The sequence below is a fragment of the Rhinoraja longicauda genome, chromosome 20 (genome assembly GCF_053455715.1).
Source record: "Rhinoraja longicauda isolate Sanriku21f chromosome 20, sRhiLon1.1, whole genome shotgun sequence".
Classification (NCBI taxonomy): domain Eukaryota; kingdom Metazoa; phylum Chordata; class Chondrichthyes; order Rajiformes; family Arhynchobatidae; genus Rhinoraja; species Rhinoraja longicauda.
This window is the reverse complement of record NC_135972.1, coordinates 34,368,455-34,440,543: the sequence shown is the minus strand read 5'-3', so window position 1 is coordinate 34,440,543 and position 72,089 is coordinate 34,368,455. Positions and strand designations below refer to the sequence as shown.

Below are 72,089 nucleotides of genomic sequence, written 5' to 3'. Positions count from 1 at the left end.
AATAATTTGTATGTGTGTGTTACTTTAAAAAAATGTATGAATCTTTTTAAGAACTTTGCGGCATGTGATATGATTTCTGATATTATATGAATCACTGCCGTTAGTCAAGTGGGGTTTGGTTTCAATAAATAATGTTTAGTTATCAGGGCTGTTCTTGTTATTCGCCTCACAAAAAAAGGAAAATAGAATCAACTATAATCTCAAATTATAGCAACCAAAGAATAGCAGAGGATAGCAAATAATTAGATCAAATATGACAGAATTAGGGGACATAAAGAGAGTCAGTAATGGGCAACAATATCCTCACATCCTGCAAACTTTGACAATGTTTCGCTCTTTCCATTCCGTTCAGTAGCCCTGAATGAAATCAGTTTTAGAAGAAAAAAAACATTGAAAAAGAACAGCAGATGCATAAACAGCAATGAAGAGAGAAAAATAGATAACAAAAGGGAAGACAGCCATGTGAAAAGAAGGGACAGATAAAAAGAAGAATGATATTATTAAATATTTTAGTTGTGTGGGTGGTTGTAGAGGCCAAACCCATGATGCTGGAACCTTCTTTGCCAGGAAACTATTATTTAGTTGTGTGACTCATAGGTGAGATAATTTGCATGGATTTAGCTTCCATTAACTCGCAGTGTTTAGACGTGGCGGTCCAGTGAGTTCATGCTCGCCGTACCTGGAAGTGCCGTTCCTACTACCTGCTGTGGGAATTCACCTCAGCTATCCTGACAGCAGTCTACATCCCTCCCTATGCTGATGTCAAGCTTACTCTCAATGAACTGTAGCCTTGAGACAGACCTTGGTCATCGTAGCCAGATGCTTCAAACAATCCACCCTCAAGGGCATACTACTAAAAGACTATCAACATGTCACGTCCCACCAGGGGCCAGCACACCTTCAGCCACTGCTACACATCCACTAAAACGCCTTCCGCACCATGTCCCGACCACATTTCATGAAATCTGATCATCTAGCTGTGCCTTGTCTCCCTGCCTACAAACAAAAACTGAGGTGGGAAGATCTGGTGCAAAACGTTGTTCGGTGCTAGTCTGCGGAAACAGATGACATCCTACGTGACTGCTTTGAATATGGTGGGCTGGTCCATATTCATGGAATCTGCAGCCAACCTGAATAAGTAGACGACTGCCGTGACTGACTTCACCAGCAGCTGTGTAGTGGAGTGCGTGCCAAAGAAGACGATCCGAGTGTTCCCCAACCAGAAACCATGGATGAACCGGTAGATCCATTCCTAGGTGAAGGCCAAGACCTCTGCGTGCCAGCCACATAGTCCCAAGCCGTACAGGAAAGCTCACTCCGATCTTCTCCAAGAATGACAAGAGACAATACCAAGCCACACCTGAGTTCCAGTACAAGCACTCGACACCCATCGACTGTGGCAAGGCCTGAATTCTATAACTGGCTGCAAAGCGAAGTCAGACAGGATCACTGATGATAGTGCAGCCCTCACTGATGAACTTAATGCCATCTATTCCCGCTCTCAGCAGGCCAACAGGGCAATGACATCTGAACCATCAGACTCAAGTGAGCCTTTTCCTAGGGTCACTGTTGCAGAATTCGGCTCGGCCTTCCTGAGGGTGAACTCTTGAAAAGCAATGGAGTTCTTGGCCACGTCCATGGGAACATCTAGATAAGAAGGACACCTACATCAGATTCCAATTCAGAGACTACATCTCTGCTTTCTATTCCATTATCCCAACCACATTTATCTACAAACTCATAGAACTGGGTGACCGCTGCCTAACAGACCACAATCAGGGAAGATAGATGATGAGAAATCAACTTCTCTGATAATGCACGGCACTCATGCTCCACAAGGATGTGTTCCCAGCCCCCATCTATACTCCTTATACACTCATGACTGTGCAGCTAAATACCAATCCCACTCAATTTACAGTTCGCAGACGACACCCCAATCGTGGTCTGGATACCACATAATGACGAGATCGAGTACAGGAAGGAGATTGAAAACCTCGTAACCTGGTGCCAAAATAACAACTTCTCCCTCAATGTTAGCAAGGCAAAGGCGATTGTGATTAACATACTCCAATATACACTGCTGGTGTCAAAGTAGAGATGGTCGAAAGCTTCAAGTTCATAGGGGTAAATATCACCAGCAATTTGTTCCGACCAGTCACATCGAGGCAATGGCTAAGAAGCACACTGATGCCACTGTTTCTTTAGAAGGCTCAGGAAGTTTGACATGTCCCAAACAACCCTCACTAACATCTAGAGTCGTAGAAAGCATTTTATCAAGATGTATCACAGCATGGTTCGGGAACAGCTCCATCCAAGACCGCAAGAAATTACGGAGTTTTGGACGTAGCCCAGACCATCAGGCAAACCAACCTCCCTTCTATGGACTCCATCGACACTTCACGGCCATCAGCATAATCAAGGACCAGTCTCACTTCAGTCTCCCCCATCTGGCAAGAGGTACAGAAGTTTCAAAAAGTACACCTCCAGATTCAGAGACAATTTCTTCCCAGTTGTTATCAGACAAATGAATCATCCACTCACCTGCCTGAATGTGGTTCCGACCTCCTATCTACCTCATTGGAGAACTTCGAACTATCTTTAATCGGACTTTATTGGACCTTATCTTGCACTAAATAATATACCCTTTACCCTGTATTTGTGCACTGTGGACGGCTTGATTGTAATCATGTGTAGACGGGATAGCGCGCAACAATGAAGCATTTCACTGTACCTCGGACATGTGACAATACTCCTCCCTCTCCCCCTCCCCTCCCCTCACCCCCTCCTTCCCTCCATGTTCCCAATGTTGGGGGAGTCCAGAAACAAGGGCCACAGTTTAAGAATAAGGGGTAGGCCATTTAGAACTGAGATGAGGAAAAACCTTTTCAGTCAGAGAGCTGTAAATCTGTGGAATTCTCTGCCTCAGAAGGCAGTGGAGGCCAATTCTCTGGATGCTTTCAAGAGAGAGCTAGATAGAGCTCTTAAGGATAGCTGAGTCAGGGGGTATGGGGAGAAGGCAGGAACGGGGTACTGATTGAGAATGATCAGCCATGATCACATTGATTGGTGGTGCTGGCTCGAAGGGCCAAATGGCCTACTACTGCACCTATTGTCTATTGTCTGTTGTCTATTGCCTCAAAAACTGTCCTGCGAAAATCAAATATGAAGCAAAATTAACAAGGAAATTGAATCATCTGATGTATGCTTATTTTTGGCCTGATTTAATTGATAAACAAATTCAAAGTCTATAATAGCTTTTTTCAAACACTTGCATTCAGTAAATTCACATTGTAACATTACTAATGAAATTTTAAACGTATTCATTCGGACCTTTTGTATCTGAGAAGGTGCAAAAAATGTCTTATGAGAAAATGCTGAAACATTATTATATAACACATCTAAATATTTTGCACATTTATTTTCTGGATATCATCATTTTTAGTCAGTGGGGCCTCTCTGGTGGATCTTTTTTCCATAATGTGAAAACAGTTCCAGGATAATACCCATTTCAGGATAATTGATTTGATTTGGAGATGAACTGGGAAGTGAGTGTACTTGCTGCTTCTTTTCACTTACATTGTGGATTTCATGGGTTTGCCAATCCCGTTGTTAGGTTCACAAGTTGCAGAGACACTGTGCTTTTTTTCCCTTAAAAACACAACATTGGCTATTTTAAAGATTGCTCTGCATAAAGGCATGAAATGCTTCAAATCAAGGGGATTCTTCAAAGTGATCCCAATGCTATTCCAGTACACTCTCAAAAACTCTCATTCTCTTTACTAATTCAGAATGACCCACAATCACCCGCTGAGTTACTCTAGCTTTTTGTGTCTATCTTCAGTTTAAACCAGCATCTGCAGTCCCTTCCTACACATCACCTGCTTTTATTTCCACTTCACAACAAATTATGGTTCTTTTCCTTAAACTTTCTTTGTTAAACTTGCTGGCATAGAATAGCTTGTGCTATTTTGTTTTGAAACATATTTTGTATGTTGAATGGATTTTGTTCTTAATTAAATATGTCATTGTCTATTTTCCAGATCTAAAACACTCAACTGAACAATTTTGGTTTTCTACTAAAGTATGTTTAGACTAACTTAAGGGATGCAATAGATCAAAATAAAGTGATTCCCATAGCATTTTCAAAGATTTTCTTTTGGAAAATTGTAAACATTAACATTTACAATCAGGAATACCTCATATGCCCTCAAGTCCTATCAAGTTTGTGAATGATCTTCTACCTCAAATCATCCTTGCTTTCTGATTCTTGTATCCTTTATTTTTTGGGGGTATTTTGAACAATCTCTTCAGCCCTTTTGGATAGAGAATTACAAAGAACCACAAACCTTTGAAGTGTAGAAATCTCAATGTCTAATCCCTTGTACTATGACTAGGGATACGAACCTCATACCACATTAAGCCACCTCTGAATTTTGTGTCAACGGGGTCAAGAAAACGTGTTATATTCAGTATTTTCTAATATTGCAACCTGCTGATCCGATCCCAAGCATCAGCCTAATTAAAGCAAATCATTGTGGATTAATATGACCCAAAATGTTTGCATAATTGCATTTTATAATAACCAAAAGTAGAAATGAGTAGTGCAAAGTTACATGATTACCACAGCATTAGTAGGATTGGTGTCTATGGATTAGGATTGATATAATGTCTGAGAGAAGGCGTGTTAGGCGTATATGAAGTATCTAGACTGGATTGAGGAATACATTCAATATAATGAATTCAGCAAAATCCAGCATGTTGGATACAATAAATCATTAGAGTACCACCTAATATCCAGTAGAAGGTGCTACGTGACTGACTAAAGAATACGTCCTGGTAGAATAAGACTGCATCGAGCTGGTTAAATGATGAATGTACTTGACTTTGTGGTAAGAGTGTGTAAGGTTTGTCTGTGTGCTTTGTTGTAAGAAAACATACAACTGCAATGCGGGAGAACTTTGCAATAATTTTCAACGTGAGAATACCCTTTTCTAGTAATTTCCTTTTGGTAATTTGCTGCCCTCAATTCCATTACTTTTCAACTCGCTGAATTAGTAATTGCAGGTCCCTTTCCATCATACTAAATCTTTTATAGTTTAACCTGTTTTATTTATGAGTTCATCTTTTATTATCCGATGGCCATCTATGATTCCTAACCTATTGTATCACTTCAGACACTCTCTTACATTCTCACCGCACCTTTCAATTGTTTTCTATCTCCACATTGCCATCAACAAGCCCCCGGATTCTTGCCGACACGTTGGTGTAATTTAGCTTGGCAAATTTATCGACTAACTTGCACACCTGTGGGCTGTGGGAGGAAGCCAGAGCACCCAAAGAAAAAGCTTATGGTCACTGGGAAAACATGCAATCTCCACACAGCACTAGACGTTAGGATTGAACCCAAGTCAAGGAGCTGTGGGGCAGCAACATTACCAGGTGCGCCACTGTCCCTTTCTTATCTGCACCTCCATTTGTGCAGCCACATTTTTTTGTGATGTGGTGACTAGAACCATTCATTGAGAATCTTTGGATTAACTCAATATTTGTATAGTTCTAACAATCCTAACGCTTTTATGCTCTATACCTCCACAAATAAAAGTGTGCCATATGGCTTCATATTCATCTATATACTAAAACTCATTTGTTTGTTCCTGAACTCCAACCAAAACGGTACATGATAGCACGACAATTTCAGGCCCACCTTACTCACCGTCGTCCCTTTGGCGCTAATGGAAGAAGTTTCATTGAAATCGGTGTTATATTTTTAAAGTTATTCACATTTTTAAGTTTAAATCTATCTCCGAGGGATGGGGAGGGAGGGGGGGAGTGGAGGGAGGGAGGGAGGGGGGAGGGGGGGAGGGAGGGAGGGAGGGGGGAGGAGGGAAGAATAAGGGGGTTGAGGGGGATGGAGTGTGGGGGGGAAGGGGGAGAGGGGAGGGGGGTGGGGGGAAAGGGGAGGGGAGGAGGGAGGGGAGGGGGAAGAAGGGAGTGGGGAGGAGAGGGTGCTGCACCAATGCAGGAGAGGTTTGGGCCCAACCGGTCCACTTGGTCTGGTCTTTCTTTCATTTGCTCGCTCTGTTCAGGGAGCCAGGGCCCCTCTATTTCTCTATCCGCCTCGGTATCCTATTATTTTTTGTATATCTCCTTGCTGAGTTTTGTATTCCTTCGCTCCTCTCAGGACTGAATCTCATTCATCACCTTTGTATCCAGTCAGCAAGACAACTGTTGGTTTCCCGCAGTTTTCTTGCTCATGGACAATATTTGCATTGTGTTCAATCTTCTAATTTCAGTATCTATATTTATGTTAAATTATTGGTAGATCTTATTAAAATGCACGGGACTTGAGAACTGAGTCCTGTTTGTGGAACATTGGAAATAGCCGCCCATCAAAAATAAACAGTTGATGATTACCCTTCCTGCTACTGTATCATCCATGAATCAAGTGCTCTTTTCCCTTGGACAGGATAATCTTTCACTTTATTGACACTGTGGCATAAAAGACTCATCAAAGCTTTTCTGCAAAACCCTGCTGACAGTACCAAAGATGCTATCTTTACTGATTTTCCTTGTTACCTCCTGAATCCATTCAACCATTTTGGTCAGACTCATCTAACATTGTCAGATTGCAGAGTGTGCCTCGTGCCAATTGTCCAATAGTTTAGCGTAGACAAGATGGTATAATTTCAATATAGCCATTGTTTAAAGTATTCCTGGGATGCATCTACCATTGTCCAGACTGTGGGTTACAGCCCATCCCTAGTTGTTCCTGAGAGGTTGGTGATGGGCCTTTTTGTCATATTACATATTATGTCTTTTCAATATATTGCATGTTTTTGGACAATGAGAGGTAAAAATATGACATTCTCGATGAAAGGAATGGATATTGATTCATTTGCAGCATAAAAAACATAGCCAAGGGATATTAAGTATGCGTCCCATTTTGCCGTAGGAGAGAAAACCACTGCAGGAAACAATACAGGCTTGTGTAGGAAGGAACTGCTGATGCTGGTGAACCAGAATCAGATGCTGCTGCTCCAGAACCAGGGGTCACAGCTTAAGGATAAGGGGGAAGTCTTTTAGGACCGAGATGAGAAAACATTTCTTCACACAGAGAGTGGTGAGTCTGTGGAATTCTCTGCCACAGAAGGTAGTTGAGGCCAGTTCATTGGCTATATTTAAGAGGGAGTTAGATGTGGCCCTTTTTGCTAAAGGGATCAGGGGGTATGGAGAGAAGGCAGGTACAGGCTACTGAGCTGGATGATCAGCCATGATCATATTGAATGGCGGTGCAGGCTCGAAGGGCCGAATGGCCTACTCCTGCACCTATTTTCTATGTTTCTATGTTTCTATGGTGTAAACCGAAGATAGACACAAAAAGCTGGAGTAACTCAGCGGGACAAGCAGCATCTCTGGCGAGAAGGAATGGGTGATGTTTCGGGTCAAGACCGTTCTTCAGACTGGTGAGGGATAAGGGAAACGAGAGATATCGATGATAATGTGGAGAGATAAAGAACAATGAATGAAAGATATGCAAAAAAGTAACGATGATATAGGAAACAGGCCATTGTTAGCTGTTTGTAGGGTGAAAACAAGAAGCTAGTGCGACTTGGGTGGTGGAGGGATCGAGAGAGAGGGAATGCCGGGGCTACCTGATGTGAGAGAAATCAATGTTCATACCACTGGGCTGTAAGCTGCCCAAGCGAAATATGAGATGCTGTTCCTCCAATTTGAGTTTAGCTGCACTCTGACAATGGAGGAGACCAAGGACAGAAAGGTCTGTGTAGGAATGGGAAGGAGAATTAAAGTGTCCAACAACCGGGAGATCAGGTAGGTCAAGACAATCCTGTCTTGGTTGTGTCGGGTGGTTACAGAGAGAACTTAACAAGGTACCATAGAGTTGAGACACGGCAGGTAAATTCTGGTGGGCATTTTGAATAGATGCAAGATTTTGGAGAACAAGAAATGCAATCTTTCTTCAACTATAAATCACAAAATATGCCAATGTGTTTGATATAATCAGTTCTGCTGCTGCAGTATGGTGATATCTGGATGGTGTGAGGTTAAAATTTCCGATGACAATGAGCTGAAGAATCACTGGTCACAGATGGAAGATGTGAAGCTGGCAAGTTTAGAATGAATGAAAGAATGACTACTTTATGAATGAATACTTTATTGTCACATGTGACAAGTCACAGTGAAATTCTTTGCTTGCATACCCAAGGTATGCAAATACTCGCCACATGGAGGGCGCTTACAAAGTTACAAAGTACCCCCACGCCAGCAGGTCCCCCTTTGTTCTCCCCCCCCCCCCCCCTCACGGCGGTCCCCCACGCCATGTTCCTTCCCCCGGCAGCGGCGTCCTCACTTCCACTTGGTCCGTCCTCGTCCGTCAGTCGGCGCCATCATCGACCACCGCACCGACCTCTCCACCTTGTTGGTGCCGACTCAGGGGACAGGAAAGGGACACAAACGAAAGTAAATTGACTACATCGGTGATCATCGAGGATGGTCAGAGGTTGTTTTGGGATAAATTCTCTAGTGAAGGTTGGATTTTCTTGGAGAAGTTAAGTATTGAATGGAAACAAACTACAATGTTATGTAAATCAGGGTAGGAGACCCTGAGGGAGCCGGGCAAAGAATTCCAACCTTTGAACTAATAGCTAACAGTAGGATAAATATAGCCTCATGGATAAGTATTTCCTCTTACCACACAAACCCATGGAAGTGAAAAATGTATTGCTATTAGGAAGTAAAATAATCTGGTTTAGCTCAGAAAGTCACTGTTTGGTTGAAATGAGACAAGATGAATTAATTTCACCCAGAGCAGATCTGGTGTGTGTTCACCATTAAAACATATTCGTAGGAGTAATACTGCCAAAGGAGGACGAGGATTTGTAATAATCTGTGCATAAGCAAGCTCTGAAAGGTGCAAGGTGCTGAGCAGAGGTCACAGTGGTTACAAGGCCAATTACATTCTATATCGATACATGGATGATGGAGCTAAAGATGATTAATGAGCCCACTAATGAAAAGCCTTTTGTACGGTAATAAAAGGTTACTAATAATGTAAATGAGGCCGAAGGAAGTGGAAAAATTGTTCCCATATTTTGTAATTTAGTTAGTACATATAGACAAGCACATCACACCAGCAGTGGAGAACAGAAGCAGCTGGGGACGGGAGGAGACCACTGTGCAGCAGGCTGGACCCAGAGGAAGCACGTCTCATATCTCAGCTTCGTTGAGGTGTGTAAGGCGCCTGCAGTTTAAAAAGGAAGCTAGCATTGAACTATATCGTCTTCTGCAACCTCAACTGGAGCCCAAAACCTAGGTAAGAACTGGATGGTTGCTTGTTATTGTTAAGTTCATTGTGACCTCAATTTGTTTACTTCATTGTTTCAGGCAACAACATCTTTCAGCTGGCTAAGTATCTTAGTATCAGGGAAGACAGTGAAACTTTGCTCACCATAAAGGACGTTTTGGATTCCCCATATGGTTTTAAGCAAAGTAGAACAAAATAATGTTTTACATACATTACATGTTTCTCTAAAGTCTGTAATGATTCACATACATTACAGGTTTCTCTAAAGTCTGTAATGTTTTACGTACATTACAGGTTTCTCTTAAGTCTGTAGCAGTGGACACTACACTCACATTATCTTCTATGCTTTCTATCACCAACCTAGCATTTTTGTAGATGGAAGCATTCCCATTCCTTGAATGGATAGTTTGTTAGCAACTAGAAGCAGTCTGTCATGTAGGTGCATCCCCTGCCGAATGACACGAGTAATGATTCATCCATGCTGTTCTAAATCTCTGTACCAACTTTACTCTAACTGGGCCCTCACTACATACTTGGCCACAAGCATAGCTCATCCTATGAATACGCAGGTACAACAAGGGCTGCATAGTGGGGCAGTGGTAGAGTTGCTGCCTAACAGCACCAGGGACCCGGGTTCAATCTTGACTACCGGTGCTGTCTGTTCTCCCCGTGGGTTTTCTCCGAGATCTTCAGTTTCCACCCACACTCCAAAGACGTACAGGTTTATGGCTTAATTGGTTTGGTATAAATGTAAAATATTGTCTCTAGTGAGTGTAGGATAGTGTTAGTGTCCGAGGATCGCTGGGACTCGGTGGGCCGAAGGGCCTGTTTCCGTGCTGTATCTCTAAACTAAACTAAGCATGAAAAAGACAGGGTGTAAGAGGCAGATACAGGCTGGTATTGGTTACCCTAGCTGGTTGAGTGTCACTCTTAAGGGGACTTGTGGAATTGGTGGTTATGGTAGAGGCAGACAATAGACATGGGCCTCACCAATGGGCCAATGTTCACTCTGGGAGATGCACCTCAGTACTCTTATCATTCTACTAAGTAATGGAGTGATATGATATTCTGATAAATCCAACCAAAACCAGCTTGAAATGCTCTTAGCAATATCATACAACTATGGTGGGTCTCACTGTAGTCTATATGGAGTTGACCCTTTGAGAATTGAAAAGCATTGATACTGTATAATATGCTCCCTTTTTTGGACTATATTTATCATATTTCAGATTCAGATTATATTCAGATAATTTATATACAGTGTCCAGTGAGAACCCTTGTTGCATAAAACTCATAGAGTAAACTATACATTTTAATGATAAAAAACCGATATAACTGGTGTTTTTTGTGCACCAAAGGTGCAGGTGCACACAAATGATAAACATGCTTCACGTGGCTGGAAAATAAAATAATGACTCCCTCTGGGAGTTTTGAATTTGTTTTGGAATTCTCTCTTGGCATCCCTGATATTCTTGCACTGATCACATTTGGTCTTCTTGTATAGTGCCGGGTAATTCTTCTTGAAAGCCTCAGACCTGGACCCTAGCAGAGACTGAATCTTCCTGTTCATCCAAAGTTTCATAATTGTCTTTGTCCACATGCAATGCACTGCACATTTCTTGATTAAGGCTGTGGCAACTGAGGTACATTCAGGCTCGATGAAGTGGTTTGAACTTGTTCCAGTCCATTGACTCAAGGCAGTCCTGAAGTTGACCCTCAGTTCTCCTAGTCCGCTGTTTTATTATTGTCTTTGTTAGTGCCTTAAGCGTTAATCTCTGTCTGCAAACCGGCAGGGACAGATAATCTGACTGGCTGAAACGAGGGCAAGGGATGAAACAATAGGCGTACTGCAATAGGTCTTAACACAAGTTGGAAATGGGGTTTTCCATGCTCAATCACTGTGCACGTATTTCCTTAGAGGCTGCCCCTTTTACCTAATACCTGGTCTATGTCCATCACCCTCAACAATGTGCAGCTTTGGAGTCAACATTTCCGTTCTCTACAGCAGTGCAAGTATATGAACTTACCCTCTGGCAAAATGGCACCTGTGGATTTTCCAAAGTGCTTTACACTAATTAAGTATTTTTGATGTGACGACTATGTAGAAAATGGCAGCAGACAATTTGCACAGAACAAGGTCCCATTAACAGTAATGAGGTACAAGACCAAACATCTGTTTATTTTTCGGTGATGTTAGTAGAAGGATAAATATTGAGAAAGCTATCCTGCGCTGCTTCAAGTCACACCCTGGAAATTTTACCAAGCATTTTATCTACTCTACATCCAGGCCTTAGAATTTTTTTCTACACCTCAATTAAACATCACAGCAACTTCCTCTCTTCCAAAGAAAGCACAGCTAGCCTATAAAACTGTAGTCAAAGTTATCCCAAGTGTAGCATTTCTTAAAAAAAACAAAATTATTGCAGTGTTCTCTTGCTTTCCAGTTTTAATGCTTTAAGTGTTTAATTTTTGACTAATTTTATATCTTTCTTGATGTTCTCAACTATTTTACAAAAAAATCCATAAGGAGAAATATACATTTTTGTTCTGCGCAGTAATTTTAATTTTGTTTTATTTTTGATTATCTATTTCAAATGTGTGGTGTCCTTATTTTTTGTATCTTGGGAGAAACACATCGTACTTGGCGGGGATGTTGCTACAATTTCAGGGAATTAAGAATGGAGAGATTGCAGACTGACCAGGTTTGTGTGTTATTTCATGCATTGCTTTGCATTTATTTCCTCCTTCCTTACTCATTTTCACTCGTGTGGGCATCTAATGCAATATATGAAACTATGTGATAACTTGCCAGAAAAACTATTTGAGGGTATACACGCAGCCTTCCAGAATACGTTTTGTTCTAATGGGATTATTTCCAAAATGCTGGAGTAACTCAGCAGGTCAGGCAGCATCTCGGGAGAGAAGGAATAGGTGACGTTTCGGGTCGAGACCCATTCCTTCTCTCCCGAGATGCTGCCTGACCTGCTGAGTTACTCCAGCATTTTGTGAATAAATCGATTTGTACCAGCATCTGCAGTTATTTTCTTATATATTGTTCTAATGGGAGTTTGACAGACTAACATTCAAAAACAGACACAATGCATGGAGTTACTAAGCAGGTTTTTATTCACAAAATGCTGGAGTAACTCAGCAGGTCAGGCAGCATCTCGGGAGAGAAGGAATGGGTGACGTTTCGGGTCAAGACCCTTCTTCGACTTGAGTTACTAAGCAGGTCAGGGAGCATCTTTTTAGAGAACATGGATAGGTGACGTTTCAGTTCGGGACCGATCTTCTCTGGGTCAAGAAGAAGTGCCCCGACCCAAAACATCACCTTATTCCATGTTCTCCAGAGATGCTGCCTGACCCACTGAGTTACTCCGGCAAGTCATGGCTTTTTTGTACATGCAGCTCTTTGTGTCTGCAGACAAATATTCAATTTCTTTAAGCATTCCATGGCAATTTGTGATGCTTGGTGTATATAGGCTGCAGTTCATTAGTGAATTCCAGAACTCAAGCATTTTATGAAATCTAACAAGCATACAAACAGGATTAAATATTCTTTCTCTCTCATCATCTCCTGTGCGCTCTCTCTCCTCTCCTCCATATCCATTGCCTTTTCCCCCCTCTCCTTCAACCATTGCTGTCTTACTTCTACCCTTTTCATTTATGCCTTCTCGTCAATGTCTGTCATTGCTTTTTCACTTATTGCAATTGATAAATGGATATCATGCACACTGTTTAAAGTTGGGCTACTGTGGATAAAAGGATCAGTGCTTTATATTCTGCATTCATTTGGACAGAACAGCCATGACTTTCCCCACTTGGGAAAATAACCGAGTTGGCCAATGTATAGGTTTTTTTGTTTGTAAAAGTTCTGAGTTGGTTAGTGTCGGCCAACCTGAGGCCAATCCACTAATTCCATTAAACTTGATTTGTTCTATAATGAACTAAAATTAGAAAAATCTGTGAGAGATTAAAATAAAAGAAGCTGTAGCTGATGAGGATGAGATAGTCTGGTTGATCAAAATCAGACAATGAACATGGCTGCGTTTTGATGCTAAAGCATTAATGGCCCCAGTAGCCTGGAGTATAAGTGAAAGCTGTGATGAAGGAGCCATCAACTAAATTATTTTCTAGCAATCATGTCACTTACACTGGTTGCAAATGTGGAAACAAAGCTTCTTAGCAGTCAAGGAAAGCCAATGGTAAATGTGCAGCTTAGGGGCAGTTGCCTTTTAGAGCCCATTGAGGACAATACACCCATGGCACAGAGACTTCTATACTTTCTGTTTAAACACCTTCAATTGCTCCTTTTCCCTAAAAAAAATGCAGCCATTGTGCTCATTACTAATGACACAATGCAATTGATTGTGTCATTTGGATTCTATATGTAAGAACCCTGGAAATGAAATGCTCAGATCCATACAAGTAGCCATACAAGCAGAAATTATTATAAACAAAATGTTGTTCATTAATCTCATTTGCAGCCTGCCACCCTTTTACAGTCAGACCTATACAAAGGGCATTTAGTGTTATTGATCCTTAACCGCCCTTTTTAAGTCGCCTGGGCATCCATTGAGTAATTTTAAACTTGGATTGTTTATAGTTTATCACTTCTTAGGATAATAAAGTGGAGATAATACAGGCTGCTCCTGGGTAACGAATGGGTTCTGCTTTTACAAATGTCCGAAAGTCAATTTTGTCCATGTCAGAAAGTACATGTAAAAAGTCACTCAATTTGGTAATCGTTACTCCACAGTATTGTAATGAAAAGCATTTAAGATCAATGAGAAAGAACTATTACTAAAAGTGGAGAGAGAGAGAGAGAGAGAGAAAGAGAGAGAGAGAGTAAACTAGCTCTGCCATGTGTTATATGTACATACATTGGACCTCTGAATTTAATATTGTGGGAGCTCGTTCATATGTACGTATGGGTGTCCATGTGTCGAGCTTTTGCAACAAAGCGTTTGCTGCTGCATTACAAGTGATTCCTGCTAGGTGGCAGTAAAGCCATTCAATGGTACCGATTGCTTTTTAATATGATTATACATAATTTCCAACTTGACAGTGTTGATAGGAAGTCCACTGCCATTTCTAATCACGATTCGTGTATATAAAAGTGCAATTGTAGCTCCATTAACATTTATTAAGTAAATTTGAGAATTTCGTAAATCGGGGACCTGAGTTTTATTCTAGTTTCTGGCTTCTCATAAAAGTGTCCATATATTATGTTTCCGTGAGTAAATCTATTGGTGACACTAGAGGTTCTGTACCTTTCCTAAAGCAATAACAAAAGTAAGATTTATAACCAGAGAAAGAGGCACTTTTTTGAAAACGATCTGTGAAACGTTGTCCAATATGAACCATGAAACCTTTGTTTATTTCAATCTACTGGAGTCATCACGTCCAAGGTTAAAAGGCTTCAATTTTAAAGAGTAGTTGAGTGCATAAGCTCTGCATTTATGATCAACTGAAAAGCATACATTTTGTTTTTAATGTAATGTAGAACTCTTAATAAGATGAGGAAGATGCAATATTATATCCAGTTTCTTTTGAAGAAATGGACTGTTTTCAATTTATTGGATACTGCCCACAAGTGATTACTCAAGCCTTGCACAGAGTGACCGTGGTCGTAAGCAGTTCATTTCACACATTGAAAAACATTGAGTTCTCAGAAGAATGTAGTCATAATTATCTACTGCAATTTAACTATGGCAAACATCTGTGCCAAAAATTAAGCTGTACAGGAGTTGACTCTTCCACTTTAGATTATTTCCTTACTAAATTACATAGAATTTATCATATAGTAACACAATTAATTGATATTTACCGTCCGCATGCCTCCACATTAATTCCCCCACATGCCTGGTCTCCGCCATATCTGCTTACCGTGTTCCCACCATTTTGATAGTTGATACGCTAAATGCTTCAATCAGTATCTCCAACAGCGCATTGCAAAACCTCACTAGTTAATCCTCTGCTAACTGTGCTAAATATCATACGGTTAATATTGGATATTCTTCCCTTTGTTCTAGACAAGTGGAGAAAGTCTAAAGTAGATTTTCATCTTGCAATCCCTGTGTATACAATAATTGATGCGACAAATTAACACACCCATTATGGAAAGCACAAAGTTTACACTTTTACCAATTTGAACAAGTTCCTTCCTCTTCTGTGCCTCATGATTAAATAATTGTAATATTCCCTATCAAATCGCTTAAACGCTTTGCCTATCCCAATGAAAATAGTCTTGGTTTTTCAATGATCATTTTACTCTCTTCTATTATGCTTGGCAGTCTCCTAATAAATCTATGTTTAGATTTAGTTTAGAATGGAGATACAGCATAGAAATAGGCTCTTCAGCCCAATGAGTCCTTGCCGATCACCAATTCACACTAGGGGTCTACATTATCCCACTTTCTTGTCCACTCCTTGCACACTGGAGGCAATTTACAGCTTCTAATCAACCTACAAATGTGCACGTCTCTAGGATATGGGAGGAAACTGGAGCACCTGGAGGAAACCCACGCAGTCACAGAGAGAATGTGTAAACTCCACACAGACTGCACCCGAGGTCGTGGTTGAACCTGTGTCTCTGGCACTGCATAGCTCTACCAGCTCCACCACTGTGCTGCCCTTAAATATTTGCTCATTTATAATTGTATGCCCAATTTGTTTCAAATCTTATCATTTGCATTTTATTTATTCTCTTCCTGAACCAAAACAGGAATTTGAAAGCTTTATTGATTTGAGATGCTACTCATCTTCAGTCTGCAACTCCCCATGCTGATTCACATTACCCCACCCCTAGAAAACAAAAAAACATGGAAATGGTGAAAGAAAATGCAGAACAGGTAATTAGAGAAACAGTTAACATTTTAAGTTGGAGATCTTTTGTTAACTCACTTCCTATTTCATGGATGCTGTTTAATTGCTGAGTGTTTCCAGCATTTTCTGATTTTATTACCCACTTCCTTCCCAAAACTGAACATACAATTTACTTACAACAAATATACTTAACATTACTCATTGCCTCTGCTTTGCCCATTTTAGCAATTTAACTATTTTTGTTAGGTCCTCAGAATTATTCAAAATGCCTCCTTTAATATCTTCTGCAAATTTGGATACCAATTCTTCTTATCTATTTTTATCGTTGCTAAAATATATCAAACAGAAGTGTTTATCGAGAAGAATGGTGTACAATACTTCTATATAGTTTCAACTACCGAGAGTCTGTACTTAATTTCCTAATTGGTTTCCTTCCCTTCTATCAAGTTTGTAAATGAAGTTTTCTTCCTGCAATCTAATTTCACAGTATCAGACCTCCCCAAACAGATCCTTCAGTGACGGTTTATCAATGCATTTCAAACCATGTTAGCGATGGCCCCCATCCATTCACCATATTGATTACCTCAAAGAACTTTCATTAGTTTCGTAGAGGTAGGAACTGCAGATGCTGGTTTAAACCGAAGACAGGCACAAAAAGCTGGAGTAACTCAGTGGGACAGGCAGCATCTCTGGAGTGAAGGAACAGGTGATATTTCGGGTCGAGATCCTTCTTCAGACGCCCATTCCTTCTCTATCTTCTATCTTCATTAATTTTGTGATACGTTTTATATCTTGTTGAACGAAGCACAACCAAGTTGTTTGTTCCACTGAGAAATAACTCTCACTAAAAACTGCTTCCTGATCCTGGAAAACAATGCTATTGATATGGACTATCATTCTATTAGAACGAGACTTGAGTATTTTATAGAATTGGTTCATTTATAATTCTCCTCCTTTAATCCCATGTGCATCTTCCAATCCTTATTTTGCTTCCTGGAATATATTCAGAGGGTTACTTAAAATGAGTGCTTTTATCTTCCTGACTAGCTCTGCTGAAGTGGCAGCCACCAACTGCAATGCCAGTACGTCTATTGCTGTCATAACAGGTATAACAGAGCTTTATTTGTCGTTCGGTACCGAAGTACCGAACGAAACTACATAGCAGTCATAGAACAAAAAAAAGAACACAAGACACATAACCCCAACACAAACGTCCATCACAGTGACTCCAAACACCCCCTCACTGTGATGGAGGCAACAAAACTTCCACTCTCTTCCCCACGCCCACGGACAGACAGCTCGTCCCCGACCGACCCGCACAGTCCCCGCACCGGGCGCTGAAACGTCTCGCGGCCGAACCGGGCGATGAAAGGCCCGCGACCAAGCCTTGGTGATTGCAGATTGCAGATCACATCAGAAAGGTGCCACGGCTATCAATGAACCTCCTTTAATCTTTGTGAGTAATGGTAATGTCCCTTTGCTGCTGACCAGAATATCTGGAAACTTTGCTTCTCGTCAAGTGTGCAGAGCAGCAGGGAATATGAGAGACTCAGCAGGCCAGGCAGTGTCAGATGGAAAAGCGAAACAGAGTTATCAAATCAGGTCAAAGATCTTTCAGCAGAACTGGAAATGTGAGAAAGCAATTCACGTTCCAGTTCTGATGAAGGGTTTGCAACCTGATTCATTAACTCCGCTTTCACAGATTGTGCCTGCCACCATTTTTCTGTTCATATTTTTGATTTCCAACAATTCCAGTTTTTATCACGTACTTGGCTAAGATTTGAAACAAAATTGATTGATGTGATACTCTTTCAATTGTAGAAATCACAAGTAATGAGTTCACATTCTCTGCCATGGTCAAGTAACATAAAGTTATAATTTCAGAAATTGAAGTTCCCATTCAACAATTAGAACATCTCTTGATTCTAATTATGAACAATGACTGCTGTCTGCATTTCATCCTTTACCTAAGGAGCCAAGATCAGAGTAACTGGAGAATGGAAAATTAAAGTGAAAAGCAATTGGAAGCTTGGAGACAGTATGGAAAGGCACTGCAAAATACACCCTGCTTTTCACCTCTTCAAAATAACATAATGAGCACTGAAATGTGTAGGAAGGAACTGCAGATGCTGCTTTGCACTGTTGATAGACACAAACTCTGTAGAGAAGGGTCTCGACCCGAAACATCATTTCTATCCAGGGATGCTGCCTATCTTGCTGGGTTACTCCAGCATTTTGTGCCTATCTTCTATAATGAGCACTGAACACGATACACTAAATTTAGAAGAAATGTGAGTATATCCTGCATTGCCTGAAAGGAGTGTACAGGTCGCTGGGTAATGGGAAGGAAAGAGGTAAAGGGATGTGTATTGTTTTCCTGGGTTGCATAGGAAGTTAACATGAGAAGGGGAGTAGGTGCCCTTGGAGATGAAGAGTGCACCAGGGACCCACCAATGATGATATCCCTTCAAAATACTGAGAGACGTGGGAAGGAAAAATATGTTTAGTTATGTTTATTATTGTCATGTGTACCGAGCCACAGTGAAAAGCTTTTGTTTGCGTGTTCTCCAGTCAAAGAAAAGACTCTACATGAATACGTTAAAGCCGCCCACAGTGCACAGACAAAGGGTGCAACATCTAGTGCAAAGATATAACATTGAAGTCCGATTAAAGATAGTTCAAAGGTCTCCAGTGGGGTAGATGGGAGGCCAGGACCGCACTCTCGCTGATGCCTGGTGGGTTTTTTTTCACTTGAAAGTGGTGGAAACGATGGAGAGTTGCTCGGTGTGGGAGGAGAGAGGATGAGGTTGCATGAAAAGAAGCATATGCTGTTTAGAGACTGTCAACCGAGGTGAAGGGAAAACCACAGCTGTGGACAAAGGAAGGCATCTTGGAAGTGTGGGTATCAAAAGATTGGCCATCAGAACAGATGTGACAGAGCCAGAGAGACTAGCAGAATGGAATGGATCAATACATGAAACAGAAAAGAGTGGAGAGGGTGTGGTCGAAGAAGGTTTGGGAGTCTGCAAACTTGAAATGGATGTTGGTTGTTGACCACTGAGTAAAAGATAGAAAAATACAGAAAGAGAAGGGAAAAACCAAAGATAGGACATGTTAAAGTGAGAGCAAAGTGATGAAACGTCCAACTTCTGTCTGCAATCTTCCAACATCCCACCAGCTTCCTTGCATTTGCCCAGATGAGCCAGGGTCAAATGGAAAGTTCAAGGGAGCTGATTTTTACATAATGTAAATATGTTGCATCATTTTATAAAATTATGCTTACTATTATATACATTAAAATAATTTTAATGAGGCATCGTCGCCCCAGGAAAGAGATCCAGCCAAATGTTAAGTAGGCTGCAACGTTAGAGTGCAGTCAACTGAGGAAAAACAATGCTTTGTACAATTATACTTACCATTACATAATTAATACCTCATTCAAAAGTTTAGATAAATGAAGAAAAGAAAGGGCAATCGATAGTCCAAAATAACTGAGGTACAGGAACGAATACATTTGACGTTGTGAAGGAGACTTGGGAATGTCCTCTGTTGCGAGCGATCATGTATGTGGCCAATCCTGGTGTGGCCAATAACGTGAGGATATGTTCTTTGCTATTCCTTGTCCAATTTACTCAAAAGGATGTTCACCCATGTCTCGGGACTGGTTGGTGACGTCAGAGTATTACTGATCGGCCAGTCAAATTCTTGACCAGGTTCTGCAAGTTGAATCTTTGTCACATTCTGCACCACTCATCGATCATCAGCACACAGGGAAGGATGCATGACTGGGAAACCCTTGGAGACTTTCGTGGCTGAGTCCTCCCTTTGGATGGGGTATGGCAGGCATCACACCAATCTCAAACCGGTGTAAGAATACAATTTGAGAAATATCACCAAATTCATCCATGCTAAGGAAACCCTGAAAGGAAAACAAATATTAAAATGATATATATATATTTAATTAACTGCACTGGCTCCACCCTCTGTGGAAATCAATAAACCCGACCACCGACCATGACTGGCTGGTTATGAAACCAAAGCTCAGAATACATATATATATAGCCTCCCCAAAACTTCCACCCCATCGCATCGGCACCAATACTGTCTCCCCCCAGCCTTTCTCCCTGAGGACGTCCCTGTACTTAGGAATCCTCCCAGAGTCCCACATAGAGCTAGAAACCCCATTCCTTCTGAAGGTGTCACTCAGAAAAGGCCTCTTCAGAGGTCTCAGGAATCCAAGTGTGCTGAAAGATCTTAGCAGAGCCCGTTTCACTGAATGCTGAGGCTGCTTGGTAACACATTGTCCAGGGTTAATATGCCAATGTGATGTGCCTGATTTCATTCAGTGGTAGGCAGAAGATCAAAAGCTTGGTGGTTTGATCATCATCGAGGATTTTGCTAATCTGGTCGCCTTCGGTGCGAAACTGAATGCAAATACCTGCACTCAATCCTGTAATTGCCAGACTATCAGACGATCTGACCCATTACCGCGTGATTATAGGACATTGCTTAGGTGAATAGTGAATCGGACTGTGAGTGGCCCAGAAATGTGGCTTCAGAGGTAGCTGGGTCCTTGCATGTAAAGTAGAGACTTTTAGGCTCCAACAGAATAGTCAAGGCACATGGAATTTGACCAGCACATTTCATCATGTTCATGCAATGGCAATTTTATTAAAACTGAAACCCAATGTCAAGTGATCCATAGGTTTTGTCACCACCTGCCAACAGTTCAATATGGTCATCGGTTTTACCATTTCTAAAAGTACTGCACTAACTCGCCAAATCATGTGAAGAGTATTATTACCACTGAGAAAGACCAAGGCAGCAGGAGCTTGGGAAAATCACTGCTTATCAGTCACACAGTATTCTGTGCATTGATGTACATTAAATACTGGAACCAACCCCATACCATTGCGGAGCGCCTTCACCCTAGCAGCAATGGCATAGGAGCAAGAACTTAACTTGATAAACTTGACTTGAGAAGGTTCCCACAATGGACAATGGACATTAAATAGTGATCTTGCCAAGAATTTCCATTTCCCTTGAGTCAATGTCAAAAATAGCCTCTATGCCTAAGGCCAGGAATGCTCCTTTATTTATTTTTAGGGCTGTGTTTGGAGTTAATGCTGTGGTATGATTAGGATCTAATTTACTAAAACATATTATATGAAATGTAGTTTAAAGTAGAGCTTTTGAGAATTATTTGTTTTGAATGAAGAAACCTACTTTATTACCTGGAAAATGAAATCATGTCCATTTACATCTCTATGTCATGTAGTAACAACGACACTTGTAGATTTACATTGAGGACATTTCTGTGAACCATGCTGAATTATTACTCATTCCTTGAATCTTCCACTAGTTACAACTTAAAACATTTAATGACTTGCCTGCCTCTCACCTTCCTCATTGCATTTCCCTCCCACAAAATGTAAAAATTTGGTATAACCTTGTTTCTCAAAATAGTTCTTTTGGCACAGGATACAGTGGTTTTAGGTGCATTGCATAATGTAACACTGAGCAATATACCAAGATCTGTGGTCTGGGCTGAGTTAACAGACCTCAACCTGTAGGGTGGAATAAGCACTAAATTTGACATCAGTGTCTCTAATCTGAAGTACTTAACAATAGAGGTCACGGGATAACATATGGTTTGAATTAGGCTTGGCTGTGATTGAATAGCTCACCTATACACGCATTAGGTCTCAGATGAAGATATTACTGGAGAGCTGCTGATGTCAATGGAACTGTCCACAACCTTCAAAGGGCAGGGTGGGGGGAAGGGTTTGTGGAGGAGAAAATTGGACATGCATGCAATAGATCAACTAAAATCAAGGTTGTATGCCATGATCTCAAACTTATGTTACAGTGTGGAGAGGTCATTAGGTTGAGAAAAGATTCATTCCCAGTCCTTCACATCAGTCTCAAAGGTGCCTTTTTGAGAGGACACTGAATATGTACATTTCATGGAACAGGGAAGGGAAATAGTAGACGACCACATAAAGTTACGTCCAATCAAATCCCAGTTAGTTTCATAACAACTTTGAACAGGTTCAGATGTGGTGTAATATTCCTGACTATTGAACACATGAAGCGACATGAGAGGAAGAGGATACCTCACCTTTAACGACCAGAGGTAGTTTAAAAAATGTGGCAGAGAATTTCTAACATTCACACTTGATACATTAGCTGTAGCATTTCATTTGTAAGCAAGAAACTCATTCTCAACTTTATTTCATTTGTCACAGTTTATATACCATATGCATGCTATGAGTTTTCAACTTTGGAAAATATATTTTTCTACAATTTATTCTTGTTACAAGTGATTTTATTCCAAATTATTTGAGCAAGAATTAATTGTATTGGTCACCTGTGCTGATTGCTTAACTAATTGTAATAGATACGTTGTTGATGCATTTTAATTTTCTTGTGGCTCAGTGGATAGATATCGACTTTGAAAATAAACACGTTGAACCACGAGAATGGTTATTCTCTTTCTTTTCCCCAGAGGTGAACTTTTTTAATAAAACTTTTGAGGGACAACCTTTTTAGGTAAATGAGAGATTTCCTCTGCTATTTTGGCTTAAAGTAAGGTTAAGGTTGGCACCATGCCGCAAAATTGTGGTTTGGGTTCCTGTACCACACAAGTTTATAATCAGAGTAGCTCTTCAATGGGAAGCTCTGGGCTACTCGAGAAATATTTGAGTAGCAAGCAGCTGGAGTAAAACACTCTAATCATTTTCCCTGAGCAATAAAGAGAAATCCTGTTTACCTGAATAATAAAGTCTGCCACAGTGAAATCTGTATGGAGCTGTCTGGTGGTGAAACATAAAAAGATTATAAATTATGTGTTTTGTGCAGATTTTAATGACAATCATATAAACTTTTATAAAAGCATATCATTCATACTTGTTTCTTCTGGCTTTCCTCTCACTTCATGATTAAAGCTCAGATATATTTTTTCAGTAACTCTGTGATGGGTGTCTTCATTTAGTTAAAACCTATGGTGACCTTTGAATTATCTGATTTTGTTAGCTAATATTCGTGGCCATCTGGTTTAAATTTGCTGTTGTATGAGTCATTTTACTTTGATTTAGTCCCCCTTTTATTCTATACAATGGGCTCTCAGGAAAATGCCTCATAATTGCAATTCATTATGGTTTTTTTTTTTAAAAGCAACAGTGAGGATTTAAACATGCTTACCTAAAGTAAGTTTGCATGGGAATGCTTAAAGTGTACAAATTGTTAAGTGAGTGTTGGAGTAACTAGTTTGTAAAAATAAAAACTACATATTTCATATATATTGCGATCACATCCTCTCTTTTGACAAACTAAAAGTATGGGGGAGCAGCTTCCGTTTCCAACAAAGGAAGGATGAGTGATCTTATAGGAAATGATGCACAACATTTTTGGCATCAAGCATGCAAACAGGCAGTCTGCATTATATTCTCACTCAGCTTTTTCTGATTTAAGTAATGTGGACTTCTGCATTTAAACTAATGATAGTGGCCACTTTTGAATTCTTTAAAAATCATTTATCTTGATTTGTGATCTTTTTGATTTGGCATCCTGTCCAAACAACATTTGACTGGTCCTTCCTTGATAGCTAAGTGTTTCTCTAGTTTTGGGTCGGCTAGATGAAGAATGCACCAAGTTCAAACCTTGGTTTATGTTGTTCCCTGACCTTAGTAGAGACAGAAATTGAACGATGAAATTACGTTTGGTGAGGGAAGGAACCACAGTTTTTGCTCTTTACTGTAATCCCATAGTTCACATATGTTCCTGTGGCTTCAAATGATAGCATTGGCCCAGGCTGCAACAGTAATGGTAGTGGAGCTATGATGGTTGCTTTCATTACTCCATATTTCTGGGATTTCTGAGCATTCACAGCTTAAAAAGAAAATAACCTTTCACTGTTATTTATTCACTGCTCTTCCAAACATTCCATTGTTTGCAACTTTCTAAGCTGCAATCAAGTGACATTGTTGGAATTGACAAATAATTCAACTGATCCTGCTGTAAAGTAAATTTGTTGAATCTGAGATTTTATTACCATTCTAAACTAGAATTCCTGCTCGGCAAATTTCTAAATTCAGAATATTTACCTGAAGCATATGTGTATAATCAAGTTATTATTTAGAGGTGTGTATAATGTTTAAAAAGTTGATTTAAAAATCATACATTTTGTTTCTGGTGTGGTTGGCTTTGAGAATTTATTAACACAAATTGCTGATCAACTAGCTTGAGGGCACAACAATGGTTGGATGCCAGCTACCACCTTGACCCGATGTGTGGCAGTAACAGGCATGAGAAGAGGGAAAGCTCCTGCCACTGAGATTCATAGAACTTTGTGGGAACATTTTTTTTGAATGCCCTTGCTTCACCTCTGATTATAAATTATGGACCTTTTAGGTTTGGCTGTGATGTTTGTCCCTCATTTGAAAAGCCTCCAGAAATGTAACACAGTCTCTTTTAGAAATCATAGCTGTTTACGTGGTACCTAAGGATTGCCACTGCATAAGAATGTGTTCTCCAGAATACAGTGCTACCTTCTTTGGAAAAAACGTAGAAAGGAATAGATCAGACCTTCTCTGGTCCACACTTCTGCCAGCCTGAAAGCACACATTATCTCATTGCTGTATTGTACATGTGGTTAATTCATCCAGAATTACATTAGTTTAATTCTTTCTTGCACCTTCCTATTTGTCTATAACCAAATTTTATCTGACTTATTCAACCTCTGTTACTCAATATGCTGATTCCAAAATGTTTACCCTAGTATATATATTATCGGATGATTTTATGTTATCCCAATGCAGCTGTTTTCCAAGCTTGCAAAGCTTTGGTTAACACTCCCCATTATTCCAGCTTTGGGTTATTGTAGAGTTCTTTCTCCACTCTTTGCTGATCACTTTGCAGCACAAGCTTTCCATATCAGTATCTCAGCATTCTGCTCTACTCTTCCCAATCTGCTCCACTTATTACATCTACTTTCAAGAATCTCCTCCATCCCTACATTTTTTCAGCATTCCTTTGGTCACCTCCTCTAATAATATTCCCAGCTTCTTTATTGGGCTGTTTGTCTACACGACTAAATAAACACCAACTTGCACTGATAAACTGACAGGTGATGTTAGGCCCATGTGTAATGAAGCACTTCACGGTATGACTGAAGAAATACCTGGCATCTAGCTTTAGCATCGTAAGGAGAACATTAACCCAGCACAGGTACAAGTGAAAAATTCAAAGTGACCTATTTCAAATGTGTCCTGACATGCTCTATTTTTGCCAATTTAGTTTATGTCATCACTTTTCAAACAAAATTCTCTTTCATAGATCTGGTGCTTTTGAATATGATAAAGGAATTTTGGGAAAGGTTGTGTAGGAAACAGTCTGAAGAAGGATCTCGACCCGAAACGTCACCCATTCCTTCTCTCCTGAGATACTGCCTGACCTGCTGAGTTACTCCAGCATTTTGTGATACCTTGGGAAAGGTTGTGTTCTTTATGCAGTTATATGACCCCCAGAAACTGTGCTTCATAGTTCCTTTATCAATGTTAATCTATTTCATCCTATAGGAAGATTTATATCTTTATTTGTACATTTATTATTGAACATATTACCATCAGTATTGTAAACTCAAAGACTAGGGTGATTGACCACCTGCCTATTGGGGAAACTGATTTCAACCAGAATTTTGTCAAAGTTATTTAGATGATGGCACTACGTTCTAGGGATATACTGTAAAAGGGGCAGATTTCCTAAGGTGTTTATTCATTATCAAAGACTTCTCCTAAATATTATTACACAAGGTTAAGAAACAAACTGTTGGAGGAGCTCCACAGGTCAGGTATCGTATGTGGAGGCAGAGGGATGTCTCGGGTTGACCATACCTACATCAGGACCACTCCTCTGTCTCCACAGATGCTGTCTGACTTGGAATTTGTTTTTTTTCTCTAGGTTACAGCATCTGCAGTTTCTTGCGTACTCACAGACACGATTGAACTCATTTGTGTAGGAATAAACCGCAGATGCTGGTTTACACCGAAGATAGACACAAAAAGCTGGAGTAACTCAGCGGGTCGGACAGCATCTCCGGAGAAAAAGAATAGGTGACGTTTCAGGTCGAGACCCTTTTTCAGACGGATATCATTTCTGAAAGGCCCAAAGAGGCAAATGAATGAATTGTGGCCAAGGTGGCAGAGGGCTCCTGGTGCATTTGGAACCATACTCCAGAAAGAGGAAAGGGGCAGCAGAAATGAATTAGCATGAGAAAAATAAATCAATGCACAAACTAAGTTCACTAAATGCTTATCAAAGTTTTACTGGAAGATTATAATCAATCTGTTTTGTTTTTTTGTTGAAAACGTCTGATACTTCAAACGAGTAAATTAACTGCAGGAGGGATAACGGTGGATTTGATTTAATCACAATTTCATGATCTATATCCTATTGAACATTTTGTACAGATGAGTAGAGTGCTGAGGGGATTGTAAATATTGCCAAGTTAGTTACTCAAGGCTTAGTCATAGTAATATCCGGAGATTTAAAAAAAAAGCAATTTGCTGACTCAACCATGATTCACCCCTCGAATTCTCCTTAATTCACTTGATGTCTGTCACCAACATTCTCTCCAGCCCACACCCTGAAACTGTCTCTTGCACAAGACCCGAATGCTAATATGGTGCAGTAAACCTTTTTTTTCGTCACAGCAAAATAGTTATGTCTTGTTCATCAACTGTTTTCCAGTGTTATTGAAAATGTGTGGGAGAGTTTCAGTGAAATTAACAACATAACAACATGACTAAACAATGGAACTTTCACTGCCTCTGTGCAGTAAAGATCCGGAACGAGATGAGCTGGTTTTCATCATGAACTTGTGCTTTGTCACGTGGACTCAGATGTTTACTATTTCAAATATGTAGTTGTTCTGCAAGCAATTACACTGCTGCGTTTTTTTCTTCTTCTCTTGGACTCATTAGCAACAGTTATGAATGAGATTATTTTGAGAGGAGGGAAACTAAAATTTGAACGCAGTCATCAATGGCATTCCTGTCCACCCAGCTCATACATAAATTACAGAATGAGCGCAGTATTTCAAAAAGTAACAAATAATTTTGTAATTTGTCGCAACTTTGCACATTATTTGGTACCTGCAAAGCTTGTGGCAACACTGTCGATTGCAGGAACTTTAAAATCCACCATTGATCTTCAGGTTGATGAACATTACAGAGCTTCTGTTTTCTGTGGTACTCTTCACACTCAGAACTTGCAGTTTCTTAACAGAGTTAATAACTTACACGTGTTGTACTTTGGATCTGTATTTGGTTAAAGCTAACCTTTAATTAGAAGTCTTAGGATTTGTGCACACCAGACACTGGGATGTTATTAGTGAGAACTGAATGCTGTATGTGTTACTGCATGCAGATCAAAACAAACTCAGTATACTCTGACAGCATTAAACCCCACTGAGACCTGATGTAGGATATGGTTTTCACTTCCAAAAGAAATTTATAATCCACAAGAACTTGCCAGATGTTGTAGCCTGATGCTTGAACTTCTTTACAGATTTGCAGGGTAGGTGGTCAATTGATATGTATCTGCAAAAATGCAACAAAAAAAACCCTTCTATGTAGCATGTGCATTGTTGTTCCTTCACTCTGTTCCTGATTCCCCCTCCCCCACTCCCCCACTCCCCAAAACCATAACACTTTTTTTATTTTCACCATATTGGCATTTAAATTTGAAAAATCTTTTAAATGTGAGACGTTTTAGTTACGTCCTTAATACTAGAGATTGAGAAACATGCAATAGATATTTTTAAAGTTTAATTGTAGCAATTTGGGATAAAATTATTATTTTTCAAAAAATTGAAACAGAATCTAACTCAAGTTCGAAGTCTTAACAATAATGTTTGCCAAAAATTAAACATATCAAGCAAACCGATTAATGTAGTTTCATTGGCCAAGACACAATAGCAAATCAGAAGCAAATGGTTTGGTGTTGCTAGTAACTTCAATAGCACAAAATAATGGGGAATTAAGAGCATAAGAAGTAGAAAACTGATAAACCAATCCCTTCTTTGTGCCTGTTCTTTCATTTAATAAAATCATTGCCAATCTTTTATTTTGGTGTCAGTTTCTTGTACCAGCCCTTAACTATGCATGGAGGAAATGACAATCTTACAAAATTGAAAAATATAAGTTTAAACTTAAATATAAACTTAAAATATAATTGAAGCATCATTACATTTTTGTGCTGTCCATAGAGAATAGCAAATAACTTTACAACTCTTGTGCTACTGTTAGTTTTACAAAGCAGCGAAGGTGAATAATGATTTTGCTGTCATGAAACCGTAATTTGTATGAAAGACAATGGATCAATACAAGAAGTAGTTGTTTTTTGTACAGGCATATGTATGATGTGCTAAGTGGTATCCTCCTATGTCACAAATTTGAATAAATTAGTGCCAATTTGTTGTGTTTTGTATCTACCAAATACATTATTACAATGTGCCAGAATGTTACGCTAATTGAGATCACCTGCATTCACTTCTTCCTTAATCTCTCTGCTGCAATCACCTGCAAATAGAACTAGCAGTTGCCCCACATATCTCCTTCCAGCGCACTCATCTAACCCTAAAGCTATGCCCTCCAGTATTTGATATTTCCAATATGGAAAAAGGTTGTGACTGACTACCCGATCCAAGCCTCTCGTAATTTTATATACTTCTGTTAAGTCTCCTCTCAGACACTCCGGAGAACACAATCCAAGTTAGTCCAAAGTTTTCTTCATAAATACCTACCACGAGGGACCTTGTGAAATGCCTTACTAAAGTCTATGTAGACAACTTCCATTGCCCTACCCTCATCAATCCCTTGAACATTCATCACTAAAATCTCAATCGTTTGTAAGACATGTCCTGCCCTAGTCAAATCCATGATGACTATCCCTACTTTGTCCAATTCCTTTCCAAATATAGTAAATCCTATCTCTAGGACTTCTCTCCAATAGCTTCCCTACCACTGATGTGAGGTACACTGTTTTATAATTTCCTGCATTATCCCCATTCCCTCTCCTAAACAATTGAATAACATTGGTTACTCTCCAGTCCTCTGAGACCTCACCTGTGGGTAGAGAAGATAAAAAGATCCCAACAATTTCCTCTCTCTCGTCTCAATACCCCTGGCTCAATCACATCAGACCTCATAATTTTTTTAATGTTAATAGATCCATGTGAATATATATTATTGCTGAGTTACCAACCTTTGGAAATCTATCATTATTCATCTTTATCTTTTTTAAACAGTTTAAAAATGACCCGTCTGTTATATCAGCACTTAATTAGAGAATATAGTGCCGATAAGATTATCACCATACTTTCTCATTCATGGTTTCATCTAAATAAATCTGCATTCAGTCTTTCCGATAGCTTTAAATTATGTGCTTAATAAACCTTTCTCTACAAAATTACATAAAACATGCTTGTAAAATTATATTATTTTTCTCACTGGCTTGTCAATTAAAACAATTACTAAACTATTGTCATTTCAGTTTTGTGAAAAAAATTATGATTAATTAAAATATTTTAGTTATTTACTTGTTCCAGTGTCAGACCAATAACCATTTCCTTAAGTTTTACGAAGTGGTAGAATTTTTTTTAAAAGCAATAAATTGAGTAAAACCTTGCAATTAGCCACCAGGTGTGAACTTGAAAGATATTGTTGGTCATTACATTTATTCAGAAATACAGCAATTTATTCAAAGGTTTGTTTGATTTTTGCCTCACATTTTTCTAAGTTTACAGGTTATGCTCAAATTAAGGAATAACAACATCTTGCAATAGGAAAAATGCTCATACCTGAAATGAGATGAAATTGTGCAAGCTATCAAAAATTGCAGTAGTGTTATTTGCTAAATTAATTACTTGTGTCTCTCATTATTTATCACCTTAAACAGACTGCAAATTACTCTGTTTCTTTATCTTGAATAAACATAAATTAACTCCACATGCAATCTAGTAGATAGTTTTATCTATCTGAGTTGCAATGCACAGCTTGTGTTCTAATATTAGTGGATAAAGCTGAAGCGAGCTGCGGAATACACTGAACATGCTTGAGCTGCTTACCTGACCTGTTATCATCCATGTGAACATCAACTGCCAAGTACATTGATACAAAAACTGATGGTCGACAGGTTAATTCTTATAGGACCAAGAGACATCTGGTTCTGTCTAAGTAGGCTGGGAAGACTAATTTACATACAGAACAAACTGATTTCCTGTATGTACTCACTCTTTAGTCAGACTAAAATTAAAGGTCTTGTGGTCACCAGCCTGAATAATGAATTATTTGGTGAAAAAAAAATACTTGCACTAGCAAAAACACAATTATTTAAAAACTTAATAAAAAAAAATTGATCTTAGCCAGTTCAAAATATGTTTTTTTTCAATTGTAATTAACTTTCAGATTAATCTTGCAAATGAAACCTACAGGTAAGTAGTGAAACTAATTGTTGTACGTTAATATTGGGCATTAATGTTTAGGTTTATGTCTATTATTGTCACATGTACCGAGGTAAAGTGAAAAGCTTTGATTTGTATACTATACAAACAGATCAGATACACCATACATAAATACAATCAAGTCAAGCTCAAGTGCAATGGATGGAGCAAAGAGGACGATACAGAGTGCAGAATATAGTTGTGTTTAAAGAAAATGCATTGCAGTATTGTGGGTACATAAATACTGTTATTATATTATAAAAGTAGTTCTTAACTATTATACAAACATTGTCTCCAATAATGAATTTATCTTTTTAATATACTTGAAGCAGTGACACACTATAACAAACCGTTGGTAAGAAAGAGACTCTGCCATACAACCCAGCATGCCATGAAGTAACAGATTCATATGGTTCCTTTCATAGTTCTTGGAATAAGCTGCATTGTCTAATGTTTTGAATTTCCATGAGGGCACAGAAGAATCCAAGGCGTTACCAATGTCTGAAGAAGGATCTGACCTAGTTCACATTACAGATGAAAGATCGAGGGAGATAATATTTTGGAAAAGTTGATAAACGACTCTAAATATTATTTGTTAAACCAGCATGGGCTAGAAATCCTAGTGCTTCCTGGAGGTGATAGAATTAGTACAACTATTGGTATAAGCACCCCTCAACTGCAGCAAGGCCTCAATACTTTAACTGGCTGTAAAGCGAAGTCAGGCAGCATCGCTGGTGATAGTGAGACACGCCCGGACGAACATAATGCATTCTATGCTCGCTCTAAGCAGAAGGGCCAACAGGGCGATGACGACTGTCCCGTTAGACATTAGTTAGTTGTATTTTGGAATCACAACCTAAGAAAAAATGAATTGCATTTAATTTACATCAAGTCTGCTGTACAGAAAAAAAATCTATATCTGCCCCAGTGCGCCACTTGAATGAAGTTAGCTGCTTCTGACTGGAAGTTTAAACCCCAGGGTATGGGAGTCAAAAACCAGAAGGCATACGTATAAGTTGAGAGGGGAAAGATTTAAAAGGAGCTTGAGGTGCAACAACTTCCACAGAGGGGGCGGTGCAGACATGATTGAACCACCAGATGAAGTGGTGGAGCAGGGGTACAATTACAACATTTAAAGGACACTTAGGCAGGTTCATGTATATGAAAGCTTTGGATGGATATGGGCCAGGCACAGGCAAGTGCGACTTGCTTGGTTAAGCACCTAGGTTGGCGTGGTTGAATTGAGCTGAAGGGCCTGTTTCCCTGCTGTATAGCTCTCTGACTCTGTCAACACTGAGAGGCTGTGATTACAGTTAACGCACTTGCTAATCCTGTTCACTGAAGGTAAAACCTCTTAACTGAAAGGCAGGGTCTGAAATAATAATGCATTAAAGTGATACTGCACATACATAATGATTCATATTTTCTATCGTTAGGTTTGAAGTAAGGTCCCGACCCGAAACATCACCTTTCCATCTTCTTCAGGGATGCTGCCTGACCCACTGAGTTACTCCAGCATTTTGTGCCTTTCTATCACAATCATTTTGGTGTTACCTACATTCACTACAATTTCCAATACAATTAAAAACACTTATAACATCAACATTTAAAATTGTCACAATCATACATTCATTGTATAGATACAATTCTGGATACCATAAACTCAGTCATTATATTCTCTGGTGGTGTCTTAATGGTGTCCACTTTTAATAGCTTTCATTTCACGCCATCTTGTATTCGACCATCAGTATGGTTCCTGTAGACACCAGTCCTTACCACTTTCCTGCTCTCCCTTTTGAACTCTCAAACTCATTTCCTCTGACTTTCACTTTCTGGATTATCTCCAAGGCTTTTACTCTGTGTGACTGCTTTCACTCTGCTTTGCTGTGGAGTACTGGCCAAAATGAGTAATTCCATCCCTTCCAGTGACATTCTTCGTAGAATTATCAAAGCTTAGCAATTGCTTCCACATTGCAATGCAGTTCCCCTCATAGAGCATCCAACTCAATCTGTGTTTGATTCAATCCATGCAGCAAGTCTGTGAACAGTAAAAGTGTGAATTCTGCGCTCTTCCCCGAAGCTCTAGTTCACCTTCTGTGTCCGTACTTTCTATGTTGTACCCAATTGGTACTACTTTTCCATGTCGCATTGAGCCCATTGCTTCTTACCTTGTTTGTGGATCTGTGTGCTGACACAACAGTTTTCCTGAAACTTCTGCAAACCTGATCTCCTGGTTCCAACAAATTCCAAACTGCTTGCTGTTGAGGTTTGTGAATTGTTCTCTTGTTCCAAAATAGCCAGATATCTGTCTAGGTGATGCCTTTGAATCTACTACTCATCGTGGATTGGTCTTACATTGGCTCATGATTTGGAATATATTTTCCCCTGGGACACCTGACCTTTTGCCTAATTCTCTCACCATTTTGTTACAATGCTTTGCAGGTCAGTTCCTCAGCCTCATGATTGCCTTCACAAGTGTTTTTGAAATCAACAGCACACTTCCATGTATTGTGCAGCATTCAGGATGCAATATCTGCACTTCTTGTTGATCGACAGCAAAATATACATGTACTTCAACTTCCTGTCTGAAAATGGTGCTCATTCAATGACTTAATTGCTCCCTTGTTGGAAGAACTGCTAGCACATTGTGTCTGTAATAGTGTCAGCACAGTGTTGTTACTACCTCCACTTTACTTAGTCCCTTATCCCTATTGTAGACTAGTTCATGTTTCCATTTCCCACAGCATGATTTCATTTGGCTTCAAAGTGTCAGAGTCGCACAGCATGGAAGCAAGCCCTTCAGCCCAATTTGTCCATGCCAATCAAGGTGCCTGTCTACACTAGTGCCATTGACTGTGTTTAAACCAATCCCTCCAAACCTTTCCTATCCATTTACCTGTCCAAATATCTCAACCACTTCATCTGGTAGCTCGTTTTATATATGTAGCACCCTCTGCATAAAAAGATTTCCCCTCAGGATCCCATCAAATCTTTCTCTTCTCAATCTAAACCTATGCTATCTAGTTCTTCATTCCCCAACTCTAGGAAAAAGACTGCAATTACCCTCTATTTTCCTCATGATTTTATATACCTCAATAAGAGCTCAGCCTCCAATGCTTCAAGAAATAAAGTCCAAGCTTTACAGCCCCAATGAATAACTTCATCCCTCGAGTCCTAGTAACATCCTCGTAAATCTTTTCTGCACCATTTCTATCTTAATGGCATGTTTCCTAGAGCAGGGTGGGCAAAACTGAGAACTGTACACCGTGCGGTCTTGTACAACTGTAACATAATACTCCAACTTGTACACTCAGTGTCTTTGCTGATCAACACCGGCATATCAAAAGCTTTCTTGGCGACCTGTGCCTCCATTTTCAGGGAATTATGTACTTGTTCTCCCAGGTCCCTCTGCTCTACAACACACCCCAGGGCCCTAATGTAAAAGTCCTACCCAGGTTTGACTTCCCAAAATGCAACAACTTGTATTTATCGGGATTGATACATTGAGACTGAAGAAGGGTCTCGACCCAAAACGTCACCTATTCCTTTTCTCCGGAGACCCGCTGAGTTACTCCAGCTTTTTGTGTCTATCTTCGGTTTAAACCAGCATCTGCAGTTCCTTCCTACATTACGCAGTCCACAAATCAAAGTGCATTATATGTTTGTGCCACTGAGGAGTTTAAACTTTTATACCTAATGAATTTACTAAAATGGAGCCAAATTGTGAAGTGGGTAGTTAAATGCTTAATACTTTATATCAGGATACAGGTTGGAACCATTTATACTACAATTCAAGATTTCAAGATCAATTTATTGTCAAATGTACCAATTAAGGTACAGTGAAATTTGAGTTACCATACAGCCATACTAAAGGGCCTGTCCCACTTAGGCGATTTTAAGGCGACTGCAGTCTGGAGAGGTCTCGACCCGAAATGTCACCCATTCCTTCTCTCCTGAGATGCTGCCTGACCTGCTGAGTTACTCCAGCATTTTGTGAATAAATACCACCGGTGACTAGGCTGTCGCCGACAGTTCGCCCCGCGGGGTGTAGCTTTAACCACTTTATTAGCAGTGATGTTGGCCTTGTGCTTGGAATTCTCTTCCTAAAACCTCTGCCTTTCATTTCCCTTTTAGCACTCTCCTTAAAAATACACCTGCTTAACCAACCTTGTCACCATCCTTGCAATTCTCTGTGGCTCCACCTCCATTACTTTTATTGCAAGTCGGTGTTTACTTTAGTTGAACTTTACAAGGACAGTAAGTGTACTATGTTAAATGTACCTGCAGGGCAAAGATAAACAAAATGACAACTGCAAAATCTTGCTTTCTTTTCAAGTGCAACCATGTATGTCTGTTACATGATCTTTTACTGAAAGTTATAGACAGTCAAAACATTGTTTCAAAAGTTTGTTAAGGATGTGGATTTCCTTGATAAATTAGCCTTAATTTAATGTTTTTATAAAATCTATATTATACATATCTCAAATTAACCATTGTGTAGGAAAATAACTGCAGATGCTGGCTCAAATTGAAGGTAGGCACAAAATGCTGGAGTAACTCAGCGGGTCAGGCAGCATCTCGGGAGAGAAGGAATGGGTGACGTTTTGAGTCTGAAGAAGGGTCTCGACCCGAAACATCACCCATTCCTTCTCTCCTGAGATGCTGCCTGACCCGCTGAGTTAAGGGCCTGTCCCTCTTAGGCGATTTTAAGGCGACTGCCGGCGACTAGGCTGTGGCTGACAGTTCGCCGGGGTGTCGCGGGCATGATCGTGGAGTCTTCCAGAAATCGTAGTGGATCTCGACGCGTCACTGAGAAATCATCCGGTTTGAAATTTCTCGGCGACAGCTGGCTTGTCGCCAGGTATCGTTGCTTATTGCGGGCGCTGTCGCATGCTGTCCCCAGGTTTGCTAGGCTCTCTTAGATGCATTTAGAAGCACATAATATTAAAATAAGTAAAGTAATTTCAAAATACCATAAAATACTTGTGTTTAACCAATTTACTTACCGTCAGGACATTTGACAGGTAGATTGGAGGCGACAGTTTGACCGTCAGGTAAGCGTGGGAATTTTTGCGATGTTTATGGCCATCAGCCATTACATTTAAAGTGGGCTCCAAACCCAGATAAGCAACCCAGAAAACAGATATGCATCTCCCGTACATTTTCAAAGAATGCCCACACACTTTTCACAAAAATCCACTTAACCACTTAAAAAAAATTTTTTTTTAAATACAGCTATTAGTAAACTGGAAGTAAATCCTTGTTCCAGTGAAGCTTGGTTTTCAGGTAACCCGGGCAAGATGTTATAGTTCAAAACTCTCAAGTACTTACCGACTTGTCGGTGATTTCAACGAAAATTAGGACGCCGGGGAAGCATTGACAGCGTGGGAATTTCGTGATGTTTCCGATGACGGTGTAATCTCGACCTGACTCGGCATTGTCGTGGTCATTGTCGTCGGGTAAAAGAAAATTTTGGCGATCTGCTACGACTTTGACAGTCGCCGGCAGTCGCCTTAAAATCGCCTAAGCGGGACAGGCCCTTTACTCCAGCATTTTGTGTCTACCTTCAAATTAACCATTGCTATTTTTCAATTTTTGCCACATTACAGGTACTTACTCTGGACAGCATGGGTGGAATGGAACATCAGTGAATCATGTGGCTTCAGGATCAATGTGAATATTTCCCAATGACAGTCAAGTGATGGACACTTCAATGCAAAACACAACAAATGTACAATATGAAAACCTTGCAGGACATAATTTTGAGAGAAAAAAAAATCATAATCACCTCTAATCAAGCACAAGTATAAAATAAATTTTACATTCATCTGATGAGCACGAAGACAAAGTGTCATGCTGAACCAAACAGCCAACACAACCGCCGACAGTAACCATGGTGCCTCAGTCTTTGGATTCATGCTGATTCCTCTCACACTTTTGGCTGCCATTGGCATTGCCATCGTTGTGGTAAATTTAAAAATATTTTTTTTAATGTATTTCTGCCACAATTGAATCGTATTTGGTATTGCACTTTTAATATTTGTCTTTTTCTAAACTAGGTAAGGTATGTTCGGAAGAGACGCAGGTAAGGATATTTTTAATGGATGATTTAGTAAATAGTTTTGCTGACTTATAATTAACTAGAAAAAAATTAACATGGTGCATGGCATCAATAGAGGACGGGGCAAGCTAATCTTCTTAACCCACAAGCAATGGTTTCGAAATGGTGTGTTTTATCTTGCCGAAGTTCAAACCCTGTTACAATAATTTTATGAAGGACTAGACCAAGTGGACCCATTGGGCCCAAACCTCTCCTGCATTGGTCCAGCACCCTCTCCTCCCCTCCAACTCCTCTCCCCTCCCTCCCTCCCTCCCTCCCTCCCTCCCTCCCTAGGAGATAGATTTAAACTTTAAAATGTGAATAACTTTTAAAATATCACACCGAGTTCAATGAAACTTCTTCCATTAGCACCAAAGGGACGACGGTGAGTCAGGTGGGCATAAAATTGTAACGCTATCGTGTACCATTTTGGCTGTAGTTCAGGAACAAACAAACAAACAAACAAACGAGAGTTTTAGTATATAGATTCTACAAATGGAAATGGTCTTGGATATTGGGGCTGAAACTGTGATTTGTTTTGGTCTTGTTTGTGCCTTACTTGCTTTCATGTATTCATATTTGTCGTTGAGCCAGTGGTCGGTGAAAATGAGTGAGGCTTTAACTAGACCAGTGAGGTGCAGAGAGCCCCCACATGTCGGAAATAGGGGGAGTCAAGAGCCTAGTGCTTTGCCTGACAGCAGCCCCTGCCAGCACTTCCTTCCTGCAGGATATGAGGAATTCTGATTTCCTGATGAAAAGTGATTGAGCTAAATGTGCAGTTGATTCATCAATGACCGTGATGCTATTTGTGTGAAGTATTTAAAAAAAAAAGAAAATTGTTGATAGCATAATTTAAATGAAAGAGCAGTGAAGGGAATGATAAAAATTGACAATCTACATAGTTTTAAGTCGATCAAATAATAGCCCTCTTTAAGTATTGTTTCGTCTATTTACCATTGGAATATTAAAGTGTAAATGAAATTACAATCTTCACATCTATATTTTCTGAAAATTTACTTTGTTATGGCTTCTGTCTTTAGATATTACCTGTTTTTGTGTTCTTGTCTGATAATTCTTGGGACCTGATTTCCTTCTGAATGAAACAGGAAAGATCTCATCAGCAATTTGGAGATATATGAGTCACTATGTTGCACAAAGGAGGAGGCATGGACTGTGCCTTTCATTTAGGATGTGAAGCATCCTGTTATTAACAAAACTGTTTATACAAATGTCAAAAGATGTGAAACAGCCTACTAAAATTTATTTCAAACCAATTTAAATATTGGTGGCCTTTTAAGGTCTATATTTAGCTCTACAACCCAGCAGAGCTATATTGCCCCTCAGAATTTTTTTTGGTTAACCTGGTTATTTTGCAAAGGACACAATTTGACTAGCTGTATGGTTTTTAATGTATGAAATTTAGCTGAACGTTGGTACTCTGTGAGGTGAAGCTACCCGGCATAGCTCACTTTTCATCCTTCCATCCTTCTCTTTTGCTACCATGCATTTTTTTCCAGCTGGATAGGAAGGCCAACTTTCATCACTGCTGCCAGCCATGCATCGCAGTGCAGCAGGCCCCTGGAGATTGTGCTGTTTTGTGGAGCTACTAAATAAAACAACTATCCGCAGAGGTCAATCTTTTGAACAAAAACATTCCTGTTTTTCACGACGTTGGCTGTGCCCCGTTGTGGAATGACAATTCTGAATGATCAGGATTTTAAAAGTTCAAAAATAAACAGAAAACGTATAGAGTAAAATGAACTCGATGTTGTTCAACCAATTAACCATATATTATTTCTTGATAGGTTTGGTATTGTTTCCTGAAAGTTCCCATTGTACTTAAACTTTAGGGCATATCAGTCATTTTGGCTGTTATGATTGGTTAAGTAAGTACAGTTGATATAAAACCAGAGAATTAAATAAGACTGGAAATAAATTATTTTTTAGAGTACATGTGGTTATGGTTGAGCTACTGCACTTAGAAGATTCAAATAATAATGGCCCAAAACTAATATTAAATTTGAAGATAGACACAAAATGCTGGAGTATCTCAGCGGGACAGGCAGCATGTCTGGAGAGAAGGAATGGGTGACGTTTCAGGTCGAGGGTCTTTTATTGTCTATTGCTGATATATTTGTTGATTTAGTGCAGCCAGAAGAATGGTCTCGACCCAAAACGTCACCCATTCCTTCTATCCGGAGATGCTGCCTGAACCACTGAATTACTCTAGCATGTTGGTGTAAACCAGCATCTGCAGTTCCTTCTTACTAATATTAAATCTGACTCTTTTGTGATGTAAATTCTACCTGCCCAGTATATCTACTGGTGTCTATATTCCATTTGAGCCGCACCTTACTTTAATTACCCCTTCCTAAATGGCTGCAAATCCCTTGTATTCTTCTCTCCCACATGTACATCAAGTGTCTCTTCATGTAATCTGCTTGAAGTGGATTCTATTTAAAAAAAAACTAAAACCTAATATTTTTGCATTATCATCGCTTTTCTGAGCTCAACCAAAGATAGGAAAAAATTCTCCCCATCCACTTGACTGATTTTCCATTAAAGGCCTCTTTTGAGTCTTTTAATCTTTTCAGAGTACAGAACTCCAGTTTGATCAATCCTTCCTCATAGTTGTAGATACTTCTTTCTGATAACATCATCATAAACGTACTGGTGTTATTATATCCCTTTTCTGATATAGAGACCAGAGCCAAACACAATTCTCTTAAGGGTGATCTATTCCTCATCTCCTTTCACGACCAACTTGAGACAAAAGTGCTTCTGAAAATCTGTGAATTCCACATCCACTGCACTGACCCAGCCTGTTATCTCTTTAAAATATGCTTATTCTTGAACCATTCTCTATTCTGTGCTTTTAATAATCTATGCAGATGAAGATATTAAAGTTAATTTTATATTATGACAATGTTTTGTTCATTGATTAATGGCATGTAGTATGCTTCTGTCATCCAATTACAATATACCACAATTTGATTTGCACTACCAAAAATCGTCTGAAGAAAATTTTGGCTAAAAAATATTATATACATAATTCATAGAACAAATACAAAAAATATATTTAACTTTAAACGTTAAATGTCGATGTGCAGATGACAGTTCTAGGTCAACCAGGGCAATGGACGTGACTGGATATGCAGAGGAAATGCTAATCTTTAAATCAAAATCACAATTGTTCCTAATCAATTACCATGGCATGTTTATATCTGTAGAGCCATTGGAAGGCTTTCTTGATGAAAGAGCTGATCTGAATGGTATAAGACAGTGGGTAGGCAGCATCTCTGGAGAGAAGGAATGGGTGATGTTTCCAGTCGAGAAGGGTCACCCATTCCTTCTCTCCAGAGATGCTGCCTGTCCCGCTGAGTTACTCTAACTTTTTGTGTCTATCTTCAGTTTAAACCAGCATCTGCAGTTCCTTCTTACACACTGAATGGTATTAAACTGAGTAAGAGGACCTTGCTAATTTCTCATGCCAAACTGGCTGATGTTAGCTGAGGTAGTGGTTGAGCATTTGTTCACGGCATTGTTAGCTTAGGGAAGGTAAATATGAATATTAATGACTACCAATTATCCTCTTTTGGAAATGAATCTTATTGAACGGTCACCTTTCTTTAGTTCCTCATAGCTGTGGCAATCCGTAAAGATATCACTTAAGTGCAAGACATTTAAAAATTTGAAAAGACGTTTGATTAAATTGCACAAGCAAAGCGAATCCATAAGATCAGAGTTACCAGCAGACATGGTGACATTTGAGCTGCATGCTCTTTGTTGGGAACTTATGATTGTACTTATGAAATACTTAGATTTAGAAACTCGATGACATTTGGCCAAATGCAAGCAAAATCAAACTAAATTAAAGATTGGGGGAATTTGCAGATTGAGTTCGATGAAATGTGGGGGCAATATTGAATGAAGATAAGTATGTCATTGGTACATAGGAAATTTTTTTTCATGCAAGTTGTTTGAAATTGTTATGGATGGATTTGACTTCCCGTAAGATTTTAACAGACCCAACATTACCAACCTATGTAAAAGCCGACAGAAAACGCTGCAAGCACATAGTGGGTCAAGCAACATATGTAAAGAGAAAACCAGGGTCAACTTTTCAAATCAAGAACCCTATATCAGAACTCGCAAGGTGAAAAAGTGCTGTACGTTGGTAGGGAAGGAATAGGACAGATAGGGAGTGTCTGTGGTAGATTGAAGACCAAAGTTGTCAAGGTAACAGTTACTTTATAAACTAGTAGTTAGAAATAAAAAAGAAGAGCAAGAGGCACATTCAAAGAGAAAAAGTCATCCACATCTGTGGAGAAATAAGAAGGGTGGTTCTCTGATATTCACACAGAATAATAATATAATAATATATAATAATAAACATTTGTTTTTTATAGCGCTTTTCCAAATGCTCAAAGACGCTTTACAAAAACAGTGAAGACATAAAAACAAACAGACAAACTATCCTGACGGAGAAGCGGCGAACAAATAGCACCAGCGTCCTCTCACGTCAGGGTCCGGCAGTAGACAATAAAGAACACAAGACACACAATTACAATTTTTAACACAAACAGCCATCACAGTGATTGCTCCAGTCACACCCTCACTGTGATGGAAGGCAAAGAAAAGTCTTATCTCCTCCTCATTCTTCTTCCGTGGTGCCACGAGGCGATCGAGGCTCCCGACTTTTGAAGCCCCCACCGGGCGATGGAAAGTCCCAGGGCCGAGCCGAGCAGGCCGTTGAAGGTCCTGAGCCCCCACCGGGCGATGGAAAGTGCCGCGGCCAGGCCACGCAGGGCGATGAAGGGCCTGCGAGCGGGTCAATCAAACCTCGCGCTTCGGGGTGGTCGAAGCTGCTACGGCTGGAGCTCCCGAAAGCCGGTCGCCAGCCAGGGACCTGCGAGCTCCCGATGTTGCGGTCTGCAGGGCCCAAGGCCGTAGCCTCCGAGATGGTAAGTCCAGGCCCTGCGACCGGAGTCTTCAAGGTCGATCCCAGCTGGAGGTCGCCGACTCCACGGTGTTAGGCCATAGCGCGAACAGAGACACAACACGGTAAAGGTCGCATCTCCGTTGAGGAGGAGATTAGAAATAAAGGTTTCCCCCACCCCCCCCACCACCCCCCACATAAACAGAGTTAAAAATAGATCAAAAGAAACATTTAAACGATAACAAAGACAAAAACAAAAAAAAGACGGAGAGACTGCCGGTGAGCCGCAGCTGCAGAACGCAGCCACGCCCCCTCAATGATGCCACTTGACCAATTGGGATCCATCCTTGCTTCCAGCTGTACAATCTTATTAGTCTTTCCACTTGCCTTTTTGCCACTCACCTTCTGACATTTAGGAATAATTTACAGAAGTCAATTTAATTATCAGTACATCTTCGAAATGTGGAAGGAAACTGTAACACCGAGGGGGAACCTATGTAATTACAGAGAGAACATGTAACTCCACACAAGTATCACCTGAGATCACCGTGAAACTCGGGTCAGTGGAACTGTGAGGACCAGCACTAATAATACTGAGCAGAACTTACTACATTCAGTATTACATACTAAGGACTGGAGCAAGCTCAGGCCCATCAAAAAGACATATATTGCTGAACAAAGTCATCAAACCATGGAATAACTTACAGATGAAGACATTAACCAGCAGTGTGGTGCTCCAGTCCTTACCTCATTATATTCTTATCCTCCCATGTATGATCCTAGTGTACCTCATAATTTTCTGCTACTTAGCTAATTGACTCCTACCACAATAATATAGGAAATAGAAGCAGGAATAGGTCTTTTAAGCCTTGAGCCTAAATCTTAAGTAAAATCATGACTGATTCTTATACCCCCTGATTTTATGTGCCCAAGGACTTTTCAGTCTTAGCCTCAATTGCATTCAGTGATGCACTGAATGGTCAAACCTAACTTGGTGAGAGATTTCCAAAGATTCATCTGGGAAAACAGATTTCTCATCGAGTAGGAAAGAACTGCAGATGCTGGTTTAAATCGAAGATAGATACAAAATGCTGGAGTAACTCAGCGGGAGAGGCAGCATCTCTGGAGAGAAGGAACAGGTGAATTCTCGGGTCAAGACCCTTCTTCAGACTCTGAAATGTAAAGCCATGCTGATTTAGCTTAATTATTTTATTATTTTCTAAATCACAGGTTCACCTAGCTTACTGATGAATTCTAATGTTTTGCAAACAACTGACATCCAATGTTCCTGTTTTTCTTTATAATTGTTTTCCTGAATAAATCTTAAATCATCTAGATTATATTGTATTTCTGTGATACTAATTACTGTTCTTTAAATTCCTCACGTCATTAAATCCTTGGTTTTGCACTATTTTTGCTTTGTTCATTTTTTCAATGAAGGCAGAAACAATTTTTTTAATGGCACGGCCATTTTTATATTATTCCAAGTAATTATTTTGCTTTTGCCCCTAAAAGACCCATATTCATTTTTTTGCGATCACCTTCCAGAAATCAGACGTGCAAAGGGACTTGGGAGTGCTGGTGCAGGATTCCCAAAAAGTTAATCCGCAAGTTGAATCGGTAGTAAAGAAAGCAAACTCAATGCTAGCATTTATTTCAAGAGGGCTTGTATACAAAAACAGGGATGTAATGTTGAGGCTCTATAAGGCGCTGGGAAGGCCGCATTTGGAACATTGTGAGCAATTTTGGGCACCATATCTGAGGAAGGATGTGCTGGCTCTGGAGAGGGTCCAGAGGCGGTTAACAAGAATGATCCCAGGAATTAGTAGGTTAATCTTTGACGAGCGTTTGTCGGCACTGGGCCTGTACTCGCTGGAGTTTAGAAGAATGAGGGGGGACCTAATTGAAACATACAGAATAGTGAAAGGCTTGGATAGAGCGGATGTGGAGAGGATGTTTCCACTTGTGGGAGAGTCTAGGACTAGAGGTCATAGCCTCAGAATTAAAGGACGTTCTTTTAGGAAGGAGATGAGGAGAAATTTCTTTAGTCAGAGGGCGGTGAATCTGTGGAATTCTTTGCCACAGAAGGCTGTGGAGGCCGTCAGTGGATATTTCTAAGGCAGAGATAGATCGATTCTTGATTAGTATGGGTGTCAGAGGTTATGGGGAGAAGGCAGGAGAATGGTGTTAGGAGGAAGAGATAGATCAGCCATGATTGAATGGCAGTATACTTGATGGGCTGACTGGCCTAATTCTACTCCTATCCCTTATGACCTTATGACTTTCATTTTCACTTAGTTGTGGGAGCTAAGTATATTTTTTATTTCTTCCTAATTTATCCCCATAATCAAATTTCTCCTTTATTCTATACTTGATAATTTTCTGCTGTTCAGAATTATTAAAAAATCCTCGTGGTTGCCAGACTTCACAGCAGTGTGTTAAGATTGTTTTAATCTTCTTTAACTTCTTTGGTTATCTACAGATGGATCACTTTTCTCATGGAGTATTTGTTTCACCTGTTAAGAATCATGAAACATTTTGTTTAATCTTTATCCGCAGACAAAACTTAATATCCCTGTTCTTCCTCATCCATTTTCCCCTCTATACACATTCTTAATTGCTGAATTCAATGGGTAGAAAGAAAACTGTAGATGACATTCTTTCTCCGCACAAGCACTGAAACAATTTGTAGCACCCTTCTGCAGATCCGCTGATTCACGATGTACATTTGAGTTGTGATCTCAAATTCACCTGCACTAAACAGATTGTACCACACCATACAAGCTTTTGCCCATTGAAGGATTCACTTCAGTCTTTTGATTACATATACTTTTGTATCTTAAAAACTTTTAATTCCAGCTGCAGGTATCCTGTTTAGCATGGCATATGCACAATGTCTGTATGATCTCGTCAAAGCAAGTTCAATGAACTAAGTTGTACATTGGCAGAGTCTCGTGTGCAGAACCTTTATAACCTTTGATGTTTCATCCACACCGTTGACTAAAATAAGGGGTTTCCACTTCACAAAGGCTTTGGCCTGCAGAGATATGTGGCACCCAATAGAAAGATTGATGACCTTCATGTTGACATCTACCTTTCAGGTTTTGTTGGTAACTCACTGGCTGATCAATCATCAATAGCTTTGCACCAATTGCTAGGAAAACAATACTCAAAACCACAAAACGACCAGTGTTAGTTCTGTCTCCATGTGATAAATTGTTATAATCATTGTTTTTATGTTGTTGCTGAACAACATCATCATGACAGTTTAACTTTGATTTAAATCCCTGTGAGAGTCCATCAAATCCCTTGAGGCAAAGACAATGCTAGGTGATGTTTAGATTATCAATGATGATATAATTTTCAGTTCATGGATGTTATTGGCTAATTTAAGAATTAGTTGACCGACATTTCTATTATTTTCTCCAGTCAAGGCTAAGCTGCTCAAATGCAGTCATTCATCTGCTTAAACCCATTGATATGTTCTCAAGTTGGCTGCTTTCCAGCACACCCCCCCATCTCCCAGTTTTCAGTTATTAATATTAAAAGGTGACAAAGTTCTAAACTAAATTTAGAATTTTAGTAATATTGCTCTTTACATGACACTTATCTTTTGAGGGTCACAATTCCATCCTGCTGCCATCTGGGATACAATTTCACTCTGCAGGAAAATGTGCAGGAAGTGGCCAACACTTTTCTCAGGAAGCTTACATTTATTTTTACTTAACACATGTTATGTTACCTTTGTATATTACAATTCTTTGGCACTTTATATTCTTGCTTGCATGTGTTTGGTGTGAACTTTTCACCACTATCAACTGTATTCATTCAATGAATTCATTGTGTTTTGTGAAAATGTAAAATTCCGGAATAATCTTAAAGTAGACGTTCAATTTTCAATTTTTGAACATACTTCCCCTGACCATGACATCTTCTTCATTTTCGAAATTGCTTCATAGCATCTTCATTAATGTGGTAATTTTAAACAGAGAAGAACATCCCAAGAACATTGCCACAACATTTGTAGTGGTGCAAGGAAATCTGAGTGAGAGTAAATTGTTGTCCAAATTAATGAGAACATTTCCTACTCCTCGCCCAGAGGTGACACTTTACTCTTTACTCATATCAACTGGAGAAGTCTTCTGCTCAATATCTCACGTGACAGATAGCATTGATAGTGCAGTAACATCTCAATATTACAATAATCGAATCTACCTTGATTTTGTACTGGAAAGGAGTTGAACTTCAGGCTTGGAGGCAACAGTGCAGCTGAACCAAGCTGACATGTCTAGGTACATAAATACATTGCGAATGATCAGAATCGTGCAGACCAAAGTTGATTCAATCTGTTCAGCCAAACACAAAAAGCAAAGGTTGGGATGCTTGTGGTTTGAAAAGAACAAAGGAAAGCATAACTAGGGGATTTTTTTCTATCTCTGACTTGTCTAAAACTTTCTTCGGGATGATACGTGTGGATGTGAGAAAGATCTTTTCATCTAATGGTCAACCAAGATCTTGTTGAATGGCAGAGAAAGCACAAGGAGCCATATAGACTATTCCTATTTCTTAGGTTATTTTGTGAATAAACAACCTATTGACATCAACCAATTTGACACACGTGAAAATATCTCACTTGTGTTATCAGTGTTATCATAGTCTGGTAGTCTCGGAGGAGGTGGGAAAATGAGTAAGTTGGAAAAAAGAAATGAAGGGAAAGTATAATTGTGGTATGAAATACGAGTGGAATACATTTAAAAACAATAGAAAACATCTTAAAATAGAGTAATGAGGGGTCTGGTAACTAGAGTTAAAGATTATGCCTGGGATCAATAACGTTTTCATTTGGGCCTTCCATAAAGATTTGGTCTAATAATTTTGAGTTATGGTCTCACTTCCTGTCCAACGCAAGTGCATTGTTAATGGTTTAGTGGAAAAATTGCAATGATGTCCAGATTAGGGAGACAAGGAAATTGGGAAGAATTTAGAATTCAGAAGTTTTATGTAAAAAGTGCAGACATAAGTTATTAATATTATGGGTTCGCATACATTTTATATTTTTAGACACCAAACATTCTTTGTTCTTACATGAAAGGAGCTGAGCCTATTTTGAGCTGCTTTCACATCTTGATTGATTCCAACAAATCTGCTGGTAATAGTATTTCCTAAGTATCAAAGCATGCAAGAGAATAAAATATGAAAGAAGGATTTTTGTGCAAACTTGTCTAAATTATCAAAATTAATGTGCCCATCCATGAATCATGCCAAATTTGCAAAATAGCATCATGAGTTTGATAAACTACTAAAAAAATCTACCTGTTGATTAAGGCAAACCTTATTTTTTCCAAATGCAAGGTCTCGGTCATTTCCGTAATCCACATTTTAGTTGTGGGGGTTACTGTTTTTTTCCAAAATTTAAGTATTAATTTTTTCGCAGTTATTAAACTGTAGTCAAGAAAGCGTCTCTGACTTAACGTAAAGTTTGTAATGTGTTCTGATAATCCTAAAATTATTAATTTTGGATCTAAATCCAGTTGGTTATCGATAATTTTGGAAATAATTTTTAAAATATCGATCCAAAAATTTTGCATATTTGTACAAGTCACAAAAGTGTGAGTTAAATTGGCTTCTTGAAATTGACATTTATCACAAATAGGAGAGATACTTGGGAAGATCCTGTTTAATTTTGTCTTCGAATAATGTAGTCTATGTAATATTTTAAATTGTATTAATGAGTGTCTAGTGTTTAACCAGATCTATTTTTTAAAATGTGGTCTCCATTTATTGAATTTTTAAAAAAGTAAATGGGTTTGTCACAAAACTAAAATTTAAAACTAAAGTTAAAACTTGAGTTTAGGGTTGGATGTACAACTATACTCACTAACTCCCGGATCTATCCCCATAATTTTTATGTTTGTAATTCTCTTTTTTCTTTGCTTTCTCTCTATTAGTTTATAGTCTTTTTTTTTTCAGTCTCTTTTCATCTTTATTTTTTCTTTAAAATTTTAAAATTGAAGCTATGTAAGAACTCTATAACCAGTTTGTCGTTTATTATTATTTGTACATATGCTTTAAAAAATTAAAAATTAAAAATAAAATAAAAAAATCTACCTGTTGAAATAACTAGTGCTTAGTAAATCATGTTTAATGGGAATGTAATTGAAAATTAAGCTAAGCTGCAAAATGAGAAAATAAAAGCTAATTTCGATCTGATCCTCTTATTAGGAAACTGACCTCTTTACAGCTGTAATAGGTACACATTTAAAAACTCGGTGATGAATGTGACATATGAGAAGATGTGTTTGTTATGAGACATATCATATCATATCATATCATATATATACAGCCGGAACCATCTTAGCATATGTAAAATTTCTCTTAATTATATGCCTGAGAAAATAAGCATATTGTTTTGCTGATTAATGTAGCGACTTGTGATTATTTCTGCTTTACAATAGCATGGATTGATGGTCATATGATATGGCTGCACACTTTATCACAAGGATAGCCCATTTAGATGTTGTAGTTGGAGAGTAGTGAGAAAAAAAGATCTAGTTAATGGGGTATCAAGAGAGATCGAATTTTAGAGGGCTGTTATTTTACAAGTACAGTTCTGCATGTGAAGAGATCGGAAAAAAAAGTGGCCGCAGCATCCTGTGATCCTATTCCAATCGTTTTAGCCGCAAAGCTGCCCATCGCTTTCAAGCGCTTTCCTGACGGAGTGGATCTAATTGGCAGGAGAAATGGGAAACTGTTCAATTTACATCACCACCACTCCAGAATGAAGGCCACTTTAACCTCACTCTTCAAGCATCATGACAGAGAAGGAGTTTGTGTACGTTTGTGACACCAGCCTACTGAAATAGTCACTCCAAGCTTTGTAATGATAAGAACTTACCAGGTTAACGGAGGAAGCAAATCAATGATATATTCAAAGCCCACTTGGAATACATATAATGTGCTACTGACTCGAGGGGATCAAGCAGAATGCTCACTCTGCTCATCACATATTTTCTTCAACAAAGCCATCTATGATAAGATCCCAATAAAATGTCTAAATAACTAACTTTTTTGCTGTTTGATAAATATGTTTCACGTATGCTCTGTCGGAAAATGTACAGGTTAAAAGCTATTGCTAATCCATCATTTGAATGTGCACAGAAGCCAAGTTTTTGACTACTTTAATAAGGTGTGGCCTAGACTCAAATGTAACATGAAAGAATTAATGGCCCAAAGTCCAGCAGACTTGCTCAGGAGAATTTCTTAACTGAGAGGGTTACAATAATGGTAGGTTGTATATTTATTAAATGTTTTCTTTAGTAAGTATTTCTTGCTTCAATAGTTAAAAGATTAATCCATCTTAAAAGGCCTTTATTTTTCTCTTCAAAGGTTAGAAAAACTACGCAACAAGTTGGTGCCAATTTATTCGTACGACCCTAGTGAGGATCGTAATAATGTGGAAGAAGAAATAGATAATAATGGAGAAATAAAAGTAAGTATATCCATTGAGAATTTATATTTTACATGATGGAATGCATTACAAGTGAAGGATGTCCACATCTGTTTAAAAAACTCCTTCTCCTAAAAAGCCAGTGAGCAGAAGCACTTCATGCGATAAAGTTTTACAAAACAGAAAACCTCAGACTTGATTACCAGTTTCTCAAATTAGTTGATCCGAACCATAGCTGCAATTATATTGTTGCAGTCAGACACATTTCCCAGAAAGTGGAAAAGTCAGCCATTTAAAACTAAGGTGAGAAAAACGTTTTCACCCAGAGAATCGTGAATTTGTGGAATTCTCTGCCACAGAGGGCATGATCAGCAAGTTTGCAGATGACACAAAGGTAGGGGGGGTGGTGAATAGCGAGGAAGGGATCTGCAAGCTGCAGGAAGATATAGATGAGATGGTCAGATGGGCGGAGCAGTGGCAGATGGAATTTAATCCTGAAAAGTGCGAGGTGATGCACTTTGGCAGAAATAACTTGGAGAGGGAGTACACCATGAATGGAAGGACCCTAGGGAAGACAGGAGTACAGAGGGACCTTGGAGTACAGGTACACAAGTCCTTGTAGGCAGCAGGACAGGTGGACAGTGTGGTCAAAAAGGCATATGGGTTACTGGCCTTCATTAGCCGGGGCATCGAATATAAAAGTAGGGGGGTAATGATGGAATTGTACAGAACACTGGTGAGGCCACAGCTGGAGTATTGTGTACAGTTCTGGTCACCACATTATAGAAAGGATGTGATAGCTTTGGAGAGGGTGCAGAGGAGATTCACCAGGATGCTGCCAGGGATGAAGGGCCTCGGCTATGAGGAGAGACTGAGTAGACTGGGGTTGTTTTCCCTGGAGCAGAGAAGGCTGAGAGAGGACATGATCGAGGTGTACAAGATCATGAAGGGCATAGATAAGGTAGATGGCGGGGAACTTCTTCCACTGGTGGAAGGTTCAACAACGAGGGGACATAGATACAGAGTAAGGGGAGGGAGGTTTCGGGGGATGTGAGAAATAACTTTTTCACCCAGAGGGTGGTTGGAGTCTGGAACTCACTGCCTGGGGTGGTGCTAGAGGCGGGAACACTCACAACGTTTAAGAGGCATTTGGATGGGCACTTGAAATGCTACAACATTCAGGGCTACGGTCCAAATGCGGGAAAATGGGATTAAAATTAGACTGTGTTTGGTAACGGGCGGCACGGACACGATGGGCCGAAGGGCCTCTTTCTGTGCTGTAGGACTCTATGACTCTATGACTCTATGAGAGGGCAGTGGAGGCCAATAGATAGAGCTCTAGGGGCCAGTGGAATCAAGGGATACGGGGAGATGGCAGGCACGGGTCACTGATTGTGGATGATCAGCCATGATCATAATGCATGGTGGTGCTGGCTTGAAGGGCCAAATGGCCTCCTCCTGCACCTATTTTCTATGTTTCTATATTTTCTGAGTTTCTATTGCAGTAATTCTGTCCTCCGTATTTCCCTACTCAATGATGGTAGAACATAAAACATGAAAAAGCACAGCATGCGAACAGGCTCTTTGGCCCACCGTGCCTGCGCCAACAATGATACTAATCTAACTAATCCCATCTGCCTGCAAATGGTCCTTAACCTTCTATTTCCTGCCTGTTCAATGTGTCTGTCCAAATGCTTCTTAAATGTTGCAATCGCATCTGCTTCTGTCACCTTTCCTGTCAGCATGTTTCATGCACCAACTAATCTCTCTGTGGATAAAAAAACTGGCCTCACACACTGGCTCCAGCAAACTCCTTCCTTGCTTGCTTCCCTCCACATACTGGGACAACATCCATCAGGCCCTGGGGACTTATCCACCCTAATGTGGCGATCAAGTCATCAAACACCTCCTCCTTTTATCGTCCCCCTTCTTGCCTTAAATCCATGCCTTCTGCTAAATGACATTTCCACCCTTTGGGGAAAACAACTGAATATCTACCTGTCTATGCCTCTCATAATTTTAAACTATACAGGTAGATGCTCTCCGAGTTATCAATTAGTTTTGTCTTGATCAAGAAATGTATTCAATTATTTAAAAACAATATTTACAATGCAATAAAACAAAACAGAACCCACCACAAACAAATATACCAAATGAAACTATTATACAACTATATTACAATCCAAGTTACGAATGAGTTGTCTTAATAAAATTTGACTTCATGCAAATTCGCTCAGACATATTTAAAGCAAGTAATTATAATAATAAAGTATTTCATGGTATTCATTCATGACAGGATACAGTGTATGTTCCATTTGTTTCATTGTGGATGGTGCAAGGGTGATTATTAAATAAAATGAAAGAATTATGGCAAATGTATGCAGAGCATTACAACATGGTTGGCTATAAAAATGGACGTTCCTGATTTACAGAGAAAGCAGCTTTTCAACAGTTCTCAGAAATAGAACCCATATGTAACCAGGGAACTGTCTGCACATTTATCAGGTCACCCCTCAACCTCTGATGCACCACAATCCAAGTTTGTCAAAGCTCTCCTTATAGCTCATATATTCAAATAGACAATAGGTGCAGGAGGAGGCCATTTGGCCCTTCGAGCCGGCACCGCCATTCATTGTGATCATGGCTGATCGTCCACAATATAGATAGAAACATAGAAAATAGGTGCAGGAGGAGGCCATTTGGCAATATCCTGGTGATCCTCCTCTGCACCCTCTCTAAAGCCTCCACATAATTACTGTAATGGGGTGACTCGCACTGCACATGACATGCCAACGTTTATACTCAATCTCCTGACCAATGAAGGTTGTATGCCTTCTTTCCCACTCTAACAACTGGTGTTGCCACCTTCCAGGAACAATGGGATTGCACCCCAAATCCCTCTGTGCATCAGTGCTTCTAAGGGGGCTGCCATTTTCTGTATACTTCCTAATCTCCCAAAAATGCATCACCCCAAACCTGTCTGGATTAAACTCCATCTGCCATTTCTCCACCCAAAATTCCAACTGATCTATATTCTGTTTATCATCTGACATCCTTCCTCGTTCTCCACAAATCCATTGATTTTCATGTGACCTGCAGACTTTCTAATTTGACCATCCACATTTTCATCCAAATCGTTAATATATTACAAACGGCAGAGGTCCCAGCAATGATCCTTGCTGAACACCCCCGGTCACAGACCTCCAGTCAAAAAAAAAGTTTTCAACCGCAAGTAAAACCTGTCCCTAAAAATGTGTAAGAAGGAACTGCAGATGTGGTTTAAACCGAAGATAGACACTCCAGTTTTTTGTGTCTATCTTCTGGCCCTAAAAATGTTTTACAAAGATTTCCCTAATACTGGCATAAGGTTCATCAGCTGACAATTTCCCAGGTAATTGTGCTGGTGGCTGGAGACTTCAATAGGGGAAATCTCAAAAAGGTCATGCCCAACTTCTACCAACACATCACGTGTGTCACCAGGGGGGAAAGAACTTTGGACCACTGCCGTTCAGGAAAGGCTACAAGGCCGTTTCTCTCCCTCCTTTTGGGAAATCTGACCACGCTGCCATTTTCCTGCTGCCGGAGTACAAACAACGGATAGTACGGGAAGCGACAGTGACGAGGGACGTAAAGCGGTGGGCTGACCATTCAGAGGCCATGCTGCAGGATGCACTGAGCGAAGTCGACTGGAACATGTTCCAAGAAAGTTCCAGAGACGTAAATGAGTTTGCGGAAGCGGTTACGGACTTCATTGCCACAATAGCCGATACCATCATCCCCACGGTAAGGGTCAGTATCTTCCCTAACCAAAAACCCTGGGTGGACAGGTCTATTCGCGTGGCCTTGAATGCTCGCACCGCTGCTTACAACTCCGGCCTGGCATCCGGCAACATGGACGACTACAAGGGAGAGTCCTACCGACTGCGAAGGGCAGTGAAGGATGCAAAAAAGAGGTACCGGGACAAGATGGAGTCACAGATGGAGCAGCAGGACACCAGGCGCCTTTGGCAGGGGCTACGGACTATAACTAGCTACAGGTCCAGCACCCCCTCAACCGGAAGTGCCGGCTCCTCCTTAGCTGATGACCTGAACTCTTTTTACGCACGGTTTGAGACGGGTAACACCACCAGCTCGCCGTCTAAAAACAGCACCGAAGGGGCGCTGGCTAGCGAGGCTGGAGGGGGATCCACCGCCGGGGATGTGCACACATTCTCGGTGTCCGAGCACGAGGTGAGGTGGGCTCTGACGCGTGTGAACACGAGAAAAGCTGGAGGCCCAGATGGTATATCTGGGCGAGTACTAAAGTCTTGTGCTACTCAGCTTGCTCCAGTGCTCACCACAATATTCAACCTCTCCTTGGCAAAGTCCGTAGTCCCTGCATGCTTCAAAAGATCCATCATTGTACCGGTGCCAAAGAATGCCTCTCCAGCGTGTTTAAATGACTACCGACCGGTGGCCCTCACCTCGGTTGTCATGAAATGCTTGGAGAGGCTAGTCAAGAAGCACATCTGCGCCCTCCTTCCTCGCAACATGGACCCACTACAGTTCGCATACCGTCCGAACAGGTCCACGGATGATGCGGTCTCCCAGGTTCTACACACCGCTCTCTCTCATCTGGACAGCCAGGGGGGCTATGTGAGGATGCTGTTCATTGACTTTAGTTCAGCATTCAACACAATAGTCCCCAGCAGACTGGTTGAGAAGCTGCTGGAACTGGGGCTTAGCACCCCTCTGTGTGCCTGGGTCCTGGACTTTCTCACTGCCAGGCCCCAAGTGGTCAGGATGGGGGAACACACATCTAGCTCCCTCACCCTGAACATAGGATCCCCCCAGGGCTGCGTCCTTAGCCCCCTACTGTACTCCCTGTACACACATGACTGTAGGGCCAGGTTCAGCTCAAACTCCATCATCAAGTTTGCTGATGACACTGTGGTGGTGGGCCGGATCTCCAACAACGATGAGAAGGCCTACCGGGAGGAGGTGGCTGATCTGGCACTCTGGTGTCAGGACAATAGCCTCCTCTTGAATGTCACTAAAACAAAGGAGCTGATTGTGGACTTCAGAAGGGCTAAACATCCAAGGACGTACACGCCACTGGAGATAAATGGGTCTATTGTGGATAGGGTGAGCAGTTTCAAATACTTGGGAGTCCGCATCGCAGAGGATCTGACGTGGGCAACGCACATTGCCGCACTGGTGGGTAAGGCTAAGCAGCGCCTTTACCACCTTAGACAACTGAGGAAATTCAGAGTGTCGCTGAGGATCCTTCATTGCTTCTACTCTGGGGCTGTAGAGAGCATCCTGTCCGGCAACATTACAGTCTGGTTTGGGAACTGCTCTGCCCAGGACAGGATGGCCCTGCAGAGAGTAGTGCGTTCGGCAGAACGCACCATGGGAACTACACTCGTCCCCCTGCAGGACCTATACATCAGGAGGTGCAGATCCAGAGCAAGCAAGATCATGAGGGACCCCTGCCACCCCAGTAACGGACTGTTCCAGATGCTACGGTCAGGCAAACGCCTCCGCTGTCACGCTGTGAAAACGGAGAGGATGAGACGGAGCTTCTTCCCACAGGCCATCAGGACTGTCAACTTTGATAACCCCAGAGACTAAATTTTTGTCGACACTTTTTGTGCTATGTTTAGTAACTTATTAACTTTATTTATATGCTGTAACTGTAATTATTTTTGTGCACAACCCGCAGGCATTGCCACTTTCATTTCACTGCACATCGAGTATGTGTATGTGACAAATAAATTTGACTTGACTTGACTTGACTTGACATCTGCAGTTCCTTCTTACTGCATCTGCCTTTTTTAAACAAAGGATCAACAATGGCAATTCTCCAGTCTTCTGGCACCATGCCCATTGTTTAAAGAAGATACAAAGATCTCTGTCAAGGCTCCAGCAAGCTCTTCCTTGCTTCCCTCCACATACTGGGACAACCTCCATCAGCCCCTGGGGACTTATCCACCTTAATGTGGTGATCCAAGAAATCAAACACCTCCTCCTTAATATTCCCATGCATTGTCTAATTCAGATTCATTGAGTCTTGGAGCATAGTGAGAGGCTATTTTGCTTATTTCGAATTTTTAGATTTGATTTAGATTCAGATTAGATTTAGATCTAGATTTAGATTTGATTATTCTCTCCCTATCATAAATGAAATCAACTATCTATAACCCAGTCACCACCAAGTGGGTTTCAAGTATGAAATTAAAAGAAGACTTTGTTGCTTCGTTGAGAAAATGTTTTATCATTTAAAAAAACACATGAATAGTTACCCTTCTTTTAAAACTGAGATATTTATTTTATTTTAAGCATGAATTTGAATTTGGTATAAAAAGGGTGGACTCTCCTCTGCGTTTACGATCTAATATTAAATCAGTTGAAGTGGTGTGGGGCTGACATAACTCAGGAGGAAGGACAAACAAAACAGGAGAAATATCATAAGAAAGCACTCCTTAGCAATTCATAACATTTAGCTTATTAATCTATTCAGTTCCCTCAGTTTACTCACTTAAAATGTTTCTATTCTTTAACCACTTAACTAGAAAAGCAATATTACTATTAAGGTGTAGGAAAAAACTGCAGATGCTGGTTAAAATCGAAGGTTGTCACGAAATGCTGGAGTAACTCAGCGGGTCAGGCAGCATCTCAGGAGAGAAGGAATGGGTGACGTTTCGGGTCGAGACCCTTCTTCAGACTGAAGAAGGGTCTCGACCCGAAACGTCACCCATTCCTTCTCTCCCGAGATGCTGCCTGTCCCGTTGAGTTACTCCAGAATTTGAGGTCTACCTTACTATTAAGGTCTCTGATTTCAGTTCTTTCAATCCCCAGAAGATACACGTTTGGCCAGCTCTACATTGCACCCAGTCATTCGCCACTGTTATCTAACTCTTCTGTTTGCCAATAATATTTTCCACCAAGTGTCCTTTATAGTGACTCAGTGGAGTTGATGGGGACATTTGGATGGGGACATATGGGCGGCACGGTAGCGCAGCGGTAGAGTTGCTGCTTTACAGCGAATGCAGCACCGGAGACTCAGGTTCGATCCTGACTACGGGTGCTGCACTGTAAGGAGTTTGTACGTTCTCCCCGTGACCTGCGTGGGTTTTCTCCGAGATCTTCGGTTTCCTCCCACACTCCAAAGACGTACAGGTATGTAGGTTAATTGGCTGGGTGAAATGTAAAAATTGTCCCTCGTGGGTGTAGGATAGTGTTAATGTACGGGGATCACTGGGCGGCACGGACTTGGTGGGCCGAAAAGGCCTGTTTCCGGCTGTATATATATGATATGATGATATGATTTATTGTTCCTCTTCCCACCCCCATACTTTCAATTTTATGAAAGGCTCACCCAGATATTTGGGTTAATTTATGTTTTAGTTTATAGACAATAGACAATAGGTGCAGGAGAAGGCCATTCGGCCCTTCGAGTCAGCACCGCCATTCAATGTGATCATAGCTGATCATTCTCAATCAGTACCCCGTTCCTGCCTTCTCCCCATACCCCCTGACTCCACTATCCTTAAGAGCTCTATCTAGCTCTCTCTTGAGTTTCATAATGTAAAAAGCATTTGAAAGTTCATAGACCCAAAACATTAACTGTTTCTCTTTGTAAAGACGCTGCATGACATTCATTATTTAACCAGCATGTTTTCATTTTTACTTTCATGATGTAATCTGTACTATTTAAATGGAATAATGAATAGTTTAGCAAATTGCAATTTAATCTCTTTTTTTGTTCACCTTTTTTTTAATGGCATGTATTTTTTTCTGAACAGGGAAACACACAGGAATCTGTTCCTGGGCTTGTGTTAATACTTTCTTCATTGTCCACTTCCTGCTCACCTTCATCTTCAGGTCCTCTCGAGGAGGTCATAACTTCCTTCCATTCCAATTCTGTGGAGTGGTTGTTGAGCCTAATGTGGGAACTCTGCCACATAGATGAAGCATAAGTGGTTGTTGTGGAGAGGCACTAACACTGCCCTGGGCTTTGTAGAAACAACAAGTGTGGTGCCTCTTCAGTTTTTAGATGGTCAGTCTGTAAAGGTATAGGAATGTGGCGATCACTATTGTCCCATTGTCCTGCTGCCCCAGGTGTGATCGATGGACCATTAACTTAGTCCCAGGTTTTTAGATCCTGTTGCTTAATCATTATTTCCTCAGTTGGCCAAGATTTGTGGTGGTGCACTGGAGGTAGAGGTGAATTTCATCATCCATGTCTGCTTTCTACAAGCGATGGCTCTTGTGATATGGAAAATAACCCACATTTTCCAGGGATCTTTATTGTGAACAAATGGTTTTGTGCAGCACGATCTCGTGCTGGAGAGCCTTTGTTGCACAGATGTTTAGTGTAAGTCTCGTTTTTTATTGAATGAGTCAATGATGACTTGGAAGTTAGCCACTGTATGTGCAAGTATTATCTCTGTAACTGAAGTTGTGCATTGGTGTGAAGGCAACAAAGGTTAAATTGTTTCCATTCATCCCAAAAATATCTTCATCTTATTTTACAAGCTGGAGGGGAGTGCTGTGGACCATCTGAGAAGAGGAATGTGGAGGGAAAGAGGTCACATTTCGGGGGCTCGGGTCTGGAGAATGTTAGAGCAAAAATAAATGTAATGTGCATGCAGTGGCACAATGACACAGTTGGCAGAGCTGCTGTCTCAGCATTGGAGGCCTGGGTTTGATCCTGACCTTGGGTGATATTTGCGTGGAGTTTGCACGTTCTCCCTCTCACAGCATAGGTTTCCTCCGGGTGCTCCTGTTTCCTCCTGTCTCCCAAAGGCATGCTGGTTTGTAGGGTAATTGGCCTCGGTAAATTGCCCCTGATGTGATCAGTGGTCAGCATGGACTTTGTGAACGGAAGGACCTTTTTACAAGCTGTATGTATCAATCAACCAAAAAACATGGGAGAAAGGGAGAGAATGCTGGCAGGAAAGGAAAAAGACAAGCGACTGTTGGCTGGCTGCCCTGTGCACAGCGCCTTCACCGGAACAAACGAACAAACAAACACAGACTTATCCTCTGGCCAGAGGATTCTAAACTAGAACTAGACCCACAGGGGGTCCCCCCTTTGTTCTCCCACCGTCTCTCACGGCGGTCCCCCCACCCCTCCCCCGCCGGGTCCTCCATTGTTCTTCATGGCGTCCCCCCACACCGGGTCCTCATTATCTTCCCCTCCCCCCTCACGCTCATTGACCGCGAGGCCCCAATACCACCGAGGCTCCCACTGCCGAGTCTCCCGTTGCCGCCGCCGAGAATCTCATCGCCGCCACCGCTGAGGCTCCTTCGGCCCAGACAGGCCTCGCCGCACGGCTTCACCACAGTCCCCAGTGGGGCGAGTCGGGCCCACCGGGGTGCGTTACAGTCTTCGGTGGTCAACACGCAAGGTATCCTTGAAACCGCCCCCACATTTCTATAGCCGGATGGGCATTTGCATGAAATGCAATAAAACCTCTGAATTTTCCATGGAATCATTCATGATTTTTCTTCACTAATGCCGTTCATGTTTTCGTTCACATTTCAAACAAATCTTTGTGATAAATTTCTCTATTAATCGATCCATATTACACGCTAAAATAACAGCTTGTCAAACTTCGCAGTGAACAATATTTAGTTTTAAATTTCTATTTTTTTAGGAAAATAATGAACTTTCAGCTGAGAAAGCAACAAGACAGGATGAGAACTCTGCCTCCAGTTCTGATACAGGTATCGACAATCAAGAAACAGGTGAATCACAGTAGTCCAATCTTAAACTCCTAGAATTTACAAGTATAAAAAATACCGCATGAGTACCTATTTAACAAAGATACAATCATATTCTGCTTGTTTAATATACTAATGCTTGATGCAGGAAATATCAACCTGCCTTCCTTGTTGCAATATATCTATGATGTCAGTGGCCTCTTGAACATGTGGAATATTGACTGGGTATGCAAAAGAAAAGGATCTAGAAAGTACTAGTCCAATGGCTTCACAATAAATCAGGAACTGGATAGAACTTGATGCAAAAGCTGCCATGACTGCTCTTAAATGACACCCATAGCTCCAGACTTATTTATGGAGTTGCATAAGGGGAAAGAGCTGGAGGAGGCAAATCATAATTGAGAGAGTAGAGAGAGATGAAAAAGCTGTTACGAACGATGGGTAGGTTGCAGGACATAAGGAAGGAGAGGCAGTCAAAGGAGAAGAGGTATTGGAAGAGGTCAAATGAAAGGCAAGAACTGCAGCTGGATGTGAGGTTGGACAGGAAAGATTGGGAAGGTAAAGGGAGGAAAAGGTGGAAGAGAATGCTTGGGAGATGATTAACTGACCGGACAAGGGGTGCATTGAGAGATGAAGGGAAAGGAGTAAATGGGAAGGTTAGGGAGTGGTTTGGGAGATGAATTGATTCAGATTCATGAGGAAAACAAAAAGTAAGGATGAAGAAGTGGCTATGAATGAGACAAAGTGGATGGAATAATTTGGGCGAAAGAGCAAAACCTTGTCGAAAGTGAGAAGTAATGCCCTGCTTAGTGGGATATATGGGAAGGCAAATGCTTGGTTGAGGCTAGAATTTAATAAAGTGGGGGAAAAGACTGATGAAGATTTGTAGAATATAGATAGCATGGGGAATGCTTACAGCAAAGCTGTAAACTTGAAATGTTTGGTGCAAGTAGCTAAAATGTTAATGTTGGGTCCTGGATTGGAAATATTGAAGAAAGTGGAACAAAATGCAATGTAAAGAACCATAATCCTAATAGAGGCTAATATGGATGTCAAAGAACTACATCATGGGGGAAATCGAATCACTTTCTTTAAGCTGCTGTTCTGGTATAATATTGTGCTCAGTGTGGAGAAGCATCAATGGAAATTTGCAATGACTGATGGACCAAACATAGCCACAAAAGTGGCACTGCTGATAGCAATCAAAATAAATAGATAAGAAGTCAAATAAAAACAAGACCATGGAATGAGAAGGTATCCCTGCTTAAGTTTTAAATCTCAGGAGGAAGGAACTTCCATGACAAATCCAGTACATCATTGTACACATTTGGTTTAAAGAGAATATGTTCAGGGACTCAGGGATGCCATAATTGTGATCATCTTTAAGATGCATCTTTAAAATAAATCTAACTGTAGTATCTTCAAAACAGTCTGTCTGTACCCTGCTGCAATTAAAGTCACCAGACAGCATCCTTCACAACTACGTCTTCCCAATGACTGAAGAGCTATTCCCTGAATCAGTGTGGATTCCATCCATCTAAAGGGCTTTAGATATAATCATCTCTTGTGTGATAGCTCCAGGATAAATGCAGGGAGCAGCATGACACACTGTACCAATTTTTTCAGCCACTCTAAAAGAATTTGACTGGCAAGGATTGTTTGGGAGAAGTAAGAACATTGAAGTTAAAAAAAACCTTATAGGGCATTGCATTGAATTTAATATTGGTTAGTGGGAATTAAGTTTCATGCAACTTCAGATTGAAATGGAGTGGGTCCATGAATCTGCAATCTTAGTGTTACAGTGTGGGGAATGACATATGACCTCAATGAAATGCATAAAGTTCTCAGGGGGGTTGACAGGTAACTAAGGGGGGGATATTTCTCCTGGCTAAGGAGTGTAGAATTAACAGTGACAGTATGAAGACGAGTGGCAGGCCATTTAGGACTGAAATTGGAAGGCATGTCTTTACTCCCAAAGTGAAAAGACTTTCGAATTACTCATGGCAGAGGGCTGTAGAGACTCAGTCGTGAATTGCTTTGAAAACAGAGATAAAATCAAGAGGTGTGGGGATAAAGCAGTAAAATTAATGTTTGAGGCATTAAACATTTTTAAATGGCAGAGAAGGTTCATGGAGCCAAATGATCCACTCTTCTTCCATTTTTTATGTTCTAGTGGTCTTACCATGAGATTTAAACTGCCTGACCCGCTGAGTTACTCCAGCAAACTGCCTGACCCGCTGAGTAACTCCAGCATTTTGTGTCTACATGAGATTTAAAGTGGTGTCCTTAAATATTTTCGTGACTGCATTGGACAACTTAACTAAGGAAAAAAAAACGATATCATGACCTGCATTGGTGCCAAATCACAAAGTAGCAAGTGTTAGGAGTGTCATTAAAAGTTGAAATAATAAATAAAACTCATTAAGAGTCTCCCTTTACATTTTTTTGATTAACAATTATAAATAGCGTTTAAGAAATAATTTCTCATAAGTGACAAATATGTTGTCAAATACTGTATATCCTGAAGTACAGAAGTTTTGAAGAATATAGTTATTTTATCTAAATTAAGCGAGATCAATGAGAAAGTAGAACAAACTGGCTATATTATAATATAAAAACCTCTCATTGTAGTGTTCTGTGCCTGAAAAGCAGCTACATTTTACTTGCATAAGTTCTTTCCTTTTGCAGTATGCCATCCAGAGTAAAACATTTTTTATTAAAAATGTTAAACTTCACATGTGACTCTATGGTCATTCAGTGAGTGGCTGACTCATATTTCCAACCTGCTCTCTGTATTACGATCTTTAAATTAACTATGGGAAAAAAAATTCTTTCTGGATCTTTGGTGCCATCAGCATTGGACTCTGCTATGATGACACTGTGGTCAACTATTTTGCCAACGCATGTCGTCGGTTACACATGAACTAACAACATTGTCACACAGGAGGTTGATTAGCAGCTTTGAAACTGTTGGTTAATGTAAGCAATGATGCTGCATGAGAAACGAAAAGCAACTCTGTGTGGATATATGCAAAATTATATATTTATAATATATTACATTCCACAGGTGCACTGAATGAAAAATAGATTGAGAATGGACAGTGATACACAGATATATGAAGTTACCCCATGGTGGAATTGAACAGCTGAAAGAATAATTATTTTTACAACTATTTTTGAACTAATTTTCTGATTGTGGCACTGTTTTTGTTGCAAAGCTGGACCTTTCAACAATATATTTGTAAATTGACTAGAAATGGAATGAAGCAAAGAAGGTCAATTGTGTTAGTTTTTTTTTTGTGAATTTACCTTTCAATATGTGTGCATTCTTATTACTTCAGGAAGAACTTTGACGGCTTGGTGAAAGTTCTTTAGGTGGAGTGGAGTGTCCATGGATATATCATGAAGCCTTTTGAGTACCTTAAATGAATATTTGCGCATGAATATACACATATCTGAAACTGGTATTTTTTTGGTATTGTAATTAATGATTAATTCATCAATCCTTTTATGTAAGAGGACAAACAGAATATGATTTGTTTTTAGTTAGGGCCACAATGCAAAAATTATGGTTTGGATATTTATTAAGGTATAAATTCATTTCAAAGTCCTTTTGCTCCTTCATTGAATTGCACACATTGCAAATTTCAAATGAACTTGACTGAAAATTCTTGCTGCATTCTCCTCTACTGGGATTCACAATGATATTTATGCTACTCCACTTTGCCATGTGAGGATTTGATCGTGTATTTGTCATGTCACTAAATGTGCCTTTGTGGAGAGAAGAGACATTGCATGCCACAAGGACGTCCTTATTGTATGGAAATAAAAATATTCAAAGGTCAAATACGTGTGGTGTACACAGAAACAATATTTTATTGAATCGTGTTAAAATGTTTTCTTGAGCACTGAGGAAACACATTAAATGTAAGGTGATAGTGTGGGTGGGTTTAGTCGTTCTTGGTGGCTATTATTGGTTAACTAATTCATTGTTAAGGTTGGGTCACTTATTACCACGTTGAATGTAATTGAAATCAATAAAGATGTTTCAGACAAGTCGCCATTTGTGGTTTTATGCTCATAATAGCAATAACTGAATGGAAATTGATATTTTGGGAATATTTCTACTGAGACAACTGTAGAGAGAAGCAATCAGCTGTATGGCCTACCTCTGTAACAAGCTGTTCGAGCTAGGATGAAAATACAACATTCTAGTTGTGTTCACTTAGACACACAGGGGAAGATGTCAGCTGGAGCTAAGCAGTGGTCTCTTCTGATACATCCATGTGAGTGTGTGTCAAGTAAATAAGATTTCAACATGTGTTTGATATTTCCAGTCATTTATTTACTCTATATTCATTGTGTGGCCTCTTTGAAGAGTTAGTGAAGGGCATCCATTGATCACAGATCAATCAATTGAATCAAAGAAATTCAACCTGATGCTGGTCTGTGCATGATGTATGCCACCAGATATGTCAAGTGAATTTTAAGACTTGGAAGTTGACCTTTATGGAAGAAACCATAAATACTAAAACGCACGACTCCCGAGAGAGGTTTTCCTTTCACATGTGAAGAGGAGAAAATAAAGTGTTGTTGGGTAAGGGATCATGGAGAGGGAGAATGTTACTTTGTTGTCTGGCTGTGCATTTGTGCACATTGTTTCAAATGGTCCACCTCTCTCATTTCAATCATTCATTTCAAGATATGAACAATCCAGCTAATAATTCTGAATGTCAAGGTACAGGTTGTCCCTGGGTAATGAATGGGTTCCGTGTTTACAGACATTAATAAGTCGATTTTGTCCGTAATACATGACATGCACAAAAATCATTTGATATGGTAACTCTACCTCCATAATATTGTAATGAATAGCATTAAAAACACATAAGACTGATAGGAAGGAACAATGACTCAAAGGGGGAAGAGGGGGGAAACTAGTTCTGCCATTCATAGGAACAAAACCAATGAACGCAAGTCACACTTTTGAACGCAACAATATCATGGGATTTTGTTAGTATGGAGGAGTGTCCTTTAGTCGAGTATTTCTAACCTGAGATGCCCTTAATGCACAAAGATCTTGTTGTCTGGTCACCAGCTTTATTAGTTTGCTTTTATCATTTTTGTCTTAATCTGATATATCACATACTGAAGAAGAATAGCAGGATATTCAGCTCAACAGGCAGATGTCCAGCTATGTTTTATGCTCTATGTGTGCCTTTTTCAACACTGCTTAACATAACAAAGGAGCATATTCTCATATTCCTTTATCCATCAGATATTTCCCAACATACCTCTTAAATGTACCTATGTTATTCATCTAAAAAAACTCCAAATAGTGAGCCTCATATTTGCATCTTTGCATTTTTATTTGAATCACAAGTTAATTCTTATGAATTGTTTATTGGTAAATGTCTTATATTCACAAAAAACTATATTTATCGACTCCGCTGGTGGAAGTAATTCTATGTCTACCTTACCAAATACCCACAGCATCTCTATCAGAACATCTCTCTCTGGTTGTTCCTTTCTCGAGAAATGACTCCTGCATTGTTCATATTTTATTGAAATATCTTTGTTCCTATTTATTCAAACCATAATTTACATTCATGAGGATCACAATAATTTAGTTTTTTTAAAGAGTTATGGGATTCTCCCATTTTAAACAGCTGGTTCTCACTTGACCACTGTCAGCGTAGGGCATGAACTAACAGCTGGACAGTCTTATCACTACTCTCATTAAAAAGAGACCATTGTTTAAAACGTGTCTCGGCATAAATCTCTGCAGTTAGAAAAAATAAAGCGTGATTTTAAAAATGTGTGATTAAGTAATGATCTCGCATAACCTAGTCAAGCAAATAATCCCCCACGTATACTTGCAAGTTATTCTTTCATATGTTGTTTATACTGAATTCTTTCATTTCTTAATATTTTCAATTGAAATTAGCGTGTAATTCATTTTTAAACCGATTTGACCAAAACGACATTGTTCTTTTTACTGGTTGCTTTATAATGGGATTGATACTAAGGATACATGGGGCAGCACAGTGACAAGCCGGTAGAGTTGCTGCCTTACAGCACTAGAGACCCGGGTTTGATCCTGACTATGGCCGCTGTCTGTATGCTGTTTGTACGTTCTCCCTGTGGGTTTTCTCCAAGATGCTCTGGTTTTCTCCCACACTCCAAAGACGTCCAGGTTTTAGATTTAGATTTTTTAGATTTAGATTCAGAGATACAGCGTGGAAACAGGCCCTTCGGCCCACCGAGTCTGCGCCGCCCAGCGATCCCCGCACATTAACACTATCCTACACACACTAGGGACAATTTTTACATTTTACCCAGTCAATGAACCTACATACCTGTACGTCTTTGGCTTTGGTGAAATTGTAAAGAGGACAATTCTAGTGAAGAGGACAATTCTAGTATGGGGTTATCGCTGGTAAGCGCAGACTCGGTGGGCCGAAGGGCCTGTTCCTGTGCTGCATCTCTAAAGTCTAAAGTAAAGTCTATAAGTTACAACCTGGTGGTGTCAGAGACCAAAATAATTGGACCAGATCACATCAACATAATTCAGTCCCCAGTTTAAAGATGTACATTCCATCATTATGATCATTATAGTTAAGCAGGAACTTGCAACCATCAAGAAACTCAAGAAATAGAGGTACTTGGATTGCAGGTGTTTCTCAATAGCATTGTGATGCAAAATTGAGGCTGTGTACTGCTCTAATTGCACCTGTAAGGCACAAATAGATTGTAACAAATTTACTCGCTCATTTAAACTCTAAAGTGTCGATCCTGGAATTTTATAATAGAACTATTGATATAAATGGGTGCCAAAATAGAACAACAGGAACTAGCATTTTGAGAAAAAAGCAAGATAATCCTCCGCAGATGCATGTGTGTCTGAGTTACACAGATGTTTAAGCAAAAAGTTTCTTAATATCTTATTTTTATATAATGAACCAAAAGTTACCAAAACCTTGCCTCTGTAATTAAAATGCAAGTGTTTTAAACTTATAGTTATACTGCTCTGTTTACATTTTTCAGTAAGCAGCTGAGTAAAACTTAACATTTGATTTCATGACTTTTGACTGTTTTTCCACCGATTGGATGTCTTTAAATGATTCATTTTAAAGCATTGCACATTCGTAAATGATAACGGGATAGGATAAAGTTACCAGTGCTTGCTCACCTTAGACGAGTCTCATTGTTCCTCGGTGTCCTGCAGGAGGGCTTCTGTCCCTAGTCATGTAGAGCATGAGTTATCTCTTACACCTGCCTCCCTTTCCCCCTCCCAAACACGCTCTCCCAGCAATGTACACACTATTGCCTTGACAAAAGTAAATTGTTTTGCAACAAGAGGTCTAGCTAGGAAGGCTTGTTTAAGATAAAGTCATGAAGGTTTTTGCCAGACATGTGGTTAGAAATACCAGGGGACAAGTAGAAATAACCTAGTTTAACGAGGATAAATGGTTTGCCAGAGTGCAATGGACTTGCTTATTATTTTGTACTTTAAAGATAATGCCAGTTCTGCATTTTCATCATACACTGAAATAAAATAAGGCCAGACACAAATAAAGTTTAAGGTTTAAACTCACTATTTCTATGATGAAACAATGAAACATTTTCAGTGGTTTTATCAACTCTTGAGAGTTGCCATCAAAATGTTAAGCCTCTGTAATGGGCAGCCCAGTGGCACAGCAGTAGAGTTGCTGCCTTACAGCACTAGAGACCAGGGTTCCATCCTGACCTTGGGTGCTGTCGTACGGAGTTTGTACATTCTCCCTGTGACCACGTGGGTTTTCTGCTGGTGGCCCGGTTTCCTCCCACACTCCAAAGATCTACAGGTTTGTAAGTTAATTGGCTTTGGTAAAATCGTAAACTTGTAAAGTGTCCCTAATATGTAGGATAGTACTAGCGATTGCCGGTCAGCGTATTGCTGGTGGGCTGAAGGGCCTGTTTCCACGCTGTATCTCTAAAGTCTAAAAGTCTAAAGTACAATTTTGTGAGATGAAACGTATGATGAAGATTACATCATTTACTTAGTTCCATTTGGTGTCTATATTGATCTTCTGTGTTCCAAATGGTGCTATTTCTCAGTCAGTTAAGCAGTAGCAAGCAGGAAAGTTTACTTGTGTAGGATGGGACTGCATATATTGGTTTAAACCGAAGTTAGACACAAAAATCTGGAGTAATTCAGCAGCTCAGACAGCATCTCTGGAGAAAAATAATAGGTGATGTTTTGGGTCGAGACCCTTCTTCAGACTAATTGGGGAAAGAAAACGGAGAGATATAAATGGTGATGTGGAGATATAGAAAAAACAAATGTAAGATATGTAAAAAAGTAACGATGATAAAGAACACAGGCCATTGTTAGCTGTGGGCTATGTGTCAACGAGAAGCTGGTGCGACTTGGGAGGGGAGGGGGGGAATGGAGAGAGAGGGAATGCTGGGGTTACTTGAAGTTAGAAAAATCAATATTCATTCCACTGGGCTGTAAGCTGCCCAAGTGAAATACGAGGTGCTGTTCCTTCAATTTGCATTTAGCCTCACGCTGACAATGGAGGAGACCTAGGACAGAAAGGTCAGTGTGGGAATGGGAAGGGGAATTAAAGCGTTTGGCAACCGGGAGATCAGATAGGCCCAGGCGGACTGAGCGCAGGTGTTCAGCAAAACGATTGCCTGGTCTAAGTTTGGTGTTTATTTTATTTGTCAGACCAATGAAATTTTGAATATGTTAATTAATTAATAATATTTGTATGCAATTCCATTTATCAGTTTTCACTGAATTCATGTGGTTACCCACCAACTGATTCACTGAGGAATGGAAGATCTGGTTTATGCATTAAATGGTGACTACATTCCAAACGTACATAATCTAAAAATAAAGAAACATTCTGGTTTAAGTCTCTGAGGCAAATATCTGTTTTCTCCCCCCTCAAATATTAAGGAACATTCTTGGTCGGTATGTCTACGTTCTTAAAATTGTTTCCTGAAAAGAAAAACTTGCACGGTGACCCTTTCATCCTCTGGTACGCCAAATACCTACAAGTTGTACCCTTTGCTCTATCCGGATCATTCAATTTAGTGGCTATCTTAGTTTATTCTCCTTGGCAAGGTAATCCACAGTGGCCCCCTGCTCAATAATTCACTGGTCATGCACAGTTAAGGTTTGCTCCACTCCTATAAATCTTAGTTTGGTCTGTGTCAGAGTGAAAGTAAGAACTTTGACTTCAACTCCCAAAATGCAAACACCACTCAAAGTCTGCCTCAGGGAGAGCTTCTCCCTCGTGCTTACCACCAGGTCTGAATCTGACTGCCGCTCCACTGTGAAGGAGGTGGCGTTGAGCCAAGTGGGTTGAAACACGGTTGAGACAACATCATGCTGAGTATTCTGAGTACTGTGTTTATGCTGGCTGTGCTGTGATTTGCGGGAATTACTTTTTTTTTTCATTGAGTAAGCATCTTTGCTAAGATCTTTACACCCGTGTAAACACCAGGAAAGGTAGTTACTTGTGAAAACCCACAATTTAACATTCTAGAATGCACAAAAAAAAAATCTTTAGCAAATGACCATTCTGAATTCCCACCACCAGAAATCCTGCAAAAGATTATTCAAGAGAAAAGAGAGGTGCAAAAAGAATTGGGACACTAATGGGGGAATACACCAACTGTTTCTCAAATAGTTTTGCTCAGGATCTTTATGGGAATTTACTTCTAATGATCTTACAGAATGTACTTCTCATAAAGTGCCACTTCTAAGAGAATAAATAGTTGGTGTTAACATCATCTTGGATAACATTTGGGAGACCAAGCTTTGACTGTAATTACTCAATGCAGACATTACAAGATGGTCATAAACGAGCTAAATCCCCTGTTCAAATCACTGTAGCACTGGTGGTTGTGTTTTCCAATGACAAATTCCAAACTCTAGAACACCCTCATTCCAAAGCTCTCTTTCCTCCTTTTGTATCCCTCCAAAAACTTATTTTTGTTCTTGTCTGCCCAATAGTCCCTTCTATGGCTGCCTCAAATTGGGTTGCTATTATACCAATGGCATGAATATACTTTAATTGTCCAGTTTTTGGCATCTGGTTCATCTGCAATGATCAACATTCATGGTGAGAGTTTAGGTTCGCAAATGCTTCTGTGCCCAGACTAATAACTTGTGATCACGGTGAGCAGTAAAACAAAACTACCATATCTCATTCACATATTCAAAATGGTATATATTACAAAGTCCACATGGTCGGTGATCAATGAGCTGAGCATTGTCAGTTTAGTTTTCAATTACTCGTTATATTAATCCTCTATTTTTCTCTACTTTTTGTCTTTTCTAATGGCAAATGCAAGGATGAACTGTTTTCTGGTTAAAATATTGCTGCAAGCAGTGATTTTCTCCCGTAATTTTTTGTAACTCAGTCAGAAGCTCTATGTAAGCGCATGCATGGGGTTAGGGAGAGAGCAAATGGTGGCTGAGGATAATGGTGTGAGTGGTGGTGTGGTTAGTTCTGGAGAAACATCTACATATTCCTTACACGAGGATCTGGCAACACTTACCTCATGAGGCTTAGCTTCCTGCAGTCAGAAAACAGAAACTTGTATTTTGGGCACAGGTTACTGATTGTGGATGATCAGCCATGATTACAATGAATGGCGGTGCTGACTCAAAGGGCCGAATGGCCTCCTCCTGCACCTATTTTCTATGTTTCTAAATAGGAATGCAAAGGTACTGCAGAAGCTGGTTTACACCGAAGATAGACACAAAACACTGGAGTAACTCGGCGGGACAGGCAGCATCTCTGGAGAGAAGGAATGGGTGGCGTTTCAAGTCAAGGCCCTTCTTCCAACTGAGAGTCAGGGGAGAGGGAGACTAGCGATATGGAAGGGTAAGGTGTGAAAATGACAGATTAAAGCAGACGCTGATCAAGGAAATATAGAATGGTTCATTGTTGGCTAAGGGGAAGGTGACAACAAGGCATACAATCTGAAATTAATCAGGACAGTGAAACTAGTTAGAGAACTAGGGTGGGGAGGGAAGGAGAGAGAAGGAAGCAAGGGTTACTTGAAGTTAGAGATGCTTTTACAAGGAAGGCAGCATCATTACGATATTTATTTGAGTAATCCATGCTCAGATAGAAGCCAATACCTCAGTCTGACTCCATAAAAACCTAGAATGTACAACTTCGATTTTTTAAACTAATTTACCCACTGGGATGGCAGGTGTTACACTTTGGGAAGTCGAGTGTAAGGGGATGGTGTACAGTTTATGGCAAGATTCAACACGGGTAAATAGATTGATAAAGAAGGCATGTGGTATGCTTGCCTCCATTGTTCAGGCCTTTGAGTGTGAGCGTTAGGAAGTCATGTTCAGTTCTATAAGACTTTGGTTAGGCCACATTTGGAGTATTTTGTGTAGGAAAGTAACTGCAGATGCAGGTACAAATGGAAGGTATCACAAAGAGCTGGAGTAACTCAGCGGGTCAGGCAGCATCTCAGGAGACAAGCAATGGGTGACGTTTCTGTGATGTATGGTGGACCGTGTGGGGTGGGAGGACCCGTTGCCCCCTTACAGCAGGTGGCGCTGCACAGGACAAAGGGAGATGTTTTGTACATGGTTATCTCTGTCTGTACACAGTGTGTGAGTGTACAGCCAGATCGTGTGGTTAAAAACCATTTTTAGTTGTCTTGCTGACAGCATTGAATTAATGTAATAAATAGTTCTGTTGTACCTTGAAGACTCTCAAGATTTATATTGACATAGAACAGGAACACGAAAGTTTCGCGTCAAGACCCTTCTTCAGACTGGAGTATTTTGTGCAGTTGTGGTCACCCCATTACAGGAAGGATGTGCAATCCTTGAGGAGGGAGTAGAAGAGGTTTACCAGAATGCTGCCAGGATTAGGTGGTATTAGCTACAAGGCGGGGTTGGACAGACCTGGATTGTTTTCTCTGGAATGTCTGAGTTTGAGGGAAGACCCGATAGAAGTATATAAAATTATGAGAAGCACAGATAGAGTGGATGGTCAAAAGCTTCTTTCCCCAGGGTGGAATTATCAACGATTAGAGGGCATAGCTTAAGGTGAGAGGGGTAAAATATAAAATAAATTTATAGGACGTGCTTTTACAAAGAGGGTGATCGGTTCCTGGAACGTGCTGCCAGGGGTGGTGGTGGAGGCAGATACGATAGTGGCTTTTAGATAGGCATATGGATATGCTGGGAATGAGGGAAGTTCATCAGTGATAGGAGCAGAATTAGGCCAGTCGGCCCATCACGTCTACTCCGCCATTCAATCAAGGTTGATCTATCTCTTCCTCCTAACCCCATAACCCCTGACACCCGAACTAATCAAGGATCTATCTATCTCTGCCTTTAAAAAAGCATGAGACAAAGGCAGAGAAGAGTAATCAAGGCGGCCGAGTTGTTACGAGTATTGTGGATGGCAACGTGAATGGGTGAAAATCAAATGCGCAGTGAGAAAATCATTTAAGCAAACAATGCAAAATGAAGACGACATGAAAAGTATTACGTGAAGTATTATGCCAAACCAAATTATAGATGGAAGATTAGTTTTCTGGCAGTTCAGTAGTCTCGTGGTCACTATTATTGATGCTATTTCATGATTAGGTTCAATTTCCTTATTTGAAATTCCCCAGTTAAATGTGGGATTTAAACTTGTTTCTCTGTGTCACTTGGCTGGGCCACAGGATTCTGGTCTAGCAATTCTAACCACTTTGCTTCCATGCATTATCATCATTAAAGTGTAACCCATCTGCAAGTAGTCAACAACGTTTAACCTTACCATCCTGCAGAAGCCATCAGAAATTTTATTCTTCAGGCCTGACATTCCTGGGTATAAAAAAAAGCAGTTAATTAGGAAATTTAATCTGGTAGCAGAAATCTCTGCTCAGTGCAGTTTTTACATTAACTATGCTTAACAGGTGGCCACGTAAAACTCACATACAGCAGCTGTTTTACCACCATCACAGCTCCTTGCAAAAACTGCTTTCCATTTCTGCTAAAGTTCCAGCTGCAGGTCCACATTTTCCAGGAGCCAAGAGGAGAGGCGTTAAGCAGCGATGAGAAGGGATGGCATGAGCGGGCCAGGATGATCGCAGAAACTCCCCCGTTAATCTTTGGCAGAGTAAACTTAACTTTCCGAAACACCTTAAAAACTCATTTAAAAAAGTTGCTAAATTTTTAAATATTTTATCAAAAATAAATTAAAATATTCAACCGAA

At 40.2% G+C, this 72,089-nt stretch overlaps 1 protein-coding gene across 1 annotated transcript; it reads left to right on the top strand.

The window, feature by feature from the left end:
• The first annotated feature begins 36,262 nt into the window (after positions 1–36,262).
• Positions 36,263–63,088, top strand: LOC144603445 (small integral membrane protein 29-like). The gene is made up of 5 exons (XM_078416648.1): positions 36,263–36,620; positions 36,713–36,738; positions 49,079–49,181; positions 58,784–58,874; positions 61,918–63,088. The coding sequence occupies exons 1-5, from the start codon at positions 36,507–36,509 to the stop codon at positions 61,935–61,937; spliced, it is 354 nt and encodes a 117-aa protein (XP_078272774.1). The 5' UTR covers positions 36,263–36,506; the 3' UTR covers positions 61,938–63,088.
• The last annotated feature ends 9,001 nt before the right edge of the window (positions 63,089–72,089 follow it).

Excerpts from the sequence above, each read along its gene's own strand:
- LOC144603445 (XM_078416648.1), top strand. The coding sequence starts at position 36,507 with ATGCTGAACCAAACAGCCAACACAACCGCCGACAGTAACCATGGTGCC. Across the intron at positions 36,739-49,078 it reads TATGTTCGGAAGAGACGCAG|GTTAGAAAAACTACGCAACA; the intron begins GTAAGGATATTT and ends TTCTCTTCAAAG. Across the intron at positions 49,182-58,783 it reads ATAATAATGGAGAAATAAAA|GAAAATAATGAACTTTCAGC; the intron begins GTAAGTATATCC and ends CTATTTTTTTAG.